Source organism: Ochlerotatus camptorhynchus, unplaced genomic scaffold, assembly GCF_037179485.1.
Source record: "Ochlerotatus camptorhynchus isolate MF236.1 unplaced genomic scaffold, CSIRO-AGI_Acam_v1.1 ptg000370l, whole genome shotgun sequence".
Lineage (NCBI taxonomy): Eukaryota > Metazoa > Arthropoda > Insecta > Diptera > Culicidae > Ochlerotatus > Ochlerotatus camptorhynchus.
Genome location: NW_027040858.1, coordinates 4,132,439 through 4,204,527, shown reverse-complemented (window position 1 = coordinate 4,204,527; position 72,089 = coordinate 4,132,439). Strand labels below are relative to the sequence as shown.

General features: G+C 42.8%; 2 protein-coding genes across 3 annotated transcripts in view; one reads left to right on the top strand and one right to left on the bottom strand.

Moving 5' to 3' along the window:
• The window catches only part of Smyd4-2 (SET and MYND domain containing, class 4, member 2), a 2,943-nt gene extending 2,430 nt beyond the window's left edge, over positions 1-513 (top strand). The window contains exons 3-4 of one of the 2 annotated variants that reach the window (XM_065232459.1): positions 1-153; positions 392-513. The exon at positions 1-153 is cut by the window's left edge and continues 878 nt beyond it. In XM_065232459.1, the coding sequence (XP_065088531.1) occupies positions 1-153; positions 392-423 (185 nt within the window). In that variant the 3' untranslated portion in view covers positions 424-513. Of the gene's footprint in view, positions 272-391 lie in introns of those variants that run through there. The other variant, XM_065232460.1, reaches the window with a different exon arrangement.
• A 19,651-nt stretch (positions 514-20,164) lies between these two features.
• Positions 20,165-35,322, bottom strand: LOC135710071 (proton-coupled folate transporter). Its single transcript, XM_065232521.1, has 5 exons — positions 35,171-35,322; positions 21,976-22,269; positions 20,912-21,916; positions 20,525-20,850; positions 20,165-20,460 (listed from the first exon to the last, which is right to left on the bottom strand). Exons 2-5 carry the CDS (start codon positions 21,994-21,996, stop codon positions 20,325-20,327), a joined length of 1,488 nt encoding a protein of 495 aa, XP_065088593.1. The 5' UTR covers positions 21,997-22,269; positions 35,171-35,322; the 3' UTR covers positions 20,165-20,324.
• Positions 35,323-72,089: the final 36,767 nt, after the last annotated feature.

Here is a 72,089-nt window from a genome sequence, read left to right as displayed (position 1 = left end):
ATGAAGGAGCCAAAAAGATGTCCCAGGAACGCGTTGAGGAAGCGGCCCAGTTACTCAGCAAGGGAATCAGCATGTTCTACCAGGTGGCAGTTCCTCCGTTCAAGGCGACACACTTGGCTGAGGAATCGCTGCGGTCTTGCTTCGCCGATTTCGGTAATACTAGTCGCGTTTAGGTGTTTTGCGATGCTTACATGAAATTGAAAATGCATTCAAATTACAGCTGGCTGTGTAACAATCAAATCGCTCATATGTATAAATTTGCTAAAGCCGTGTAAATAAGTAAGCCATGACTACCAAGCTATCGCTAATAAAATGTCTTCTTGACAAGCATGAACCAATTTTAAGAGGAACTGTGTAACTTTTGTAACTGTGATACCTCGTTTCTTTTCAGGTCTTCGTTCAGGTTCATCGGCAGATGCTTAGAGGTTTTTAGAGTGAAAGGCAGTCCTGCGATTTGCCAATGCGAACCCATTGATACTGACGATTTATACACACACACGCACACAGCAGCATCATCATGTCACATCACAACATATTCATACCGTTTCCAGCGTTCATTCAGTGGTTTCGTTGCTACAATTTTCCGCTGGATAATCAGGACAATTTTGTGTTATTTCCTTCCTAGATTTTAAAATATTAGGCCTAGTGCTGTTCGTCTTTGACATTTGTATCGTGTTTGATTGTTCTAAGTTGCATTTTTTTTTATCTAGTTCGTTTATTTGTAAGGCTCAATCGCGTTTGCATTACGGAGCCGATAATTAATTGTTCTTTGTTTGTAACAAAATTCACTTAATTCTATGGCTAGTAGGAGCTGGGCCGAATACTCGCGGCTTACCCGAGGTTAAAAAGATACATTGTCGAAGGATAGTAAAAGTGGAGGAGCTTGGGGATAGGGTTAATTTCAAGTTGCATGAACACTGTTTGCTTATAGAGGACCTAAGAAATAATTTTAAAGTACACACTTAGAAATAACTAATTTTACACGTCAAGGAATCCATATTTAACATCGATTACATAAACGACATCTTTGACATCAATTGACATAAAGGATGAGACGCAAACAAACATGTCATGTAAAACTAGGTGCTTCGAGACTGAAAAGTTCTTTACTCGACGAAAAGTATATTTGATTGATCTGTATTTCACGTCTCTTATATAAAAATTTTATATCATAATTGACGCTCATATATATCAGTCTCAGAGCACCTAAATTTACATGAATTTTTTCCAAGTGTGTACCTAACCTACTAAATATATACAAATTTGATATCCCAATGATGGTATCGTAAAACGGGATCAAGTTGCTCCGCGAGGTGAACTTTACTTAAAAAATAAACTATAAATATTGAAGGTACACTTTCTGAGATATTTCAGTTTTTGAGCATGAGCATGAGCATGAACATTGAAGACCATACATTTCAGTAGTTGCTACTCCGTGATTGACCAGATTTAGCGAAATTGGCACAAAGAACCATATGAATGGGGCTTGGGACTAGCAATCCGGAGAATCCTTATTTATGAGGTCAACAACGGTGCCGGTCACGTCCTTGCGGTCATCGGGGAGGGAAAGGATTGTTATTTCAACAACCGTTGTTACTAGAGACCAAGTATACCTCAGCATCTCCACGGTTGACACGGGAAGGACGTTTTCGTTAGTGGGAAGGGTAAATTAGAGCTGGATTCACATTGGGAAGTGATGCGATCTTTTAGAGCCTGTTAAGCAAATGACGCGACCCTAACAACTCAGTAATGTAAAGGAGCTTGGGTTCTAACCCACGATCTTCTGCTCAGTAAGCAAAAACGGTCGCTCTTAGGCCACCGTGCCCCTTACATCACAACAAGCTACGATCGACGGTCGTTCATTATCGGTTACAAGAAGCTATTACAATGAAATGAAATCCTCCAAAGTAGTTAACAATGTCTTTCGAACCGGATCAGGAGTACGTCTAAATATACATTCAGGAATCCTTATTGCCGGGGTAACGGAGGCGCGAATAAGGAATCACGAATAAGGATGCCCACAGCTTATGGGATTTTCACTAATGGGGGCTGTGGTGAATTATCTCATTTATTTCAACATATAAAGCTATACTGTCTTGGACAAAGTTGTTGTACTGGGATAGACCAACAAGCCTATGTCATTGGATTCATGTTTAATTGAGAACTACGCCGCTAGAGGCGCTTCACTTTTATGTTACTTATGACGGGCGCTAAAGCCCGATTCAAAGTAAATTTGGACGCATTCAAGTTATCATAACTCAAGAATTAAACAACATACACGATTGATCAAAACGTCAAACAAAAGGGTATTTATTCAGCTTTCAAACGATATATAACAAGTTATTACATTTCACCATTTCGAACGAACGGTCACACTTTACTTGTGCACAGTCGCTGGTAACACTGTACCGGCGAACTTATTCCACTTTAAACGCATTTGTTGTGCATTTCTCACTTCTTTACCGCATCCTCGAAGTTTTCGCTTGACAATTGCCCAATATTTTTCGATCGGTCTGAACTCAGGGCAATTCAGAGGATTCATCTCTTTAGCGACGAAATTAACATTGTTTGCAGCATACAATTCTAGTACCTCATTAGAGTAGTGGCAGCTGGCCACCCAGACCCAGCCAAAACAAAACGTTGGTCTTGTGTTGCCGAATGAAGGGTAAATTCCTTTTTTTCAGACACTCTTTAATGTAAACCTTCGACGTCATTGCGTGAGATGTGATGAAAACCTTGGTTTAAGGCCACAACTCCAGATTCCTTGCAAATCATTAGTTTCCGAGCAAACTTATGTATGTATGTATGTATGTAAATGATACCACTCATTGTTGCAAGGCACAGCCATTAGACAGTGGATCATCCTCCAAGTATGACTTGATCAAGTACGATACCTGGTTGTATTCAATTTACCATTGTAAGAAGGGCCAAAAACGGAGGGGCGGACCCGTAAGCAGATACACTTACGCGCAATCCGCGGGATCAGGAGAATCGCCTTCCAATGATAAAATCCTACAACCCGATGTAGAACAAGCCATCATACGAGGGAACGTCCCAATGAGTGGGGAGAAGAGCCCGCCGTCAATTCACGAAATGTTAATGACAGGGAGTTGGCAATTCCACTCTCCCCATCCAAATCGCTTCAATCCGGTGCCCTGGTGGTCCCATCCCTCCCCTTTGCATTTAATGTGTGTATATATATATATATATAGTTATATCGGCATTACCCGTTAGATTTTGTCAACACAATTTTGACTTCTTAGCCTTTCAAAATTTTTAATAAATGCAAATATTATCATCTGACCTATTCCGCGAGTCGTGCGAATCTCCACCACCAATGAGTCAACAAAAGTCACGCACTAGTGGGGTGACTCTCCGTGCAATCAAATGAAGAGTTACCTCACACGAGGCGACCACCGTCACCCTACTAGCGACAGAGAGCCATACTACTCGCAGAACTGGCCTGCAGGTGACGTTTAAAGCTCCACAATTTTACTGAAAATCTAAGAAAATTATTAAACAGAATTTAATAATATAACTGCAGAGCACAAGCAGTTTAAATATACTGAGGACGTGTTGCCAAAATCGAACGGATACTTTATATGTTTATTAATTTATCTTACCTTGATGGACCAACTACTTACCTGTCCTTAATGGTCATAAGCTCCAATCGGTATTTCCCGGTAAATCCGATCACGATCCTTTACAACATTTGGCCGACCTAGTTGGAGGTTACCCCACCAACGCGCATCATCGCAACCACTCAGCACTTTCTTCCTTTTCTCTAAATTGAAGGGCTTCTAGGGAAACTATTTTCTTGCGGACCGCGTTGCGGTCGGACTTCACTGTTCTTCTACTTCTTTTTCTCTTTTAACCCCTACTACGAGAAGATGAAACACCTATGTGGCACTCACTCTCCTACTATCGGTTGTCGCTGCATTAAAACCGCTGCCGCTCTCTTTCACCGTTTTCTTTTTGCTTCTCTTTCTACTCTCTTCGTCTCACAGAATTTCACCGACGCTTTACTCTGTATTCCTTTAGGGTGCTCACTCACACACTACTGTTTGCCGCTATATTTTTGGCTTTTTATTTTCCCGTACTATCAGCTTCTTCTTTTCTTCCTCTTTCCTGCCTTCTCGCACTCGAAATTATCGCTACCGTTCGGCGTGGAATCCACAATTTCCACTCTTAAACGCAACTCCCCTAGCGCTCCCCTCGCACACATATGCACACTGGGCCTCCCCGCATAGACCTTCGCCCCTTCAGCAGCAATCCTGCCAAAAACAGTCTCAATCACGCTTTTTCTTTCTTCTTCTATCACCGCCACCGATTGAAACCGTCACGCAAATTATAGCGCATCACCTGCGGATGTTAACCACCACTTTATCTTCGTATCACTCCACCAATCCGCCTCCTAATCCGTATTACCGGACCAGCCTTCCGTCGAACACTTTCCTCGAACCAGCAACAGCACTGAACGCAGCCGCAAACAGCACACACGTCCGACTCAGTCGGTAGTCACTCACGCAATGTATGTTTTTTTTTTAAATTGGTGCATAAACTCAAGCTAATATTGAATCGCGAGCAAGGCCGGGCACACTCAGCATGAATTATAAGCGATGAACCGGCTACAGCAGATGAAATTGTTAGTGAACTGCGGAGGCGAACCAGCCTAAGGCTGAAAGCCTCCTAAATAAAGCTAAATTAATTAATTAATTGTTAGTGAACTGGACCCATCTACAATGAATATGGATTATATTTTCATCCCACCACGACAGTTCAAAGTAAATCAACTCTAGGAGTTGGAAAACTTCTGCGCATTGGACAGCACTGTCGAACAGAGTGCAAAAATGTTAGATTTGCTAAGGTGACTAGAATGCATAAAACATGACAGCGCTGGTTGGTTCTTTGTCATCGAAAGAGGAAATACATTGTGGAATAGATCTACCACAGACAAACAGACGTAACTCATTGAAAAAGTTTTTCTTGAATGCATAGTATCTCAAAACATATAACCTCAGTAACGACATCTCTCGGGCTTCTCGCGGAAAACAAGCTTGCTCGCTAACTCGCACACAATATTGCATAAAAGTTCTATAGCAGATATAGAAACGTCAAAGTAATCCGATGCCAGCGCTGCGGCGAGTAGTTCGCGGAACTGATAATATTCAAATCAACCGTTAAATGCGTGAACGAAGATACACAATGAAGAGTTACGTCTGTTTGTCTGTGGATCTACAGTTTACGAAAGAAAAAACAAAACAAACTAAGGCGTTTAATTGTTTTGAGGAATTCTCTACGATACGTTGCCATCTTGCCTAATGATACGCTATACACATTATACAAATTATACGCAATATTTTTGGTAAGCCTTATTCAGGAAAATTAATGTGAGGCAAGATTTTGAGCTCCAAAATACTCAGAAAAAATAATTAAATAAAATTCATGTTCCTAGTGGAATATCGCCAAACCTACCCCGTAAACGGTCCACGTTAACTGTGCTGAACTGATGCGAGGCTCTCCATAGCCACTAAAAGTCCCTTGCAAAGGCAAGGATCCCAAAATGGTGGCAAACATCGATTTTGGGCCTATATACGCCGTCTCCCTTTATAGTTTACGTTAAAGCAAAGGCCGCTATCTTGGATTCCAAAATGGCGTCTGGCATCGATATCTGATCTCTACACGTCGTTCCTATTCCGAAAATACCCATATTGTGGTATTTGACAGTTTTTATTGAACCGATGGCCGCCAGCTTTGATTCCAAAATGGCAACTTGAATCGATATTCAGCCTCTACACGTCATCCCCTTTCCGGAAATACCTACATTGTAGGGTATTTGACAGTTTTTCTTGAACCGATGGCCTCCATCTTGGATTTAAAAATGGCGTCTGGCATCGATTTTTAGCCTCTATACGTTATCCCCTTCCCTCTACGCGTCGTTCCCTTTCCGGAAATACCCGTATTGTAGGGTATTTGACAGCTATTCATCGAGGGGGGCGACACATCTAAATCCCAATTCTAGATACTCGAAAAATCTCACACTAGCTCAATCTTCGAAAAATCATCTTCCATTTCTCGCATCTACTTGCATCGTGCTTCATCTTTTTGCAGGAAATCTTCAAAATCGGCATAAATCTTCCATCTATCTACTCAGCGTGCGTGCAGCTAGCCACAGCAAAACACAATATTTTCTGCATCGTAGATAGAGTCGTCCCCCTTGCTTTTCATGAATCGATGAACGCCATTTTGGATTTCAAAATGGTGTCTGGCATCGATTTTCAGCCTCTACACGTCGTTCCCTTTCCGGAAATACCCATACCTCAGACAGACTGCGGTATTTTATCCCTTTCCTGACGATGATCGCAACACCACCACCCCTGGAGCTGGTGCGATCAAACCGAATGATGTTGTGGTCCGGCAATCAGCAACTGTCACCGGACTTGAGGTGAGTCTTGGTGAGGAGGCCCACATTGATGGTATGCTTGCGCAGGAAGTCCACAAGCTCGATGGTTTTTGCTCTTGAGGAACAAGCGTTGCAGGTGACGATAGTTAGCAGTTTAGACACCATACTGGATGATAAACTTACCGAGTACTTGGATCTGCGGCACTTCATCCGCTGAGAACAGATCGGGGTTGTTGTTTTGCATTGTTAGTTGTCTCCAGAATCCAAGGGGGATGGAGACCTTTGTTCAGCAGAAGATCCAGACGTTTCTTGAGGGGGAGTGGATCGCACCCGTGAATGCGCTTGTCCATTGAGAGGTGGAAAGTTCTCCGCACTGAAAGCTGGTTGATTGTTGCTGGACGCCTGTTTTCGGATGCGCTTGAAATCCTCGCATTGTTTAGGGCACTGCTTGTCAGATCCTTGGTGAGTACCACCACGGTTGGCACATTTGGATGCCACAGCTTCAGCCGCAGCACATTCGGAGGTGGCATAGTCTTGAGTGCAATTGCCGCAGCGTGTCTGAAGTTCAGCCATCGTTGGCACTGAGTCACATTGCGATGGCCGCCACGGTATGGCTCCCAGCGGAAGATGATGGAATTGATTGATCGAATGGCTTGCAGCGTTCCAGTGTTCCAGGAAAAGGCAATCCGGGTACGCCTTCACATTCTCGTCCCTCCTTGTCATCCGATAGACGACACTTGGGGCCAGCTTGTACCGGTCTATGATATCAGCTTCGATAAACTTCGGGTCGAAGTTCGGAAGGCCCCTGATGACGACCTTGAATGGTTTCTGACCGGGAATGTCGTGGGTGAAGAATTCTACATTTGAAGTCCTCAGACGGGCGACGAACAAGTTATACTCCGCTTTCGTACGGAGCACCACCTTTGTGCCGACTCTGCCCAACTTGAATTCGGCTTTGACGCCCAGCGACGCCAGATCCGCGATGACGAGCTCAAGATGGGCATTTTTTACTACCAACCTGTCAACCGACGTTTAACGTGGCTGTTAAAGCGCCGCTGCAATGAGATTGCCAGACGTCAACGCTGGTGGCTCGAGCTGTCAACGGCAGCGACAGGGAAACGGGGAAGACAGTTTCCTTTTGATAAATGTTCGCTTCGTGGTCGGTAGTGTTTTTCTTATCGCTACAGTTAAAATTATTTGACTATTTACTTATATTAGGTAGTGCTGGTTCTAAGTCTATTACAATCTAGTAAAGGAGGTTCAAAGTTAAAACTATCAAATCTAGACTTAAAACGAAACTAATTCTAAACTTACCTAGGACCTACAAGCTAACCTAAAGCTTAAAGCGCAGGGTGAGGCCCCAAGCTGCAAAGAATCACCAAATTTGTAAGTAGAATGTAACTTATGATAATGATGTAAACTAATTAAATTAAATGGTTGCAGTGAAGCAAACGTTAAAGCAAAAGCTTCCAAAAGAGATTCTCTGGCCTTTCCCCACCTGCGCGGATAAAACTTCAAAATTTGAAGTTATTCTAGTGAACTCGATCGAAATGGACGAATCGAGGTTGGCGAGAGCCGTCGGACCGGTAATGGACGAGGAGTTGCGTAAGTTGTCAACGACCGGATCGCGCGGAAAACATGGTCCAGTGTGACCAATGTGACAGCTGTCACCATTACACGTGCGCCGGAGTAAATGATAGTGTCGCGGACAGGGCGTGGGTATGTGGCAACTGCACTACCCAGCAGAAGGATGACATCGCCTCCCTTCGAAGCGGATCTAGCCGCTCCAGCACAACGTCATCGTTTTCAGTTTGTCTGAGCCAGCTGGTGGAAAGGCAACAAGCCGAAAGAGCTCGTGCAGAGCTAGCGCTACAACGTCGTCATCTTGACGAGCAACAACAGCTCATTAAAAACGTGCTAGGAGGAGATGTAGCAGGCAGCCATTGTGGTGGCGTTTCATCCAGTGGTGTGAACATTAAAGTGGCGCCGCCCGTCCAACGTATGCGCCTTCCAACTCCACTTACCCCCGGGGCTCCCCTTGCTTTGTTTGTTCGTCGATCAACACCACTGTTGAGTACACCCAGAACTACCGTACCACCGATGGGTTCGACTCGTCTTGCAGTGCTGAAGCCATCCGCTTCAAGGTCTCGACAGGAAAAGGAGCATCCACTAACTGCCCTTTTGGAACTCAGGAACCGTGTTGAGCAGTGTGAAAAGCGCGTCAAACCAACACCTGAGCAACTGTCAGCGTTACGTGCACAGATGGAGGTGTGCAGAACCCTTCTGGAAGAGTTCCAGTCTGACGAAGAAGCAAGCGGACAAGCTCAACGGTCGGCTGCAAGCGATCCGGTAGGACGACAACTACCAAGGCAAGCGACGACAACAAACGAGCCGCGAATGGAGAAGGACACCGGCGCCATTCCCAAGGCGAGTCAGACGTTGGAATCGGTACTGGAAGCAAATACTAGTCTGCAGAACCCTCTCTGGCAATTGAGGGATCCGGTAAGTCAACCCAGTTTGCCTTCGGTAAGTCAACCAATCGCTGAAATGTGTCCGAACCACGCCGAACCCCCAGGTAAGCGTCAAGCCTTCAATTATATGAACGTATGCCCTTCCTACCATTGTCCCACGACCAATGATTCGAAACAACCCGTGAGCAGCTGCGAATTGACGCGCGCCCGGGAGAATTTAATATGCCCCCCCTCAAATTTTCACGAGCAGCTGCGAGAATCCCTCGCGCGCCCGAACCACAGTGGGGCCGTTTTGAAAAAAGACGGTCAAAAGTCTTTTCTCATCATTTTTGACGTTTTCGAGGGAAGGTTTCTTTATGAAAATTGCTGAGAATGGCGATCCGCTCTTATTGAAACAAACACCGGGTTTTATATTAAGGGGGTATTACACTTAGAAAAACTAACTTTTTATACAAACGAGATAGACATTTGACGTCTTCAGCAAAGTTGTAGATCTAATCATTTCATGAAACTTTACGCAAGACATCAAATTTCTATATCTTCAAACTAATGAGATATAATGATTTTTCTTTCAGGAGTACCTTAAAAGTGGTTTTTTAAGTTAAATCATATTTTAATCAAGTTTGACCGGTTCACTATATTTGAGAAAGTTTAAGATATCATCAAAATACATAACTTTCCTGAAGACGTCAACAACATTTATTGACTCTTGTTTGCTTGCTTGATTTTGAAGGAAAAAACCATCAATTTTAGAAAATAAATTTAAAAAAAATGTGAATGTTTGCGAAATAACACTAAGCGTCATTGAGTTTGTTAAAACTTTGAGCATACGTGTTGAAAAAATTAGCTTCGGGAATCCTCGGGAACAAAATTTATACAGCTATTTGATACAGCAGTTTTTACCATACATTCTACATTATTCTAATATAGTTCTTGGTGTAAATAGATTCAATCATACATACATGCACCGTAAGTTATTCAATTTTTATTGATGAGGATGGCCTTTGTAAACTGAAGATTTGAAAGAAATTGAAGACATAATTTTTTTTATTTAACGGATAATCTTAATACTGACTACAACTAATACACTGAACTGAACTTTATTTTTTCGCTGTTGTCGCAAACTTGCTATGAATGGATCTGAGGTTATCAACAGCCTTATATAAACATCATGATTGGTGGCCTCTCTGTATGTAAATATTAAAAGATATAAAAGATTATTACTCCAAATTGAAGCTTAAAAGTATTGCGTACCTTGAACATTTTCTTGAACGATTTTCGCGAAATCTTTTTCAAGTCCTTGTTCCTGCACTCCTGTGGTTCTTCAGACAGGCATCCGATTGGAACGATGGCAGCTGCTATTATATCTGCGCCGTGAATTAGGACGCGGTGTACAGATGACGGCATATAGTACCATCGGTAATACTCTACGTAGCACTGTGCAGTTTCGTGGCAGAAGTCTCTGAATGCATCTATTTTGATTGGTTGACCACATGCCATAACACTTAGAGTTACTGCGAATTTCTCTACTAGTTCCTTTTTCAATCCAGTAATTTCCGAAGTCAAAGTTGGGTCCTCAAAAAAACGACGGGCAGTGCTCCCATCATTGGAAGAGCCTGAGCCATGCTTCGGTATATCAATGAGCAATCCGATGCGCCGCTTGAAGTCTTGTTGAATGGCTTTCTTTCTTGAGGCCAGTTTCTCCTTCTGCACCGGTGTTCTAGCCTGCCAACATTTGCTCTCAAGGCGATACGAAATATGCAAAAGGCACTCCATAAACCTATATCAATGAATATTATAGATTAAAGTATGGAAAATAAAACATGCAGATCAACAAACCTTATGCGCGCATGCAATGGCGATAGGCCGGATTGAAAAGTGGATTTATCAACCAATCTCGATTCCATCGCATCAATCTCGTTGAACTGCTTCGGAGATGCATGGCACACAAAGCATTTCTGGGTTGAAATTCCAGTGACGGAACTGCACACTTTTCCGTCGACCATGGAACACACCATGACATGGTGAATTTTCAATCCATGTATATCTGTCGGTCCAAACGTTGAATTTGGTCATCAAAATATTCTTTTTCTTGCAAGGAAAGTGCAGCCGTCTCCTTGACGAATTGCATTCGCATTGGCCGACATAATCTGGTAGAAGATGGTCTTTGATTCATCCAAAGAATTTTACCCGGATTATTGCGAACTCGCAATTGAACACGCAGAAAAAACACTGAGGCGTAAACCAACAAAATATTTTGTTATTATTCAATGCAAAATTTCTATTTGTTTCAGTTCATAAATAAGTTTCAAATGGATACAGAAGCCCATTTAAATCAAACCAATAAAATTGTTTAAAACTGTTTTTATTGTTGTGTGTATAGTGCACGTTTCAAACTGTCAGTCGACATCATTGTTAGTCAAAAAGATTCTCCGTACGGAAATTCTGCCTTCGATCGTTAATCTTAACAAGTAAGTTTAAGTTTTTTTATGTCTAAGTATAAATTTTCTCAACTAGCAATCCACCTTAACTAACATTTGACATTTCAGTGTTGACGTGTGATAGGGCACAATTTGCATGAGGATTCGGTTCGGCTGACCAACGAGAAGGTGAAGATGGGGATTCCAACTTGGATAGAAGCTGAATCAATTTACCAGCGTAAGGATCATTTGGATATGAATAATGACTAGGTGTCAGAAACGCATCTTCAAGAGAGTGCATACATTTTGACGTAGCTGAGCATACTGGAAACTTAGATGTTGTGACCCGGAGAACCAGGTAGGTTCTGATGTGGAAACTGAAAAGTTCAAAACGAGCATTTTAGAATATTTTACCATTATAGGAACTCCTCCTCTGCCATTGCGTATGCTGCACCGCCTAAGGCTCCACCGAAATGCGTCAACACCAGCAGCTGCAGCAGAATCGCTACTCAAAACGTCAACGTCAAAATTACCACAAACAATAACGTAAGAATCGACACCATGGTGCATTGAAAGGCGCACAAGAACAACAAGTTTTTCCATCCATTCACGCACCAAATGCTTCAATGCAATAAGCTGATTGACTGTTCAATAATTTAATAAACAAACAGCGGATTAGTTAGAAACTTGATTGAAATCATAATTAAAAAAATATGGGTTTATTTTTTAATAATGACAGCTAATCTGACCTGGGGGTTTTAATAAATTTGATTTTGAAGCAATATAAATAACGTTTCAATACCACTAAAAATGATAATTACCTTAAATAATGCTTCAACTTGATTTAAGCAAACATTTTCTCAAATCAATAAAAATCGATGTTCAATTCAATAAAGTTAGTGGTATTATTTCAACTAATTTTTTTGTTGAATTAATCTATCAATTTTATTGATCCATATTCTATTCAAAACTTTGTTTAAAATGAAACATAATTTGTTTGGTTGAACTTTATTTTTTTCTGCGTGAAGTGGAACCATAGAGGTTATAAAAATAGAGCTGTCATCAGAATCATCACTTGAAAATGTTTGCTTATAGTTAGAATGATCAGATTATCCATCGAAACCCCATTTGGACAGAAGTTCCAGGTCTTCACTGGTTTCCGGAATATCTAGCAAAAAGATACGTTTGACAGTATGGTCCATCAAAGATTGAAGCTGAGTTTCAGCAGATAATTCTGATACCGTTATATTCTCTGGGAGACATCTTTCACGAGCTTGAATCAATCTTTTATACGACGGGTAAATCTGTGCCACATTGCATTGCCTTGTTGTATTGCGTAATAAGGTCAATTGGTCCTTAGAGAAATCCCCATCAATAAATAAAGACAAACCTTCATCTTCAGTCATAGATCGCTCACATTTGGAATCATTGTGTGACTTCCAAGACTGTCGAATTTTTGTTGCTCTATTGGGAGTTGTTTGCAATGCTTCATGAACCAACTTAGCCGCATCCTCCGATCCATCAGCACGTGCCTTCATTTCCGTTGCATAAGCCAGTTCCTCGCTTGTTCCCGAATCTCTCAGAACTTGAACCCTCCGTCTCTTGTTTTGTTTATTCAGCTTAGTGAATGCTTTTTTCGGTCGTCCTTTGACACTTCCGTGTGAAATTTTTGAAAAACGTTTCCCTTCAGCCAATCTGCGTTTGCAACTAGAAAGCGGCTAAGCGAGCTGTTAGCCCTGCTCCAGCGCTTATCTAGATCTGCACAGAACCTTGCAATAGATTTTTTTCACATTTTCGCGGTTGTCTTTCGAAATTCCAACTAATTTTGAAAACACGTGCTCCCGGACATGACACAATTTCAATTCGCGAGATTTGCCTAATTTCTCCTTCCATGCTACGAAAAATTCACTCCGATCCGGATGATAGGAACTCATTTTGCAAAGAAACTCAAACCGAAGATAGAATAAACACTTACACCGCAAGCAAACGCAAACTGAAATATTCACTTTGACAGCAAGCTCATGCTTGATCCTATATGACCATATTATATCGAGGATCAAAGTAGGCTGTGCGTGTGGTAAAGCAAGAGATGTCTGCATAAACATAAAGGAGAGACAGATGAGAATGTTTATTCGTGTTGGCAACTAATACTTAAACACATCTTCGATGGGCATTTTTTTTATTAAAAAATGTAGAACAAGCAATAAATTGTACAAGAACGATATTGCCTTTAACATAAGATATTAAAATTCTCTTTATCACGTATCATTGAATGTAGTGTTAATAGGACAACCTCAACACAAACTAAATACCCTACGGTGCATGTATGTATGATTGGATCTATTTACACAAAGAACTATATGAGAATAATGTAGAATATATGGTAAACACTGCTGTATCAAATAGCTGTATAAATTTTGTTCCCGAGGGTTCCCGAAGCTAATTTTTCTACACGTATGCTCAAAGTTTTAACAAACTCAATGACGCTTAGTGTTATTTCGCAAACATTCACATTTTTTTTTAATTATTTTCTAAAATTGATGATTTTTTCGTTCAAAATCACAGTACAGCAAACAAGAGTCAATAAATGTTGTTGACGTCTTCAGAAAAGTTATGTATTTTAATGATATCTAAAACTTTCTCCAATACAGTGAACTGGTCAAACTTGATTAAAATATGATTTAACTTAAAAAACCACTTTTAAGGTACTCCTGAAAGAAAAATCATTATATCTCATTAGTTTGAAGATATCTAAATTTGATGTCTTGCGTAAAGTTTCATGAAATGATTAGATCTACAACTTTGCTGAAGACGTCATATGTCTATCTCGTTTGTATAACAAGTTAGTTTTTCTAATATTAAACCCTGTGTTTGTTTCAATAGGAGCAGATCGCCATTCTCAGCAACTTTTCTGAAGAAACCTACCCCCTAAAACGTCAAAAATGATGAGAAAAGACTTTTGACCGTTTTTTTTTTCAGAACGGCCCCACTGTGGAACGCCTCGAAAACCTTGTCTCGAGATAACCGTCAATCCGAACAACACTCAATCAGAGAGCAAACGCGTGAACCCCCGCGTACGATTGAGTCGTCTCAGCCCAGGAAGTGTACAAAGATACCAAGCGATTCCTCCCCCACACAACAACAGTTAGCCCCTGGCTAAGGATTTTCCTCGATTCTTCGGTGACCCCGCAGACTGGCCGATCTTCATTTCGAATTGAATCCACCAAATTTACAGTGAAACTATAATGTATCAGCTTGTAGTTTTCAACAGTCTTCTTCCACACTAACTATTTGATCGCCTGAACACTCCGAATACGATGCCTCCGAAAAACGTGTAACGGCAAGTTTGCAATGGCACAACGTAGCCATTTCTTAATGAATTTCAAAAATTGTGGTACCTTTAGAATTCCTAGGGTTTCTAGATGATTTTGATTGCAAAAAACTTGAAAATAGAGTCGTCTACTTTTTTTAAAAAAGCGAAAAGAGTTGTTACACGTTTTTTTGAAAGGTGTGTTTGTAGGGTTTTGCAAGTGGCGCAAGATCTGTAATTTAGATTAATGGGCACAAATGTTCACAATTAGCCAGAATACAGTCATGGTTCCTATATATGGATCCTGGAGACAACGAAAAATTCGGAACATCCGTAAAAATGGTCAATCCATGATCCTGATCCAAGAGCTCTGCGGTTTTTTTTTTGAAAACATTAGGAACTGTGATATAAACAAATATTTGGGGTCAGATCCTAATGTTAAAAAAAACATGGAGTTCTAGGATCAGTTTCATGGATTGTCCACTTTTACGGATGTTCCGGATCTTTTGGAGGACAGTCTCATGGCCATCCGGATCCATGTTTATGTCACGACCCTAAATTCAATCTTAAATCGCAGTTCCAAGAGTTTTCGAGAAAAAAAAACCCCGGTTTTTTCACAGTTTCATCGATGATCCACTTTTACGGATGATCAGGATCTTCTGGAGGACGTTCCAATGGCCATCCAGGTTCCTTTTCTACGGATCTTCCGGAGGACTGTCATTGGGTACCATGTTTATGTTAAGACTCCAAATTCATTCTAATATCACAGTTCCACGGTTTTTCGTTCTTGGATCAATTTTATGGCTTGCAATCGGGCTAAGGCCTTGTTGTTCTCTGCTGTCCGAAGAAGTCGTCTCCACTCTACTCGATCCATGGCCAGACTTTGCCAGCCTCGTAGTCTGCGAAGGGTCCGCAAGTCACCTTCTACTTGGTCGATCCACCTTGCCCGCTGCGCGCGTCTTTTTCTTGTTCCTGTTGGGGCGCTTTCGAGAACCATTTTCACTGCGTCATCGTGCGACATTCTTACGACATGCCCAGCCTACCGTAGTCACCAAATTTTTGCAATGCGATGGATGGTTCTCCCAACAGCTGGTGCAATTCTTGGTTCATTCGCTTCCTTCACGTTCCGTCATCCAAGGGCGCGTTTGTCCTCCACGAGCATAGTCACGGTCTCGTGGCAGTAGACGACCACCGGTCTAATCAGCGTCTTTAAGATAGTCAAATTCGTGGCGAATTTTATTCGACCAGAGCGTCTTCCGGAGTCCAAAATAGGCACGATTCCCTGCCATAATGCGTCTTTGAAATTCTCTGCTTGTATCATTTTCGACGGTCACCAGTGATCCCAAATACACGAACTAATCGACCACCTCGATTTCGTCACAGTCAATCTGAACTCGGGGTGGGAGGCTAACATTGTCTTCTCTAGAACCTCTTCCTTTCATGTATATTGTGTTTAAAGCGTTGATGGCAAGTCCAATCCACCTAGCTTCGTACTTCAGTCTAATGTACGTTTCCGCCTTCGTCTCAAAGTTCCGTGCCATAATGTCGATGTCATCGGTGAAGCCAAGAAGTTGTCTTGATACTCGTGTCTATCCCAACTCTTCTGATCACACCTTCTAACGCGATGTTGAATAGCAGACACGAAAGTCCATCACCTTGCCGTAACCCCCTTCGAGATCCAAAGGGACTCGAGAGTGTCCCCGATTCTCGAACAACGCACATCACTCGATCCATCGTTGCCTTGACGTCAGTTTATCTGAAAATCCGTACTCGTGCATAATCTGACATAGCTGATCACGATCGATTGTGTCGTATGCGGATTTGAAATCGATGAACAAATGATGTGTAAGCAAGTTGTATTTGTGGCATTTCTGCAGAACCTGCTGAATCGCGAATATGAACCCATGAATTCCTGCTGGTATTGCCCAAGAAATCTCTTGCAAATGGTGACAGGCGGCGGCGTATAATTTGGGAGAGTACCTTGTAAGCGGCGCTCAGCAGTGTGATTGCGCGGTAGTTGCAGCAATCCAACTTGTTGCCCTTGTTACCGTTGCGACGTAATATCCCAACTTGCTTGCCGAATAAAAAACTATTCGTATTAAAATTTCAATTATTTATTGTTAAATGTCTAATTTTTATGTGTATATGTCTAAAAATAAATATGATAGTTAATATAAACTTCTTGTTAGGAATATACAAGTTACCTGCACACTCTACAAGTTAAAATGTTATATATATACATGCATAATAAAAGCAAGAACAAAGTTTGTTAAAATACACATTTAGTACACACAACAACACGTTAAAATTGCTGCAGGGGACGGTTATTGGATTGTCGCGGATGGATATAGGACGAATAAAAAGGAAGAAACAGAAAAAGGAGAAGAAGAAATGAAGGGCTAGCTACTGGGACTGGAGCAACAATCGAGGCTTTTTCCAAAGTACCACGGAAGTGAACGGATCATCGTGCAACATTAAAAAGACGAAGCTAAAACCTCGTGAGCGATTGTGGCCGTTTTTCCCCAGACACCCACGGAACCAAAGGGGTTAGTCTGTACCGTGCGTATCCTGAAGTTTATCGGCTTGTGTTTTGTCGCCAATCAGAACGCGAAGACCCACGCTAGCTCCCAGTGTTACCCCCTTGTGGACCAAATCTCGGCAATCCAAGCCGGCCCTCGAGTTTTGAGGTTAAACCGACGACGCTCATCCCGACATCGCGTGCTGTTTCCCTGTGTGAGCCACGCCCGACGGTAACCGTAGCCCGAACCACGGTCAATCACACAGACTGGTTCCCTGAGCGCACCCAACCAGACGACGGCGCCCAGTATCATCACGGTCCCCCCCGACCACTCGCCCGCGACCACGTGTCCCCTCAGCAGCCGGCCGGCCAACCATTACACACCCAACCCACTGTAAGTGTTAGTTAGGAAATAAAAAGGATTAAAGTGAATTTGTGTGTCGTTTAATCTATGAAAGATTGGACTCTTGGATAGCGATTCCATGATAAAAGCCGACCCTGAGAGTGAGAGGCCTCAAGCTCGAGCTAGCCAGTAAAAAGAGGCGGATGTAGCCCACCCCAGACGACCTCCGTGGCTAGACCAGAGGTTAGGGGAACCTTTAAACTAGCCCTTCTGGCTAGGCAGTAACACCCTTTTTGTAGATTGCTTCACTCCTCCGGTAATATCCCCTCCTCCCAAATCTTGGCAATTACCCAGTGCAGTGCTCTAGCCAGTGCTTCACCACCGTATTTTAATAACTCACTTGATTGTTGATCTACACCAGTTGCTTTGTTGTTCTTCAGTCGACCGATCTCCTCCTCAACTTATTGAAGATCAGGGGCCGGTAGCCTGTCGTCTTCTGCGCGTGATCCAAGGTCTGTTGCCGTGGCACCTTCGTTTTCTGCTGCATCACCGTTGAGGTGCTCGTCATAGTAATGCTTCCACCTCTCAATTTTATGGAGTGACCATTTTACGGATGTTGTTGATCTTCCGGACGACGGTCCCATGGCTATCTAGGTACATGTTTAAGTCACGATCACAAATTCATTGTTATATCAGAGTTTCTAATGTTTTTGGAAAAAAATGCAGAGCTCTAGGATCAGTTTCATTGATTAACCTCTTTTACGGAAGTTCTGGACTTACCAGAGGATGGCCCCATGGTCATTTGGGTCCATGTTTATGTCATGACCCCAAAATATTTCTTATATCGCAGTTCCACATGCTTTCGAAAAAACCGTTCAACTCTAGGATCAGTAACGAGGGTTCACCATTTTTAAAGATGTTCTAGATCTTGCGGAGGACGGTCCCATGGCTTTCTGGGTACATGTTTATGTCACGACTGCAAATTAATTTATATATGACAGTTCCAAGTGTTTTCGAAAAAAACGTGGAGCTCTAGGATCAGCTCCATACATTGACCACTTTTACGGATTTTTCGAATCTTCCGGAAGACGTTCCGATGGCCATCTGGGTCCATGTTTATGTCACGATCTCAAAATCATTCAAATATCACAGTTCCTAACGTTTTCAAGAAAACCACGGAGCTCTAGGATCAGTTTCGTTAATTTTCCACTTTCACGAATGTTCCGGATCTTTTGGAGGACGGTCCCATGGACATCCAGGTTCATGTTTATGTCACAAGCCTAAATTCTTTCTATCATCACAGTTCTTAATGTTTTCAATAAAACCACGGAGCTCTAGGATCAGGATCGTAGATTTACCACTTTTACGGATGTTCCGGATCTTCCGGAGGACGGTCCTATGGACATCCAGGTTCATGTTTATGTCACGACCCCAAATATTTGTTTATATCACAGTTCCTAATGTTTTCAAAAAAACCGCAGAGCTCTAGGATCAGGATCATGGATAGACCATTTTTTGGATGTTCCGAATTTTTCGAGGACCGTTCCGTTGTCTCCAGGATCCATATATAGGAACCATGACTGTATTCTGGCTAATTGTGAACATTTGTGCCCATTATTCTAAATTACAGATCTTGCGCCACTTGCAAAACCCTACAAACACACCTTTCAAAAAAAACGTGTAACAACTCTTTTCGCTTTTTAAAAAAGTAGACGACTCTATTTTCAAGTTTTTTACAATCAAAATCATCTAGAAACTCTAGGAATTCTAAAAGTACCACAATTTTTTAAATTCATTAAGAATTGGCTAAGTTGTGCCATTGCAAACTTGCCGTTACACGTTTTTCGGAGGCTTCGTAGTCGGCGTAACGTTTTTTACCCACCGTATTCGGAGTGTTAACTAACTACACTCAATGTACTGTTTTTAATTCATGCAGGATGGGTATTAGAATTTTAAATTTTGAATGGGAAAATAAATTGGAAACGAAACGAACCTATTCATTTGCTTGCAAAAAATACAAATATTGCTTAAATTTCGAAAAATATCGGAAATAGACTATAAATACTATGCACAACAACTTTGTCCAAGACTGCAAATCGATTAGACTTCTGAGAAGAAAAAAAAAATAATTCTGATATAAATTTTAGCTGCGTTCCCTTAAATTTGACAGATGGAAAATCTTCAGATAACCCTGCTATTCCATCACACTTATTTCTGACAGACAAGGAATCAACTTTGACAAATACCTTCTCGAAATTCGGTCGGTCAACAGCTGAGAGATTTCAAACATTTTAATTTGTTTTCGAATTGACAAATTTAAGTGAAAATTTACCAAATGGAAAACAGCTTTAGACCTATTGCTCCACGCATACCTACAGGCGTCTTATGAGCTTGTAGGTACATGTGGAACAGTTGGTATAAAGTGAACTTGTAACTTTTTGAACAAAGATCAAATCGATTAACAATCTTCCACAAAGTTGTTTTGTATAGTATTCTCAATCAAAGTCCGAGATTTGGTGGAATTTGAGCAATATTTCGATTTTTGGTAAGCAAATGAATAGGATCGTTCCATTTCCCAGACGTTTTCCCATACAAAATTTAAAATTCGTTGAAATTGTGCACAGTTGTTGGGAACCTTAATACGTATTGAAGGAGCAGTTAGTAACAGGAATGCGAAAAAAAAACGCTTTAATGCTTGAAAAGCAGAGATGAGTGGCCCTGGTTTCAAATAATAAAAATCCAGAATACCATTTTGATCTGAAGCTACTAGCTCAGATATCTTTAAATTCGTACATTACTTATCATCTAAGTCTTTTGATGCCTTCCATCCACGCTGAGAGTCTTACTTAATTTTTTAATCTAGCTTTGTTCGTTGCCCTCCACCGCGGCAACCGTCCCGACGTTCACCGGCAACTTTTCGTCCTCAATCAGCCCATTCCGGTTCTCGGTGGTGCCGTCCTCGAACGTTTGCCCTCGCAAGGAGATGTGAACAGCCCTAAAACCGGAGCGTTAAGTGCGTTAAAAATATCCTCATTTTGTCATAAATCACCCATACTCACATCGTTAGCAGGAACACCACGGCTTGGGTTCCCATGGTCAGCAGGAAGAACGCCTGTGGGAAGGTGTCGATGGACGCATTGTAGATCTGCGTGTACAGAACGCCACTGACCAGAGGGACGGCATTGTCGAAAACGGACAGGAACGAGAAGATGATGCCCCGCTCGGTGGTGGGAATCATTTTCGAGATCATCGATCGGAGCACCGGAGCCACCACGGGACCCAGACTCGATATGGTCGCACCGATGTACAGCAACCAATCCACTTCGGCGAAGATGTAGACGAATCGCGCCGTAGCATGGGCCGTCGCACCGATCATGATGATAAACTTTCAAGGTGGGAAATTGATATTTAGCGATCGAATTTGATTGGAATTTTGCTGGTCTTACCGTATCCTTCATGTGGAGGACCTTGGTAAAGAAGGGCACCCCCAAGAACATCATCACCACGTAGGCAGCCGATTGGTACGTCTTAAAGTAGCTGTATAGGTCGGCGTTCCAGTTGAACTTGAGTTGGGTGTACAGGTACATTTTGGGCTTTTCGTCGCGTTGGAATGTGTAGAAGGACATGGCGACCATCAGGATGTACAGGTAGATCCTTCGGTTCATGGTGCGCTTCTTGAAGAACGTCCTCAACGATGTGACGACGTGGTTGCGATCGAAGAAGTCTCCCGGCATTCGGTACCACGGGAGTTCCAGGATTGAGACTTGGCGATCCGTGGTACGAGATTTCAATCGCGCGATGGAATAGATTATGGAGAGGAGTAGAAGTGAGGCATTGATCGCAAACATGATCGTGAAGGATTTGGCAGTACGGTTGTAGATCAAAGTGCCGATGGCGACACCGATGGGCATCGTGCTGAGATAGGTTGCATCCAGGATGGTGATCCGCATGGTCCGATCCGCCACGGTTGTAATGTCCGATATGTAGGCAAAGCACGATGCGAAGATGGCAATGTCCGCTCCGGTCAGGACACTTGGAATCGTTGCCGTGTAGATGATGTACTCCACGGGCCACGAGTCCATTCGAGTATTGACCACGATCATCACCGAGTACACCAGCTTCCCGATCAACCCCAGGATCAATGGGAGCTTACGACCTCGTCGATCAGACCATGCCCCCAAGAACAACGCCAACACGATCGGAACGAGGTACATCGCAATGTTGTTCCACATGTGAAAGGTGGACGTCGTAATTTGTACCTCCTTCTTAATATCCTGGTAGTTCTCGATGTTTATGCAGACATCGTGAGAATAGCCGTGGTTTACCGTGCAGGCCTTGTACAGGAAGAACACCTGCTCGACCACCGACGTCAGTATGAAGGCCATCATGTACAGGAACATCGACGGTTCCACGGTGATCTTGTGGTACCATCGCTCGACGCGAAGCGGCACCTACAATCAGAACAAACCAATTGACGCTATTCCAGACGCATTTGATGAACATTCCTTACCTCAACCCCTTCATCGCTCATGGTGGTGATAAATCACATGGCCTAACTCGTAACTAATTGAAGTGTCGAGACTGAACTGCGAAGAAAGACTACCGCAACTAGAGCTATGGCTCTCAGTGAGGCGCAATATCAGCTGGAGATGCTTAATTGAGATAACGGGTCTGCTGTCTGCTGGACGTGAGATTGTCTTCGCTGCTGCTGATGATGAGAAGCAAGTGGCGGTGGTTGATGCATTCGGGGAGATTCAAGGCTGTCGAGGCTGACACGTTGGCAAGATTTCGCTTCGGAGTGGTGCTGGAAGAACATTCAACGGGGGGATTGTAATTTGAAATTATGCTAATATTATGATATGGAGTGTGCTTATACGAGGGTCTCAGAAAACTGTCTCATCTTTTTTTTATGCATAGATAATTCGTTTATTTGTCAAGGCTCATTCGCATTAGCTTCACGAAGCCGTTTATTTCGGTTTCTAATGGCAAATTTCCAATATCTAAGTCCTGAATAATCTTCAGGGCCCATGTCCAAACAAATTAAAATCTCCAGGTATGAATTTTCTTTTTAAAGATATTTCAATACATTTCTTGATCGTATTTTGAGGGACCAAAATTCGAACAACTGATAAAATATTACGTATAAGTGTACGGACATTGATCCAGCACAGTATACGTTGAAGATGTGGAGCATTTTGCTGCTCTCGGGATAACCAGATCACGAGTCCATTCTGTTTGGACTAGTAGAGTGTACTCGGTACAGTGACTAGTAGACTGATGTAAAATTTGAAATTATTTCCCCACAACGGCTCCAAATCGAGTCTTGGTTAGTCTCCTAAAATTTGAACTAATTTGGTAAGAAACTGAATTGGCACAAACCATTTGAAATGTTACGCTTCCTTCGAACTGCGTCTTGACTAGCTCAACATACTCCTTCAGCTTCTGGAGCGCTGCAGACTTCTTAGTTCTTCTAATACGGTTCGTAAAATCGTGATGTCCTCCGTCGATAGTTGGTGGTCCTCTGTGAAGATGTATTCTGCAACCTTTGATTTAAAATCATATGTTAGGCCTTTTTCCTCTTGCTTTTTGGCCTTATTAACCTCCGCTATATGTTCTTTAAATCTAGTTGCTAAAGTTCTCTTGGTTCGTCCTACATATACTTTGTTACAATGATAACAGCTTATTTTATATACAAGTGCTTTACCTAAAACATTAACTGGGTCCTAACAATGATTTCAACTGGTTATGTCTACTGGTGAGAACTAAATCTAATCCGAATTGTTTTAACTGTGGTCTTAATTAACAAGAGTCACGTTAAATTTAAGTTTCTATAGGAACAGGTACTCCGCTGCTTACTCGTTGATGTGTCCTAGGTAGTAACTTGAAAAGCCATGTGTGTCCGTTTCCTTGATCCCTGTTGAGTAAAGTTGAATTACGTTGTTTGTTGATCTCGAGGCTTTCTGCAACATCCAAAAATGAAATGCGAGAGATCGTGTCTGCAGTTGGTTCCCCCACCCACAAACTAGCGAAGTGGCTAGTCGAAGAGTTCCAGAGTATGCCGAATCAGTGCCAGAGTAAAGCAGTTAGTAACACCCAGGAGTTCGCCCAGCAACTACAATCTTCAGGAGACATCAACGAGGACGAGATTATGGTATCTTTCGACGTCACAGTTCTTTTTCCCAGCGTACCGGTTAAGGAAGCGATCAACCATTTGGAGGACTGGCTATTAACACAACGAGAGGATGTAGCATGGAGAAACAAGGTTCGGACGTACCTTAAGCTGACCTGGCTTTTGTATGGAAGAGAACTACTTCTCTTTCCGAGGTAACTTCTACAAGCAGATGAAAGGAGCCCCAATGAGAAACCCCCTATCCCCCTTCTTATGTGAACTTTTCATGGCCAACTTGGAGACAATCCTGAAGGAGAAAGGACTATTACCAAACCATTGGTGGATGTTTGTTGACGATATCTTCAGCGTAGTTAAACGGGAAGCCCTTCCACAAATTTTAGATGAGATCAACAGAATTCACAAGGATATTAAATTCACTCACGAGGTAGAAAAAGACGGGAAACTCGCATTTCTCGATCTTCTAGTCATCAGGGAATCGTCATCATCTTCCTCGTTTGAATACGAAATTTACAGGAAACCAACAAGCACCAAAAGAGTTATCCCCTATACTTCCAACCATTCGTTCCAGCAGAAAATGGCCGCCTTTCACCACATGATTCATCGAATGCAGACTCTTCCACTCAGCGATACAGGAAAGGTTAAGGAATTACAGTACATCTTCGAAAAAGCAAGACTCAACGCATACAAAGAGACCACAATCCTGGCAATCATCGATAAAAAAGCGAGAATTCTACAAAGGACCCTCACCGCAGCACCTGAACCATTGAAACGAGTGTCCGTTCCATTTGATCAAGATATTACTTGTTAACTAAGACCACAGTTAAAACAATTCGGATTAGATTTAGATTTCACCAGTAGACATAACCAGTTGAAATCATTGTTAGGACCCAGTTAATGTTTTAGGTAAAGCACTTGTATATAAAATAAGCTGTTATCATTGTAACAAAGTATATGTAGGACAAACCAAGAGAACTTTAGCAACTAGATTTAAAGAACATATAGTGGAGCTTAATAAGGCCAAAAAGCAAGAGGAAAAAGGCCTAACATATGATTTCAAATCAAAGGTTGCAGAACACATCTTCACAGAGGACCACCAACTATCGACGGAGGACATAACGATTCTACGAACCGTATCTACACCATGGAAATTGGATGTTGCAGAAAGCCTCGAGATCAACAAACAACGTAATTCAACTTTACTCAACAGGGATCAAGGAAACGGACACACATGGCTTTTCAAGTTACTACCTAGGACACATCAACGAGTAAGCAGTGGAGTGCCTGTTCCTACAGGAAATAAAATTTAAGTTTACCTATTTTCTAAGTGAAAATGTACCTGTGTTAATATATATTCGGTAAATGCGTTGTTTTTCTTCAGTCGCGTATTAGTACAAGACACTGAAGAAGTCTGCACATTGTAGACGAAATACGCGTATCTGTCAAGCATAAACAAATAAGGTAGTGGAATTAAATGGAAAATACTAATCCTTCTCTCTCTCATTAAAAACTAAAAATAAATTTTCTCAGTGCATTTTTTGCCGTATGTAGTTCTAAGTGACACCTCTCAACAATACATGCATGTATAGACGAGTGCACGGATGGATTTGAGTTCACTCGCTCGACAAAAAGTGACCCAACAGCGCACTATGGGCAAAAATGGGTCCAAAATTACCCAAAATTCAATATCTCAACAGCACGCTGAATTCCGGCCATGAAAAACAACTTTTCCGAAGGGAAATTGTCCGGGGAATCGATTGCACGTGGTCTTATAGACCGGAGAGCCTTGCAGGTATGTGTTTTGGACCATTTTACCCCATTTTTCCCTACTTTTTGGAGGAAATGTTGTTTCACAGCTCTATTTTTCGTAAAACATAAGCACTTTATGCATGGTTTGAGAATACTATGTCTTTAAACAACAGTTCATGAGATATTAGGGGAATACGGGGTACACTGTATAGGGGCTCTGAACCATTTGGTGGATTATTTTAACTTTTGGTTAAAATTTGACAGATGGAAAGTTATCGATTAACCCTGCTATCCGAGCATGGTTATTTCTGACAGACAAGAAGTTAAATTTTGACAACTGTGGCTCAAAAACCGGTCGATCGACAGCACGGGGATTTTCGAACATAGAAAATAACTTTAACTAGAACTGTTGTTTAAAGACATAGTATTCTCAAACCATGCATAAAGTGCTTATGTTTTACGAAAAATAGAGCTGTGAAACAACATTTCCTCCAAAAAGTAGGGAAAAATGGGGTAAAATGGTCCAAATGTCACTTTTAACCACGAGTTAAATTTAACTCGGCAAATGGTTCACACCCTGAATGGTTGAACGATGAAAATTGAACGCATTTGATTTAAATTAAATGCTTATATATATATTGGGCATTCTAAAAGTGAGACTCCCCTAGCCATGGATACAAGTTCGGATGATTGACACAGTATGAACAGGTTTCCTACGGACTCCATCATTGCACATACCTTTACACCTTTCACTCCATTCGCATCGAATATGACGAAGAATCCCTTCTGCACCAGCCGCTTCACGGATAGTAAACTGGACTTCAGTGCTTTCTATTGGTACTTCACGTAGCCGTCCAGAACCAAGGACGTCTTCTCGAATCAGAGTAAATCGAGGAAAAAAACGAATCATGAACTAGTTGAAAGCTTTAAATGATTAAACAAGCCTTCTTTTCTAGATTTATATCGATATAGTTGCAGTATTCTTCAAACACATCGCATCTATTATAGCAGTGCACACTTAGAAAAAATCATGTAAATTTAGATGCTCTGAGACTGACATATACGAGCGTCAATTTTGACATAACATTGAGTCATAATAGACGCGAAATTCAGCTCAATCAAACGTAATTTCAAACTTTTCAGTCTCGGAGCACTTAATTTTACATTAAATTTTTGTTTACGTCTCATCCATTGTGTCAAAGATAAATTCCGTCACGTGTAAGATTAGGTATTTTTAAGTGTGTGGCTTCGCGTAGCCTCACTTTTTACCTGCGCACTAAATTTTAAGACCTGGGTAGAAATTGGGTAAGCACTGTATTTGGAATATTTTGACCTAGGACTACGTCTTTGATTTCTATATGGGGGTACACTTTGTGAAAACCGAAAATGGAACATGTAACAAATTAAGAAAGATTTTGAACGTTAATAACTCAGCTGCCTCTGGTCCAATTTCAATAATTTTATCATCAATCGATCAGAAATATGGCTACGACAATGCTTCCGAATGTTTATTTTCAACAAGAAACTATTGAAAAACTTGTAAATGTCCAGCATTGTCCAAAAGCGTCAAATTAACTAACAAATCCACCAATTACGTACATGCATATGCTGCTTCCCCAGTACAGTCGTCAGAGAGTAGTAAGTAGACGAAACAAGTCGAAGTGGCATTCGTGTCCGATCCTCGGGCGCGTGCGAATTGGGTGGATTGAATTGCGTAATATTTTGCACACTCATCGCCATATTCAGAACCAAACGTAAATTCTTCGAGATAACCACCATCCGTCATCTGGGTCGCCGTGGCGGTGTCTGACATATCTCCGGTCTGATTTACGAGGTGTGCTGAAGGTGTTCCATAGATGTCATCTACGTTTTGAAGTGACAGAGACGCACTCGGAGGTTAAATCCTCACCAACTTTGGCAAAAAAACGGCTCTTTTAAGGGCCACCAAGCTTATTGCAGTAAAGAGTAGGAATAGAATTCATCTGCCTGTTTGTCCATATTCAGAACCAACGACCACACAAAATGCTCATGTAATCAAACTGGAAGCAGGGGTACAAATTATTTTGATCAACCTTGATCAACTTTGAATCGCCACGGCTGGATATTTTCGATGGAAGAAGCAACAATCTAGCATCTAATTCGACGAAGACGGCAGGACACATTTGTGAAGCCGAGTTATTTACGAAAGAGAGTGTCGATGAAGAGAATCGATCAATGTAGATAGGAACTATTGAAAAGATGTTATACCTTAGATGTTATACCTTAGAACATGCCGGTGGCACCAACTGAGATTGGACCCAGGCCTGCTGGGGTGAGAGGTAATCACACTTACCACTACACCACCGGCACCTATATCTTTCAAGGTGATATCACGGCGAATTAGATCGACCCAAATTTGAGTTAAGTTATCTCAGAAATAAGAAATAAAGTGCAGGAACTCTGCGATGATAAATTTGCCTCATGTTTTCCCAGGATTTTCCAGGGAAAAAATCCCGAATTTGAGAAAAGTAAAGATTGGATTCACTCAGTCTATTGGTACTACTCCGAAACTGATTTTTTAGGTTTTCCACAGGAAACCATGAGACAAATTTACTCATCGCTGAGTTCCTGCACTTTTGGCCATTATGAGTGAACTGAACTCAAATTTGGGTCGTTCTCATTCGCCGTGTACGCAAAAAGAAAAGAGCCAGTGTCGCTACTTGATAGCAAACTACTCATAATGGGAGGAGTCTTTGTAGCTTTTATACCACTTGGTTGCACATCATTCTGCTTTAACCTGAAAAGATATAAAAGAGCGCTGCTGTATGACATAAGTTCATCAGTTGATCATTCGCTGCCAGACTGTTGAGCAGTTCAGTCGATTTGAATTCTCTCTAGTTTCGTTCGTTCGTTCGCAAGTCGAATTAGCTCCGCGTTGTATAGTGACGCTCTCGCTGACCCAGCCATGGGTAAGAAATCGCGCGGTAACGCGAGTGCTGGCTTACCGGGAAAACAGACTCTCCCAGGAGACGGCGCGACCACCGAGCCAGCTCAGAAGAAGCAGAAGAAAACCCCATTGCCCGTCCCGACAGGCGTTGCGGACCCGCAGCCGGGGCCTCCCGGAACTAAACGACCCAGACCTGAAGACATCAGCGCCACCGCATCGGCAGCAAAAAAGCTGCTGAGCAACAATCCGTTCTCCGCCCTGCAGAACGGAGCCCAGCCGCAGTCGGACCCTGAGACGGTGCCTAAAAAAGTTAAGTTGCCACCCTTCTATGTGAAGGGCTTCCCTCCCGGGCTATGGGAGCAGCTGGATTTCTACATTAAGCAGGGCCTTCGCTGCACCATTCAACGGTGCACGGAAGGCTACAAACTGATGGTCTCGGCCGAAAATCACTACAACGCAGTCCAGGCCCTCTTGGACAGGATGAAGCTGGAGTACTTCTCCCACGACGTCGAGGCCACCAAGCCGCTGAAAGTGGTGCTGCGCGGGCTCCACGACATGGACACCACCACCTTAATGGACGAGATTAAGGCGAACGGCCTCAAGCCGGTCGAAATCCACAAGATGACCCGCAGCAAGGCCATCAAGTATCGTGACCAGCTCTACCTGGTCCATCTGGAGAAGAACTCCACAACCGTGAAGGATCTCCAGACGACACGCACACTGTTCCACATCGTAGTGAAGTGGGAGCGGTATAAGCCAACCCACCGTGGCGTTACTCAGTGCTCGAACTGCCTATTGTTCGGGCACGGCACCAGGAACTGTCGCATGGCCAGCCGCTGCATCAAATGCGGCAAAAACCACAAGATCGACGACTGCGACAGCATCGAGGAAGCCGCTCCCACATGCGCCAACTGCGGTGCTGCCCACAAGGCCACGAGTAAGGCCTGTCCGAAGCGGGCCGAATACGCCGAGATCCGGAAGAAGGCCTCGTCCAACAACCAGCCCGGTCGCAAGAAGGTCCCGGAAAACAACGCGCAGAACTTTCCTCCGTTATCACCGGTCCAACCACGGCCAATTCCAGTGTTGGCGCCGCTCCCGCTCAACCAACAGTTGGCTGCTGCCCAGTCGGCTGCCGCTGCAGTACCCAGTCAAGCCTCCGGCCCATCGACGGATCCCCCTGCTCCGGGATTGGCCGGTACAACCGGTGAAGCTACAGACGATTCTCCGCTGTCAACGGATGAGATCGTCACACTGTTGGCCCAGGCCATCATCATCAAGCGCACCTGCGCAACAAGAACACAACAGCTCCAAGCTATCATCTCCTTCGTCGCTAATTATGGACCGTGAACCCATAAAGATCGCCAACTGGAACGCTCGCTCCGTCGAAAAACATTGAGCTTGCAGACTTCCTCCGCAAGCACGACATCGACGTGGGCCTTCTCACCGAGACCCACCTCAAGACCGGTGACAGCTTCTGGCTGCCCGACCACAACATTGTCCGGCTTGATCGCACCAGCTCCAGGGGGGGCGGTGTCGCGGTCATCATCAAGAAAGGCATCAAGTACTGCACCCTACCCCACTACCGCACTTCCATCATCGAGGCCGTCGGCGTTGAGGTGGAAACATCGACCGGAAACGTCCGGTTCATCGTTGTCTACTGCCCCCGGCAATGTACCGTTAGCAATGGTACAGCACAGCAGTTCAAGAACGACCTTGCCATCATAACCCGCACCAATGCCCGCTTCGTAATCGGAGGGGACCTGAACGCCCGGCACGAGGCCTGGCGGAACTACCAGCAGAACCAAAACGGCCGCCTGCTATTCGACCATTCCCAGCATGGTCTCTATTCCGTCTGGTTTCCGGACGAACCAACCTTCACATCACCGGCGGGCAACCCATCGACGCTGGACCTGTTCTTGGCAAACACCAGATTAGCCAAGCCGGTTGCCGTCAACGACCTGAGTTCGGACCACCAACCGGTGCTGACCGAGCTGGGCTACAACGTGGCCCCTGCACCGTGCCAGCGGAAGGACTACCATCGAGTCAACTGGGTCCAGTTTCGACGCGTGGTCGACCGCCACATCGACGACAACCCACCACTCGACACAGTGGAGGACATCGACCGGGCTCTGGAGGGTCTCCATCAAGCCATATCCGTGGCTGACGAAGAGTGCGTTCGACGAGTTCCTGTGAGGGGTAAGTTTCAAGCAATTGATTCCCACACCAAACTCTTGATTCGGCTCAGAAATGTTCGTAGACGCCAGTTTCAGCGGACTGGGGATCTGCAGCGTAAATACGAAATGGTCGATCTGAATCGGCAGATCGCTTCCAGAATGGTCTCAATCCGGAACGAGAGTTTCGGGCGGCTCGTTCAGAACCTGGACGACCGTTCCAGACCATTCTGGAAGGTTGCCAAGGTGCTGAAGTCTCACCCCAAGCCCATTCCACCACTTAGAGTCAATGACGAACGGCTTATCACCAACGAAGAGAAGGCCAATGCAATTGGGGAGCACATTGCCCAATCGCATTTGCTTGGCTCTACAATCCCAAGTCCACTCGAGAACCAGGTTGTGCAGTGCGTCCAGACGTTAGATACCTCCCCTTGTGCCGTCCCTCCAGAAGAACGGATTACAGAGGAACAAATTTGCTCAGCGCTGAAATATAGTAAAAACATGAAGGCTCCCGGGTTTGACGGAATATTCAACCTAGCGTTGAAAAATATCAGCCCGAGGGTCCACTCGCTGCTGGCTGCCATCCTCAACAGATGCTTGGAGCTGCACTACTTTCCAAGCATCTGGAAGGTGGCAAAAATCATCCCGATCCGCAAACCTGGGAAAGACCCTTCACTACCGTCAAGCTACAGACCGATTAGCCTGCTCTCAGCGCTGAGCAAGCTGTTCGAAAAATTGATCCTCAGCCGACTAAACAAGTTTGTGGAGGAACATGACATTCTTCTTCCGGAACAGTTCGGGTTCCGTAAGGGGCATTCCACCAATCATCAGCTAGTGCGGGTGATGAATAACATCCGGAGTAACAAAGCTGTATCCAAGTCCACAGCAATGGCCTTGTTAGACGTCGAAAAGGCGTTTGACAATGTCTGGCACGACGGACTTATATACAAGCTTTGTAACTCCAACTTTCCACCATACCTTGTGAAAATCACCCGTAACTATCTCCAGCAAAGGTCGTTCAGGGTGTCGTTGAATAGTTCCCTTTCGGGACAATTTCCGATCCCAGCAGGTGTTCCGCAAGGGAGTCTGCTGGGACCACTGCTTTACAGCATCTACACGTCGGACATCCCTCCTCTAGGAGACGGTTGCGTGTTCTTTCTGTTTGCAGATGACACCGCGATAGCCGTCAAGGGTAGGATGCCTCGTGAAATTACGAACAAGCTCCAACGATGCCTTGACACCTTTACTGATTATGCCACCACGTGGAAAATCAAAATCAACGCCTCGAAAACCCAAGCGATCATGTTCCTTCACAGACAATCGCCAAAACTTAAACCGTCTCCCTCCTGTACCGTAATAATGGATGGTACAAGGGTCGAGTGGTCCACTGATGTTACTTATCTCGGGATGTTGTTCGATGAGAAGCTCCTGTTCCGCTCGCACATAGAGAAAACCCTAGTTAAGTGCTCCGCCTTGGTTAGGTGTTTGTATCCGCTAATTTGCCGCAGATCCCGCCTCTCAAGGCAAAACAAACTGGCTGTTTACAAACAGATCATAGCCCCCGCGATCTTCTATGCCGCCCCGGTGTGGGAATCGTGCGCTCAGACCCACAGGAACAAAATCCAGGTTGCACAGAATAGAGTGTTGAGGATGATCCTAGATCGTCCATTCGACACAAGAATAGCAGACCTCCATCAAGAGGCAGAAATTCCCAAAGTAGATTCCAAAATTGATGATATGACAACTAAATTTATTCAAAAATGCAATCTTTCTGAACATGCTTTAATAAGCAATTTGTACATAGTAGGTTAAGTGTATATAGTAGAGTAGGTTAGTTTTAAGCTGTAAATAGTAGTATTAAGTAGTTTCTCTTCAAATTCTAAAAACAAAACAAACCAATCCCACCAAGGTGGTCGACCGTGTACTAAGTCTAGGACTAATTCTGTAAAACAAATTTTGAATTTTGCCCATACCTAAAGATGAAGAAAGCAATTAAATCACTTAGTAAAAATTTATATGGTAATCGTCCAAGTTAAACAAAAATAAAGATCATAAAGAAAGACATAAGTTCATTTTCGCTTCGGACGGCGTGGTGAACAGCAATAGCAGCAGTAGGATCAAGCAACAATTGACTGGTCGTGGCAAAGGAGGAAAAGGTTTTGGTTAAGGAGGCGCCAAGCGTCATCGCAAAGTTCTTCGAGATAACCGCCATCGGTCGTCTGGCTCGCCATGGTGGTGTCAAACGTATCTCCGGTCTGATCTACGAGGTGTGCTGAAGGTGTTCCTGGAAAATGAGGTCCGTGATGCTGTCACCTACACTAAACACGCCAAGCGTAAGTGGCCATGGACGTCCTCTTCAATAAAACGGCCCATTTCAGGGCCATCGAGCTTACATCAGTAAAGAGTTGGAATAGAATATATCTGTGCTTGTTGGTTCATATTCAGAACCACAAAATGCCCTCCAGAGTTGTAATCTTGTAACCAAACTTGGAAGCAGGGCTGCAAGTGATTTTGATTGATTCTTTTAATCAACTTTCTCTTTGAAAAAAATTACTACAAATTTGGTACGCCTACAATTCAAAAACGGAAAGAGCTGAGATAATAAATAATTGATCAATTAAAAGAACTGAATGCTCTTCACATCTCTTCCGTCCACTAGCAGTCCTACGCCAAGCTTCCGTTCGTGCCCCTAGGCACAGACCCTTCTATTTTTTTTTTTAATTAATGTAAAATCAGGGAAAATCTGTAAAATCATTGAGTAGACACCCTGATTCAATATGGCCACAAAAATTCTAAACATTCCAAATGAAAGCCCTGACGTTTTCCTTTGGAATGGTATGCCCACATTAGGATTTTAATTAAAGAAATCAATTCTCGATGAACATTTCAAATAGTCCTATCTGCTTTGAACGATTCTCTTCATCGACTTTCTTTTGATAATCACTGCTATGCAAACAGGGTTTGCGTTAATGTTACCTCATAGTTTGTTAAAGGAGGTTCTTATCTAGCGTCCAAAACGTTAAATACAACAGGGAAAGGTTGTGCAGCTGAGTTATTAACGAAAGAGAAAGTCGATAAAGAGAATCGATCAATGCAGATAGGACCTTTTTAAATGTTTATCTAGAATTCTTATTTTACCATGAAAAATAAATATAGCTATCGCTGTAGGTTCTATAACACTTATAATTTTAATTTAACATGGCATAAACTTTTGCAATTCGTCCATTTCACTCCGTTCATCAATTAAATTATAGTCTACAATTCACTGAGCAAAATTCAAATTAGAGTTGGGAGGAAATGCTATACCTATATCAACATGAAAGTTTAGTGCGATAATTTATTTGTTTATGAAGGAAGCGGATAGATTAATAGTTCCGCTAGAGCTCGGCGCCTAATACATAGGTGCCACAGTCGGAAGAAGTGTTAGTTTGTTTACTAAAATGAACCATGCCCATTTTGTTATGGCATGTTTGCTATAAGAAATGCGCCACGTGTTTATTAGCGAATTTCACATCAAAGATTGATTAATTGAGTAGGAAGTCAGTTTGGCACGGCATTTGTGACCAGCATACACCTTCCGGTAGTATGAAACAGGTCAAAAACTGTTCAAATTCGCAGATAAAAATTTTTGTTTTGAATTTCTGTATAGCAAAATAGTGAACTTTTCGTGAACATGAACGGCAAAGAACTCACCAACACTGGGAGACCGTGAGTTCCTGCCCACCTGTCAGCTCCCATCTCGCCGCTAGAGTACGGCAGTGTGGAAATTGAACAGAAGTTTAAATTGAGCGGATGGCCATTAATGGATGGGACAATACTAATCAAACGCGCACTCCTTTACCTAACTCATACATTGATGGATGAGGGGATTTGAAGTATGTCCTAAAATTCACAGGCAAAGGAGTGTGCGTTTGGCTTGCTGTCTGCGGCTGTGGAATAGTTCTAGCGACATTTATCACTACCTAAAGCCCCACGTTGGCCCTTCGCTCATTTTCAACTTCTGTTTAACTTTCACACTGCCGTACTCTAGCGGAACTATCAATCTATTCTCTTCAGAACTTTTTCTAGCTAATACATTATAGCACTAAAGCTTCATGTTGATACTACTATAGCATTTCCTCCCAACTCTGAAATTCGTAAACTTCACGTACGAAGTAACAACACACTTTGGTTGAAAAATCAAATGTTGGTCAACTCACTGAACAACAATCAAATTTCAATCAACCGTACCACATATTCATCATATTCTGCCAAACGACCTCAGCAAACGACGCTACCCAACTAAGTAGTAATCAGCAATAAATATCAATTGGTATATCATTGTTGATCTTTGCTAAAGATTACGATGTTTGACTATCTTGTCACTTTAGCTTAGCAGATGCAGCAGCACGAGTTGTTCACACTGGTTGATAAGCATTTGGCATGATAAAATGCACAGAGAAACGAGAATCACTTGAGTGATTCAAGTAACCTTCCTGAAGAAGAGAAGCTTACAATAAATAGCAGGCAAATTTAACGCTGATAACGTAAATATGCATACCAATATAAACACCGTCACTCTGAATTCCAGGCTGCATAAAAAAACACACGCTTCCGCTAACGAGTTTGCTGATACAGCACTGAAAATAAACAAACACTTATGGCTCACGGCTTATTTAAACTACAAGCACACTTCATATTTCAGGCATTGATCATTTTCAATTAAACGTATTAAATCAATCAAATTACTTACACACTACTAGTCGTTGAACATTTGTATCATAGTTACTCTTAAGCGCAAAAATATCTCTGGTTTCGTAATCAAATTGATTACAACAACAACACACGAAAACAAAAACAAATGAAAATAATAAATGCCGCACACACCCGGGCACGTCAATCGGCGAGCGATATGACATTTGGACTGTCACTGCGGATTGTGTGGTGCTTTCATGATTCGAATTCTCTCTCTCTCTTATAGTTTTCTCAAGTTTCATGGTACTCCGTCTCTCAATTATATTTAATTTCGTTATAAGCTGGGTTCCTGGGTACATTTCTAATCTTTTACACTTGAACTAAATTTACTTTTATTAAAAGGTGTAAACAATATGGTTTGTAATCAATATAATTGAAAACATATTCCGCCCATATTTAGGGCATTCTCTTCCGCTCCGTGCTCGTTAGCATGGCAACCATGCTCATGCACGTGTTTTTCTACGCACATACTCTCGCTCGCACATACTTCTCTTTCTACGAATTAAAAATTGTTCTCTCCCAAGTGAGAAAATTTCTCAGCACAATTATTCCTTCTGCACAAGATTCGTGCAGAGCTGTGCACTATTATAGTTTGGTAGGTTGCGCTAAAGCTAATGCTATAAAAAATGCTTGTCTTATGTGCCATAATGTTGGCGGATACAGATCTAGATAAACGAATCAGAAGCTTTTTATACCTACACGGTAAGAAAATAGTTCCCATAATTAAGTTCCTTTCACTCAACATGTGACTTCAGTGGGGCTAGGTAAAATTAAGTTAAACAAGAAAACTCATCCTTTAAATTTGTCGAACCTCTTAACGGAATCCCTTTATGAAGAGCTTTGAGTGGGTTGGTTTATTTCCTTCAGGGTTGCTTCCACTCACTTGCTATAAAAAATTGTTTTTCGGAATTATGAAATCATTAGATGTTATAATAGTTATTAGTACTTAAAGGTTAAAAGAAGGGGTCGTGAAGTATGTGTTTGACACATAAAACCTGTCAATATTGCTTTCAGTGCGTCACAAACAGCGATTTTACGATTCGTGAGCGCTCACTCCGAGTGAACGTTCACGAATCATAAGATCGCTGATTGTGACGCTCTGAAAGCGAAATTGACAGGTTTTATGAGTCAAACACACACTTTTCACTTTCTTCTTGTTACTTGCAAGTACAACATATCATTACATCATCTAATGATTTCATTATTCCGCAAAACAATTTTTTATAGCAAGTGAGTGGAAGCAACCCTGATTTCCTTTAAGCTTTGAGTGGTGTTGAGTACTTGGCACTGATTACATACACAAACGATATCATAGATGGTACGACCATACCGCATAGAGTTGGGATGATATCCTGAATTGGTGGTTAGCCGTTTCTTATGTTAATGCGGTATATGTACCAAACACTAACAAAGACTAATGCGAGGACTAATTGAGCAGGAAAGGAGGCGATGGAGCACAAACAAATGACAGCGTCGATGGCAGTGCAGGTTGCTATGATCTTCCTCCAAAATTAAGTTATAACTACCCAACGGTGAAAACATAACGGTTGAGTACTATTAACTGAAAATTGAGTTCTTTTTTACTTTAAATCGCAGCGTGTTATAGTTAAACGGAATGTATCGATAAATATTTCAGGATATTCTTCGTAAATTGCTTTACGCAATACAATTTACTAACATGAACATTTTAAACAACTACTACTAAAATCGCTATGAAAGTTTGACAGATATAATGAGGGGTAACTGGATTTTCCTGTGTTTCGAGGGGTGAATCGATTAGCTTGGGACCGAAGAGAGTACCAGAGCTGAGCCAAAAAGTTGAGCACGTTTCTTCGGGACCTTCTAGTCTTTGAGTTACCTCTATGGCATTACTGGATTACATTACTGATTTTGTGTCATTTCCATTTAAAGTAAGCAGCATTTAGACACATTTTAGAGATAAACGAGTCTAAAAATTGTGTTTTCCCTTATAATTTAAAAAAAAAACGTAATAAAGTGTATTGTTTTGTCAAACTAAAAGATGCCTCTCAATGCGTTCTACAACTCTCTCTTTGACACCAATTTTCTATCTTGTTTAGTTTTGTCGCAATTCCGTACTAAACACATCATGTTGGGTCGTTAATTAACGGTTGCGTAAAACACGAATTCAACCCCACCGTGCGTTGCTGTTGACGTCTGTTTGCAGCGCACATAGCACACTCGATCGCCACGCGGAGTGACGGTATGAAAAGTGTGACAAGATAAACAATGCTGCGGACGGTTCAATTGGACGACGTATGATGAAAATTGAAAATGTTCTGTTTTGTTTTTTTCGATATCAGTTCAGTGAACTGATTGGGTATTATCCAATGATTAATCCAATTGAAACACTGATCTTCGTTTCTTTCATAAAATTTATTTCAATAGTTGCTCTATTTTTTTAATGATTGCTTTATTTGTACAGGCTCAGTTGAATAAACTTTACAGAGCCGAGTTATCATTTTCGTTATACATTATTACTGTCTTATATTTAAAGTTAAAGGAACTGGACCGAGTACTCGTGGTTGTCTCGAGGTTAGTGGAGATTTACATTTTTTTGGATGGGAAAAGGGAAGAAAGAGGTTTGAAATGTGGTTTACGATACAAATATTTAATTTATTTAAATAAATAAATTATTTATATTCATCTTGAAAACAAACATTGACAAAAAAACCCACACGTACAAAATGCAAACTAAACACAAGGTTAATCAAACTTACAATCTAAGGTTAATATTCTTAAAATAAACATAAATGAGTTTCATAAACTCCAGATCGCGTGTAGCCAAAATATCCCGAACTGGAACATTAGGTTGTCTACCTCGAGCCCGAAGGGAATCATAAAAATGTGATCTGACTCCACGATACTCCGCACAAGACCAAAAGATGTGATTAGCGTCCTGGTAACCTTGTCCACATTCACAGAAATTGCTGTCTCCCAACCCCACACAGACCAAATGAGCGTTTAGACAATAGTGATTGGACATGAGCCGATACATCACGCGTATGAAGTCTAGACCCAAGTCCATCCCTTTGAACCATGCAAACTTCGACACCTTAGGGATAATTGAATGTAGCCATCGTCCCAAGCTCCCTTCACTCCATTGATGTTGCCAGCTAACGAGCGACTGCTGACGATAAATAGAGAAAAAAATCACTATAGGCGATTTGTCGATCATAAATGTCGCCTTCCATAGCGCCCACCTTCGCAAGTGAATCCGCCTTCTCATTGCCCAAAATTGAGCAATGCGAAGGGACCCACGCGAAAGTGATGATGAAAGAGCGCACGGATAAAGCACTAAGCAGTTCTCGTATTTTCAAGAGAAAATACGAGAAGTGCTTTACCAGCCTAATGGAACGGATAGCCTCGACAGAACTGAGACTATCCGTAAAAATAAAATAGTGGTCTGGAAGAAGTGAAGCAATAGTTTCAAAAGTGTAGTGAATTGCTGCCAGTTCAGCCATATATACAGAACAAGGAGCTTCAAGTTTTCGAGAGGCGCTATGAAATTCATTAAATACACCAAAACCAGCGGACTCCTCTATTAGAGATCCATCTGTGAAAAACGTTCTTGCAGAATCAACATGGCCAAACTTTGCAGCGTATAATGACGGAGCAATCATAGGACGATGATGCTCTGGAATTCCACGGATTTCCTGCGTCATAGATAAATCAAAATTCACTGAATTGCCGAAATCGGAGAAGACTACACGATTGGGAATATTTCTTGAAGGGCTGACATCCTGTGTTAAATATAGGTAGTACAAAGTCATAAAACATGTTTGAGGATTTAGCTCCAGAAGCTTCTCAAAGTTTTCGATCACCAGTGGGTTCATTACTTCGCAACGGGTGAGGAGCCTCAGAGATAACTCTGAAAAACGGACGGATAGTGGCAACATGCCCGCCAGCACTTCGAGACTCATAGTATGAGTCGAGTGCATGCATCCTAACGCGATACGAAGACAACGATACTGGATCCGTTCCAGCTTGATGATGTGCGTTTTAGCTGCCGACTGGAAACAAAAACGACCATATTCTAGAACCGATAAAATCGTTGTCCGGTACAACGTCAGAAGATCTTGTGGATGGGCTCCCCACCACGTTCCGGTAATTGATCGAAGGAAATTGATCCTTAGTTGGCATTTTCGTCTCAGATACTCAATGTGGGATCTCCAGGTGCATTTGGAATCGAACCAGACCCCGACATATTTGAAAGACATGGAATGAGTGATCGGCCTACCCAAAAGTTGGAGCTTCGGTTGTGCTGGGCTATGCTTCCTAGAAAAAACGACCAACTCAGTTTTCTCCGTGGAGAATTCGATACCTAGCTGAATAGCCCAAGTAGACAAATTGTCCAAGGCATCCTGTAAGGGTCTTTGCAGGTCAACCTCTTTTGGCCCTGTGATAGACACTACGCCATCATCTGCAAGTTGTCTCAACGTGCAATTGTCACTAAGGCAGTCATCAATTTCTCTAACGTAGAAATTGTACAAAAGGGGGCTTAAACATGAGCCTTGGGGGAGACCCACGTAGCTAAATCGAAAAGCTGTAGAGTTTCCATGAGAAAAGCTCATATGTTTTTCTGACAGCAAATTGTACAAAAAAGTATTCATTAATGGAGACAATCCACAAGCGTGCAGTTTCTCTGAAAGAACTTCAACGGATACTGAATCAAAAGCCCCCTTGATATCCAAGAACACAGAAGCCATTTGCTCTTTTGGTTAGGCAAAACAGGCAACTTTTGATTAGACAAAACAATACACTTTATTACGTATTTTTTTAAATAATAAGGGAAAAGCCGTAGGAAAACACAAGTTTTTGATGCGTTTATCCCTAAAATTTGTCTAAATGCAGCTTACTTAAAATGGAAATGACACTATTAAGTAGGCAATTTACCAAGCTTTCCAATAGAGGCAAGAGTTTTGTACTAAATGGCTTCGAGTTAGAGCCAACTTATGGCAAGCATAGACCAAAACAGAAAAAGTTCAATAACTCAGTAATCTTTCAGATTTGATCATATGCGTACCAAATATGATCTTCTATCACCCCTTAAATTATTTGTACTAAGGAACCGAACACCCTGTATATGTTTTGAAAAAAAAGCGAGCAAATTGGTTACAAATATCCTCACAATCAGTGCTATCAAACTCTTCAAACTGCATGTGTGATGGGAATGTACATGACTTCATTTTTCGTTCGCGAAGTTAAAGAACGTTTTGGGATCAGATTTTACATTTTTTTCTACTCTTGAATTGTTATTCTCATATGCTGACGATATTTCTGCCTCAAGTGCTCTGCAAATATTAACGTACTTTTTTCTAAATTTTGTGAAGTTTTAAACTTTTGACGTAGGACTACGTCTTTGATTTCTATATGGGGGTACACTTTGTGAAAACCAAAAATGGAACATGTAACAAATTAAGAAAGATTTTGAACGTTAATAACTCAGCTACCCCTGGTCCAATTTCAATAATTTCATCACCAATCGATCAGAAATATGGCTACGCATTGATAACAATGCTTCCGAATGTTGATTTTCAACAAGACACTATTGAAAAACAGGTAAATGTTCAGCATTGTTCAAAAGCGTCGAATTAACTAACAAATCCACCAATTACCTACATGCATATGCTGCTTCCCCAGCACAGTCGTCAGAGAGTAGTAAGTAGACGAAACAAGTCGAAGTGGCATTCGCCTCCGATCCTCGGGCGCGTGTGAATAGGGAGGATGGAATTGCGTAATATTTTGCACACTCATCGCCATATTCAGAACCAAACGCAAATTCTTCGAGATAACCACCATCCGTCGTCTGGCTCACCGTGGCGGTGTCTGACGTATCTCCGGTTTGATTTACGAGGTGTGCTGAAGGTGTTCCTGAAAAATGAGATCTGTGATGCTGTCACCTACACTAAACACGCCAAGCGTAAGCGGCCATGGATGTCATCTACGTTTTTGAAGTGACAGAGACGCACTCTGTTTGGTTTCAGAGGTTAAATCATCACCGACATTGGAAACAAAACGGCTCTTTTCAAGGCCACCAAGCTTATTACAGTAAAGAGTAGGAATAGAATTCATCTGCCTGTTTGTCCATATTCAGAACCACCGACCACACAAAATGCTCATGTGATCAAACTGGAAGCAGGGATACAAATTGTTTTGATCAACCTTGATCAACTTTGAATCGCCACGGCCGGATATTTTCGATGGAAGAAGCAACAATCTAGCATCTAATTCGACGAAGACGGCAGGAAACATTTCTGGATCAACAATAGAATAGGGCCCATCAGCATTTGTAAACAAACCGTTCCAAAGCCTCACAAATCGAAGGCCGCTCACACAAACCAACACCAACATCTTGTAGGTAGAAGTTTCCCCTATCCGATGATGGTGTTGGTTTGTGTGGGTGGCCTTCGCTTTGTGAGTAAAGGGCTCTTTTCTATTGTTGATCCAGATTTGTGAAGCCGAGTTATTTACGAAAGAGAGTGTCGATGAAGAGAATCGATCAATGTAGATAGGACCTATTGAAAAGTGACGCGAGATTTGTTTTCCGTACTGAGCTCCAGTCTCCAATGCTACCGACGCCAGGGAGGCAGCTCCCAGAGATGTTATGCCTTAGAACATGCCGATGGCGCCGACTGATATTGGACACAGGCCTGCTGGGGTGAGAGGTAATTACGCTAACCACCGGCGCCGATATCTATCACGGCGAATGAGAACGACCCAAATTTGAGTTTAGTTATCTCAGAAATAAGTGCAGGAACTCAGCGATGAGTAAATATTCCTCATGTTTTCCCAGGTTTTTCCAGGATTTTCCAGGGAAAAATTCCCGAATTTGAGAAAATTAAAGATTGGATTCACTCAGTCTATTGGTACTACTCCGAGACTGAATAAAATTTTCGTCAATTTCCTCATTTTCTGGCAGATTTTTAAGGTTTTCCACAGCAAATCATGAGACAAATTTACTCATCGCTGAGTTCCTACACTTTTGGCGATTATGAGTGAACTAAACTCAAATTTGGGGCATTCTCATTCGCCGTGTACGCAAAAAGAAAATAGCCAGTGTCGCTACTTGATAGCAAACTACTCATAATGGGAGGAGTCTTTGTAGCTTTCATACCACTTGGTTGCACATCATTCTGCTTCAACCTAAAAAGATATAAAGCAGCGCTCCTGTCTGGTATCAGCTCAGAGATCACGATCATTCTCTGCTTGTACGTCAAGCAGTACAGTTCGGTCTTTGCTCGCTCTGTCGAGTTGTTCTAAAGTTTCTAGTTTGTTCCAAACATTCGCAGTTTAATCGCGTCGTCAGTAGTGTCGGTCGCTTCGTGTGATGGGAAGATAGCGCTCCCGGAGCAGGCTCCGAGAGAAAACGGAGAAGAAGAACAGCGGTGAGGGTAGCTTGAGTGTACCTATTTCGAATAGGTACGCTACTCTTCCCACCGATGTAGGGAATACCACCTCAGCCACGGTGAAGCGGTCAAAGAAGAGGAAGAAAAATCAAGGCCAGTCCGATGGTGCGAGTGGACGGGACGATGCCACCGCGACGAACGTCAGCGTCATTGGTGATTTCGGCGACGCCGTCGACAACGAAACTGCTGCCAGCCCGAGTGCAGCAAAAATGAAGCTTCCTCCACTGGTGGTGAAGCAAGTCCCACTCAACACGCTGATTGGCGATCTTTCATCGCTGGGCGTTGCAGCTGAGTTTAAGCTCGGCAGGATCGGCACCAAGGTGATGCTCCGAACAAAAGCGGAGTACGAAGTGGCCGTGAAACATCTGAAGGATACCAAGGCGGAATTCTTCACGCACGACATCCCCGGTGAGAAGCCCTTCAAGGTAGTCATCAGGGGTCTACCAAACTTCGACCCCAAGATGGTCGAAGCTGAAATCAACCGGTACAAGCTTGCCCCAATCGCTGTCTTCCGAATGACAAGGAGAGACGAAAACGTGAAGACGTACCCGGATTGTCTTTTCCTGGTGCACTTCCAGAAAGGGACGGTGACGCTCAATGCGCTACAAGCCATCCGATCAATCTGCTCCATCATCGTACGGTGGGAGCCATACCGTGGCGGCCATCGTGACGTAACGCAGTGTATGAGGTGCCTCAATTTTGGACACGGTACCCGCAACTGCAACATCAAGCCACGCTGCAGCAACTGCGCTCAAGAACACGCCACTTCCAACTGCCCTGCGGATGGAGCCGTGGCGATAAAATGCGCTAACTGTGGTGGTGCACATCAAGGTTCCGACAGACAGTGCTCCAAACGCGAGGACTTCAAACGCATCCGAAAGCAGGCGTCAAGCAACAATCAACCAGGACGCAAGAAGGACAAAACCCCATCATTCAGGACGGAGGATTTTCCGCCTCTTCGTGCTCCCCAGCAAAGGCAAGCGAATTCGCGGGTGCAACCCGCCCCCCCTCAAGAAGCTTCCGGTGATTTTGCTGGCCAAAGCTCTCCATCCCCCCCTGGATTCTGGAGACAACCAACAGCGCAAAACAACAACCCCGATCTGTTCTCAGCGGATGAACTGATGGAAATTTTCGTCAACATGTCCGGTGCTCTTCGTAAGTGCCGCAATAAGTCCGAACAGATCCAGGTGCTCGGTAAGTTCATCATCCAGTATGGCGTCTAAACCGCTAACTATCGTCACCTGGAATGCTTGCTCTGTAAGAGCAAAAGAGATTGAGCTTGCTGACTTCCTCCGCAAGCACAGCATCGACGTGGGCCTTCTAACCGAGACCCATCTAAAGTCCGGCGACAGCTTCTGGTTGCCTGACCACAACATTATCCGGCTTGATCGCACCAGCTCCAGGGGGGGTGGTGTTGCGGTCGTCGTCAAGAAAGGAATAAAATACCACACTCTGTCCCATATTCGCACCTCTATCATCGAGGCCCTTGGTGTGGAGGTGGAGTCGTCGACTGGATACGTCCAGTTCATCGCCGTCTACTGCCCTCGACAGTGTGCCACCAGCAGTGGACTAGCGGCTAAATTTAAGAAGGACCTGTCCACCATCACCCGTACCGGTTCCCGCTTCGTTGTTGGAGGAGATCTGAATGCTCGTCATGAGGCATGGCGGAACTACCAGCAGAACCAGAACGGTCGTCTGCTGTTCGACCATTCGCAGCATGGGCTGTACTCCGTTTGGTTCTCGGACGAGCCAACATTCATCTCACCGGCAGGCAACCCATCGACGCTAGACCTGTTTCTTTCAAATACCGGCTTGTCCAAGCCGGTAGCCTTAAACGAACTCAGCTCCGACCATCAACCGGTGGTGGCTGAACTGGGATACAACGTAGCTGCTGCTCCAAGCCTGCGCAAGGACTACCATCGCGTAAACTGGGCCCAGTTTGGACGCGTGGTAGACAGGCACATCATCGACAACCCGCCGCTTGACTCCGTGGAGGACATCGACCGAGCGTTGGAAGTACTCCACCAAGCCATAACCGTGGCTGACGAGGCGTGCGTCCGACGAGTTCCTGTGAGGGGTAAGTTTATTGCTATTGAATCAATAGCAATAAACTTACCCCTCACAGGAACTCGTCGGACGCACGCCTCGTCAGCCACGGTTATGGCTTGGTGGAGTACTTCCAACGCTCGGTCGATGTCCTCCACGGAGTCAAGCGGCGGGTTGTCGATGATGTGCCTGTCTACCACGCGTCCAAACTGGACCCAACTCTTAATTCGCCTGAGAAATGTTCGTAGACGCCAGTTTCAGAGGACTGGAGATCTAGCGAGGAAACGTGAAATGGCCAATCTGAACAAGGAGATTGCTTCCAGAATGGTCTCACTCCGGAACGAAAGTTTCGGGCGGCTTGTCCAGAATCTGGACGACCGCTCCAGACCATTCTGGAAAGTTGCCAAGGTCTTAAAGACGCACCCTAAACCCATTCCGCCACTAAAAGATGAAAATGATGACGATCGGCTCATAATCACCCCTCAGGAGAAAGCAAATGCGATTGGTGAGCATATTGCCAAATCGCACTTGCTTGGCTCCAACATCCAAAGTCCGCTCGAAGTTCAGGTTGAGCAATGCGTACTCAACCTTGATTCCTCCCCTTGTGCCATCCCTCCGGAGGATAGAATCACAGTGGAACAGATTTGCTCAGCGCTGAAATGCACCAAAAACATGAAGGCCCCCGGGTTTGACGGAATATTCAACCTAGTGTTGAAAAATCTCAGCATGAAGGCTCACTCTCTGCTGGCTGCTGTCTTCAACAGATGCTTGGAACTGCAGTACTTTCCAAGTATATGGAAGACAGCGAAAACCATACCTATCCGCAAACCCGGGAATGACTCAAGCTACAGACCAATCAGCCTCCTTTCAGCGCTGAGCAAATTGTTCGAGAAACTCATTCTCAATTGTTTGCTCAAGTTTGTCGAGGAAAATAACATTCTCCTTCCGGAACAGTTTGGGTTCAGAAAGGGGCACTCCACCAATCACCAGCTAGTGCGGGTGATGAATAACATCCGAAGTAACAAAGTTGTATCCAAGTCCACAGCCATGGCATTGTTAGACGTTGAGAAAGCGTTTGATAATGTCTGGCACAATGGGCTTGTATACAAGCTTTGTAACTTCAACTTTCCATTACATCTGGTTAAAATCACCCGTAGCTACCTCCAGCAAAGGTCGTTTAAGGTATCGTTGAATGGTTGTCTTTCCGACACGTTTTCCATCCCAGCAGGAGTTCCGCAAGGCAGTCTGCTGGGACCCTTGCTTTACAGCATTTACACTTCCGACATTCCTCCCCTTGGAGACGGTTGCGTGTTTTTCCTGTTCGCAGATGATACCGCAATAGCCGTCAAAGGAAGGATGCCTCGCGAAATAACGAACAAACTTCAACGATGCCTTAACGCCTTTGCTGATTATGCCACCACGTGGAAAATCAAAATCAATGCTTCCAAAACCCAAACAATAATGTTCCTCCATCGGCAATCTCCTAAACTAAAACCAACTCCCTCTTGTACTGTAATCATGGATGGCACAAGGGTTGAGTGGTCCGCCGAAGTAACCTATCTCGGGATGTTGTTTGACGAAAAGCTCCTATTCCGCTCGCATGTGGAGAAAACCGTAGTCAAGTGTTCCGCCTTGGTTAGGAGTCTGTATCCGCTGATTTGCCGCAGATCCCGCCTCTCAAGGGTGAACAAACTGGCCGTCTACAAACAAATCATAGCACCTGCGATCCTCTACGCAGCTCCGGTGTGGGAATCATGTGCACAGACTCACAGGAACAAAATTCAGGTAGCTCAGAATAGAGTGCTGAGGATGGTTCTTGATCGTCCTTTCGACACTAGAATAACAAATTTACATGAAGAGGCAGGCATTGCCAAAATAGATTCCAAAATTAACGAAATTAAGACTAAATTTACACAAAAATGTAATTTATCAGAACATGCTTTGATAAGCAATTTGTATATAGTAGGTTAGGTGTATATAGTAGTTGTAGGTTAGTTGTAGGTGTAAATAGTAGTTATAAGTAGTCTCCTTTTTCCAATTCAAATCAAACCAATCCCACCAAGGTGGTCATACTTTAAAATAGGCCTGATAGGACTAGGAACTGTAAATAATAATTAAAATCTCAAATGTACCAAAGTTGAAAAGACGCATCTGTGTCACTTAACAAATTCATACATGTAAACCACACAATCACAAGAAATAAAGATCATTTAAATGGCAAAAAAATGGCTGGTATCAGCTCATTTTCGCTTCGGACGGCGTGGTGAGCAATAGTAGCAGTAGGTCGTGGCAAAGGAGGTGCTAATCGTCATCGCAAATTCTTCGAGATAACCACTCTTGTTCTATTTGTTGCATAATTTTCTTCAGTATACCGTCTTATTGTTTTTAGAATTTAATCACTCAGCAATACACTGGAGTCGCTTTTTACGCGGGTGATACGTCCCGCGTAAAAAAAAACCGCGTAAAAAAAAACCGCGTAAATTCCGGAATCCGCGTAAAAAAAAACCGCGTAAATTCCGAAATCCGCGTAAAAAAAACCGAGTAAAAATAGACCGTGTAAGAAAAAACCGCGTAAAAAGCGATATACCGCGTAAATTCAGAAATCCGCGTAAAAAAAAAAACCAAAATCCGCGTAAAAAAAAACCGCGTAAATTCCGGAATCCGCGTAAAAAAAAACCGCGTAAATTCCGAAATCCGCGTGAAAAAAAACCGTGTAAAAAAAAACCGCGTAAAAAGCGACTCCAGTGTATTGCAAATTGATTTTTGTCGTTTCAATTTCAGATGTAAAGTGCATGGTCCTCTAAAGAAAATATTGAAGATGCTGGAGTTTGGAAACAAATATTTGTAAAAACCGAAACTGAATTATACTTTTCCGGGGTTTTAATTTTTCGTTGTTCAAAATTCTCATGATGAATTCCAGAATTAACTTGGAATTCTGCTCTGAATTATCTTGAAATTGTTCTGAAATAAACCAGAAAACACTCCGCGTAATAATTACCGTTGAATTCTTTTAGGAATTTTCTTCCAACCTCTTCTAAGAATTTATTGGAATCCTTCATATAATTCCCGTTCCCGCCTATCCGGAGACTTTGATTCCTTTAAAAATCTTTTTAAACAATTCTTTTAACTCTATTCAAAACAAAAGAAATCTTTCGAAAATTAATTTGTAAACCCCTTGGGGTATTTTAAATAATTTCTTTCTAATTATCAGCAAATTTTTTTGAATCAATTTTGTTTGGGTTATGTGATGAATCATTCGCACTAGGGTTGAAATTATTGCCAGAACATTTGAAGAACTCTGTTTCTTGTTGAATTTCGATCATAATTATCTTGGAATTCTTCTTAAAATTCATCTGTCATGTTCCTCACGATGCCCATACAAATCTCATCAGAACCACGTAGGAATTTTCTGCAATGTTTTATTTTTATTTTCACAATTCTTTTTTAAATCTACTAAAATTACCTAACAGTTTAATTTAGAACTTGCATTCTTCTCCAAAGAAATCCTTCCAAATTCATCTAACAATTTCTATGGATTTCATGTAAGAATAATTCTGGAAATCTGCTCTTCTCCTTCGAAAATTGTGCGAGAATCCTTCTCAATATTTGTTTTCAATCAACACTTTGAATTATTTTAAATTTTACTAAAAATTCCAGGGTTTGTCCGCCAGATTCTACAGATTGCTATGTAATTTGTTATTACCCTTAAAATGCTTCCAAGTCTCAGAGCGTGACAATTATGACTCCACGACTCATAAGTATGATGTTTTTTTTTTTTTATAAATCTGTGATCTTGAAAAAAAAATTCAAAATTTTACATTTTAATTATTGTTTCTCCAAATCTTGCATCACGAAGCATGTTATTAATCACAAATTTTGAAGAAAAGTTCTAGTTTCAGACTCTACACAAATTTCAAAGCTCCAGAATCTTGGGAATCTTCTTAAATCACATTTTTTTATCCTATCAGTAAATTTTGTTTTTTTTTTGTTGCATATTAACAACCGGGAATTTTTAAGATTTGAACCGGGAAAACCGGGAAAAAACCGGGATTTTCAAAATGAAAATTCATTGGCCACCCTGTTGATTCTCGTAATCAACTTTCTTTTTGAAAAAGATTACTACAAATTTGGATCGCCTACAATTCAAAACCGGAAAGAGTTGAGACAATAGATATTTGAGGCATAACATTTGATAACGACACAAAAGCATTTGTAAACAAACCTTCTTAGGCCCTTTACACGCGAACCAAAGTACGCCCACGCAAACCAACAACATCATCGCATAGGGGCAACTATCACCTTTCCGTAAGTGGTATTGGTTTGCGTGGGCGTACTTTAGTTCGCGTGTAAAGGGCCTTAGAATGTTTGTTTACAAATGCTTTTGTGCCGTTATCAAATGTTATGCCTGATTTGATCAATTAAAAGAACTTAATGCTCTTCACATTTATTCCGTCCACTAGCGGTCCAACGTCAAGCTTCCGTTTGTGCCCCTAGGCACAGACCCTTCTACTTTTTACACGACTTGAGTGCTTCCTGTTTTTAATATTTCTAATTTCTTGTGTATACCATACAGGACATTTGGTGCTGTTCACTATTCTCTTTAGTCTTCTAGGAACGAATACTAGCATTTTTTTCAGCTTGAAATGTAGCATTCACAGCAATAAGTACACCACCACCTGATTTTTTTACCTGATAATGATAAATCGTGGTCACATCGAAACACACTGAATTTACTATCAAAGACATCTTCGCTATTAATACTTTCAGACCAACTAGTTTCTGTTCCAATTATTATATCATATGTGCAGCCGCTTATTTTATTTTGAATTTCTACTGCAGAACACTACTACACTGTCGAAGTCGCTGATGACTCGGTTAAGCGACACGTAGTCGAAGTAACAATATTGGTTTTATGAGGGTTTTGTAGACCATGATTTAGACTTGTAGCATGCTTTAACGCCACTTTAAAACTTGCAATGTTACTTGGGAGCTCTCCCTCTTGATAGGTTCTACAGCGAAAAGAGTATCGAGATGTGCCTTGACGATTAGTTTCCTATTCTCGTACCGTTTCTCCAGCGTTTCCCAGGCAACAACATAGTTCACGTCCGACATTTCCATCGAGTTGATTTCCTGTAATGCTTCTCCACTCAACGACGATCGAAGGTACGTAAACTTGTCCATATCCGTTAGATGTGGATTATTATGGATCAAGCTACGGAATGTATCACGGAACGTTACCCATTCCTTGAGCGGTCCACTAAAGGTTGGCTAGCGAATTTCGGGAAGCTTAACTCGTGACAATCCTGTACCGCCACCTTGTGCGACTGGTTGAGCGGTAGTCGTAGGACCTACGAGCTTTGGTCGAAGGTTCATCAGTGTGGCCTTCAGCGTGCAATACTGGTCTTTGGCATCCATGATGATCTTAGAATTTTCCATATCCTTCTTGGGGTCCGTTTCAGCATCTTCTTTATTGTCGTCGACATCATCCGTCAGTAGTTCGATCTTCCTACGGACTTTGTGGAATTCCTTAAAGGCATTTCCAAACGCTCCAACCGAATATCCACTTGCACACTATGCTCTTTAGCATCGAACCTTTCAACGAGCAATTTCAAGGCTTCTTGTTTCACCAAGTCACGCAATTCATTAACCATTTTCACTCACATGTAATGTTCACTTTATCACAGGAAAATTTCGAGCTCACTCACAAAAATATTTCACACTGCACTATAATTCACTCCACTGTGCACTCGTAAATACCCGACCCCGCGGTTGACAGAGATAGGTGCAAAACAAAGCAAAACCAATAGCAGCGAAAGGATAACAGTGTCCGAACAGTTGGGTATTTATTTGACCGCAATAAAAGTGCTTTATATGTTTTATAATACGTCGCGTGTGCATTCCACATAAGTTCCGAAATCCGTCCGATGATACAGTCCACCCCAGTGTCGAACATTTTTGATATTCTCATGGGAATTGGTTGATTTGTATTATCAGTATATGGTTACTTGTACCACAGACAGAACCACGGGTATGTACACTGAGGCAAATAAGCTTAGGAATTCGACAAGGAATGACTTATGAACCTTATGATAAGTTTTGATTTTATAAGACACTTATGAATTCCATCAACACGACTTATGAAGGATTATCGTCGTACATTAGGTAATTCTTAAACGCCGGATAAACTACGATTTCTCAAGCGTTGTTAGACGGTAGCGCAAGTCACGGACTCAATAATTGAACGCTCTAGGTTCGAATCTATTCTGCTCCATTTTGTAATACTTTGCTAAGTTTGTTAAGCTGCACTATGAATTTGATTGTTTTGACTTATGAATTATGTTTCATAGGTCGATCAATCTTATGACTTCCATAATCAATCCTTGTAAAATTCTTAAGTTTATTTGCCTCAGTGTAGGAATGTCAAAAAATAAAAAATAAATTAAAAAAGAAAAAATCATGATTACCGTAAAACCTATTTGACTCAACCATTTTTTTCAAACAATCAACATCTGAGTGAGTGCGTGCCTGATGCAACTGTTGCAGCTCAAACATCCGACGCATCATATGACTTCTATAAGTGAAATATAAGTGCTTCAATTGAAATTGAGCTGTATTGATTGAGTGGTCATCCACTTTTTTTTTCCATTTTCTGTTATCTGCCAGCGTGATTGCCTAACACAGTTATCGCTACAAAAAAATAATAGTAAATTACTTTTTCCAAATCCCGTTGGTGTAAATAATGGTTCAATTTTCTATGTTTCAAAATCCCACTTATTAGGTAGAAACTTTCTTCGATTTAATCCATCGTCTCGAGAACTGGTATCGTATAATCAACCCTAGTCCTACTACACTCCTTGCGCAGTGTACTCCCGCGCACATCCAAACTAGTTGATCGAGCTGAGTAAATATGTTGCCTGTCCCAATAACCCGCAAAACACATATCGACCCGATCTCAATAAAATGATTCAATTGCATCTACATAGCTGTGTATATCTACAATGTTATCGACTACGAGCCAACAGCAAGCAATTGGGATGAATTGCAAATCCTGTTCTTCCCCCCAGCATTTCCGAGAGCGACGTCAGACGGTGGTAATCCACCCAGTCGGATTAACTGCCTACTGCAGTCCAATGATCGCTGCCTGGCGGAGATCGAACGGTTGTGCAGCTTGCTTGTACTGTTTGTGCGAAAGCGAATGAAGGTGAAAAATTGGATCACTCGAACCAGTTGGATGTCTCGCGCGATGGCCGGAATGTGTGGGGGCGACTTTCCGCAGGTGATGGAGATATATTGAGGGAGTCGGTTCTATTTTCCTCGATAGAGAGCGGCACAAACAGGAACGATGGGTTAATCGAAAGTGGTCGACATCTCTGCCACTGCTGCTGCTGTTTCTGTCATTCAACGGGAAAGGATGGGTGCAATCGAATTGATTCGACTGGAGAGAGGGTCACTTTAAGTGAGACATCTGAAAACGAAGGGAGCATATCCTGTAAAAGCGATTGTTGTATTTCAATTCTAACTGACATGGACAACAGCATTGACTGAGATAAAATTGTTCCTTAACGTTCTATCCAACATCAGTAACATAATTCTTCTTCCTCTTGTGATATTTTCCAATCATCACTGTCAATCCTGCCTTCCTAAATCTTCAAAGACGTATTTTGAAAACGTGACACCAAAATTTCATATTCAAAATATATTCACTGTATATGCTTAGTTGTGCTTAATCAATTCATCAGCAAGAAAATTCTCAGATCGCGCAGCACTGCTTTTATGATTTCCCTAAATTAACCAATAATTTTTTTTATTTTTTATCATTGTTCCAAGGATTTTCTGAAGATTTCTTCCAGAATTATATTTAAAACTCACAAGAATATTTCCTAAGAGTTCCAGCGCAATCCACCCAGAAAATATTTAAATTATGATCAAATTTATCTATGAGCTCTCCTACGAATAATTTTAACAATCTCTTGGAATTCCCCTCAGAATTATCTAGATATGCTTCTCTGAACTATATTTGGAATTCCCGTGATTATCTTATCAGAATTCCTTCGCAATTGTAAACGAAAAATTCGATTTCATTGGTTCTTCTCGAAATTACCTTGGAACTAACCTGAAAGTGACCTAGTGAGTAAATGAAAATTTGAAAAATGGTCCTCTCTGAGACATTACTTCAGGTTGGAAAAAAACTCTCGTCACTTTGTGCGAAATAATAAAAGGAAAGCATCGCCGAGAGCTTTTTGCAATCTGAAGTGATGTCCCAGAGATAACCATTTTTGAAATGTTCAATTGCTCACTAGGTCACTTTCACCTAAGAATCATCTTCGGAATTTCTTTGGAATTTGACCAAGAATGATTTTTAAACTATCCTTAGAATTCCATACTGTTGTTGCAGGAGTGCATTCTGTTTTCGGACCTCTTCAAGTCAAACTCGTTATTGTTTTTGTGAGTTAGCTTTAAGAATTACTGTCCTCTACTATAGGGAATCCACCGTACTTAAACAGCTTTTTGGTTCGATTTGTGTGTAGCAGGTTCTATTAATTAATTTAGCACAAATTCATGAAATTTTAATACATTTTTTATGTAACAAGTCGTGATTATCTCTTGTTACTGTTTACTTTTGAATACAATAGAGCGGCCCTATCGGAATAAAATTACCTTTCTCTGCCCTATCGGAGTAAACGCTTCGCAAGTCACCCATCCCCGTCCCTTTCTTTGGTAACTTTGCGCTGGTGGTGCTGAAAATGCTGATCCGTGCTGCCAACATGCCCCCGACCGTATTGCTTCAAGTGCCCTTAAGCTGTACTTTCTTCTCTGGCTACATCCAGGATAACGAGCTTCGCTGCTGGTCGGCGCATGATACCCGCTTAGGTCTGAACATCCGCACTGTGGACTCGTCCATCTCGCCCAGGATACACCCGAGTGACTCTTCCTCTGATCTAGCTGTTCCTTACACTCTCGTTCACAACGACAACTAAATCTCCGATGTTGATTGAAGTGTCCTCTCCAAACCACTTTGGTTTTCGGGAGATGACAGGTAGGTATTCCCTGATCCACCATACCCTGAATCGATCCAGCATTACCTGAACCTGCTTCCAGTTCGACCGCAATGCCATATTCTCCTCGATTTTCTGAACCGCCGGCTGAACCACTCCGCTTGAACTCAACAGTAGAAAGTAGTTCGGTGTCAAGGCTGTGCATTCCTCGCTGTCGATTGGTAGATAGGTTAAGGGTCGTGAGTTCACCATGGATTCCCCCTCTGCTATAGCAGTTACCAAGGTCTCCTCATTCGGATTCTTTAACAACTCCATTTATGTCAGTCCAGTCTTGACAGAGCGCATCAGCCTTTCCCATATGCCTCCCATATGGGGTGCGTAAGGAGGGTTGAGCTTCCACTGCGTGTCTACGTTTGTGAACGTCCCTGCTAGATCCCGCTTGATGGCACCGATCTGCTGCCTAAGCTCTATACTAGCACCTTGGAAATTGGTTCCTTGATCTGAGTAGATTTCCTGTGGCGCACCTCGGCAGACAATGAACCTACGTATTGCCATCTTGCACTCCGCGGCAGCGATGCGTGATCCCATCCGCATGACTCCGTTTGGGTCTAGAAATGGAGATAGTTGGAATATCCGACTGCTCTTCTGGATTCGCTTACATTCCTCTAGATGCACTTGGTGATTTTTCCGCAGAATGTTGCATTCGTCCGGATCAACTTAAACACTGTCGACTCCGCTAGTTTACACTCCTCACTGCTCAAGGTTACTTCTCCGTCCTTATTTGATTCGTCCCTGCCCTTCCAATACTCGAGAGTAAATACACTGGAAGTGATCAGGAACTCTCCTCTTTAGCACGTTCAAGGCGCGACACGATATTGTTAAACGACAATATTTCGAAAACGCTCAATGAATGCTATGTGTGGAGGCTCCCAGAAATAATCTTCCAGAAAGAGAGCAGAGAAAATTCTCCGAAGAGCCTAAAACAGGATTCTGGAGGAGATCAGAAACCCCTACTAAGACACTCACAGCAAGATCTGATAATGTTCAATGCAAATATTTGGACAGTACTTAAAGAAATCCACGTGTGGAGGCTTCCACAAGTGCAATAAGGGAAAGCTATGTGTGGAGGCTTCCACAGATAGTCTTCCGAAGGGGAGGTGATCACCTTTTAAGGCGCCCACAGCAAGATCAGATAATTTTCAATGCACATCTTTCAGCAGCACTTAATGACATCTAAGTTTGAGGCTTCCACAAGTACTTTTCCGCAAGTGAGCAGGAGAAGTTCCTTCAAGAGTCTGACGTAAGTTCACTGGAAGCAATCAGGGTATGTTCTTCAGACGCACAGCAAGATCCGATATTGTTCATCGAAATATTATTAACAACAGTAAGTGAAAGCTATGTGTGGAGGCTCCCACAAATAATCTTCCGGAAGGGAGCATAGGAAATTCTCCGAAGAGCCTAAAACAGGATTCTGGAGGAGATCAAAAACCCCTACTAAGACACTCACAGCAAGATCTGATATTGTTCAATGAAAATATTTCGACAGCACTTAATGAAATCCAAGTGTGGAGGCTTCCGCAAGTGAGCAGGGGAAGTTCCTTCGAGAATCTAACGTAAGTTCACTGGAGGCAATCAGGAAATGTTCTTAAGACGCACAGCAAGATCCGATATTGTTCATCGAAATTGTGTTAACAAACAGTAAGTGAAAGCTATGTGTGGAGGCTTCCACCGATAGTCTTCTGAAGGCGAGCAGAGACATTTCTTCGCTGAGTCTAAATACATGCTTCTAATATTGATAATGCTCTTGAATCTCTGGCTACTTCTGCAGTTGAAACAAGAGCTGCCTCAGTACCAAAATGGTTTTTGCAGACACGAGACTGCAGTGTATTCTACCATCATCTACTATCCGGAAGTAGGTTGCGGCGGCGTATGCAGCACTGCAAGCATCAACAAAAACGTGCAATTCGAGCGAATCGTAGGCTCCAGCGCTGTAGCCGGGAAAGTAGCATCTGAGTATCTTCACCATATCCAGTGTTCCAAGAAATTTTACATACTGCTCCCATCGGGATACGATATCTGCAGGTACCGGCTCATCCCAGCCAATTCCGGATCGCCACGCTTCCTGTCTTTGCAGGAACTACGAAGGGAGCGATCATCCCTAATGGATCGAACACACTCATGGCTAAGCTCAGGACTAGGCGTTTGGTCGGCACAACGGATCCATCCATTAGACTTTGCATATTCTCCCAGAAAGTCATCGAGAATACGAAGAAATCCTCTTGTGGTCGCCACACCATCCCCAAACCCCGTTCCAGGTTGCTACCCTTGTCCATGGTGAAACTCCTCACCAACTTCGTGTTCTTCTCCCCAACCCACTGCAGCACCTCTGGAGAGTTTGACATCCAATGCCGAATAAGGAATACTGCTTTTTCGTGCACTTCCTTAACGTCCAATGCCAGCTGAACTGCTTCTTCGACAGCATCAACGCTGTTAAAGTAATCGTCCACATAGTGATTTTGTTTTATCACCTCTGACGCCTCCGGGAATTCCGCAGCATACTCAGGTTATTCACAAATTGCGTTGAACTAGGAGAACGCGTTGATCCAAAAATAGCGACGTCCATGACGTATACTTGGAACCACTGAGCTGTACGATCTTGGAGTATGATGAGTACTTGATGAAACATTTCCATTATGTCTCCTTCTGTCGATAGCGACATAAGACTGCTTGCAACGATGTCAGCAGGTCAGGTCCTTTTAGAACAACGGAGTTCAAGGAAACGCCTTCCACCGATTCAGCGGCATCCCAGGCGGCGACCCTAAATGAATCGAGCTTTTTGGGACTCACTACTGTCGTGATTTTCAGCAAGCCTGTCGGGTGCCTTCACAAAATGGTGTTGCTCCATGGTGTCAGGTGTGGGATGTCTCAAGTCTGAGGGAGCCTTACTGGGTGTCCCGCTGTCCAGTACTGTCCGGATGACCACTGGGTTGTGATTCCAGATCGCTTTGGGGCCGTGAGGTAAACTCAAGGAAACCCTCAGCTGGCCGAAGCGTATCGCTCACTGTTCGTCGGCCACGGAATATGGACACGGCTGCTGCTTTCCTCTCCGTCCGCCGGCAGATCCGCCACGGTTGTGGCACCGTCTGGGTATACTGGGAGTTCGCTGAATGGGGATTGCAGATCGCTTAAAGCCGCAGTGAGGTAAACTCAGAAAAACCCTCAGCTGGCCAAAGCGGTTGCTGCCTACCGATTGAATGAACCCGGGTGGGACACTGCTGATTTTAGGGAGATGTGCTCTCCTCGCCGTCCGTCAATTGAATGAGCCCGAGTGGGGCACCGCTGCTCAGAGATGCCACATTTTTTTCTATGCAATTCCGTAGACTTATTCAAATCTACGGATTTCTACGGATTTTTTTTAGTCGAAGGTGTTATTTTTTTTTTTAGTTCTAAGGTGATATTTTACGTTGAATGATAAATCGATGAAAGAACTTTTGAAAAAAAATACCAGGGACAGCCCTCTGGGTTGTACGCAATGGTGACGTCGGACTACGTGGTCTGTATTTAATAAATGTTATTTGTTAACTGCAGCAGGATTTGTGTTTTGTGTAGGAATAGGAATTTGAGCGGGGTTCTCTCTGTTTTTACTTTTTTTTCAGGGCAATCGAAAAGAAGCTTTTGATATGAATTTTAGTTGGGACATGTTCAGAAATTTAACTCTTTTGGGAAATCTTGGTGGCCCTGAAAAGGGCCGATAGTAGTACAGGCATGAATACCATGATACTGTTGCACATGTAGTTTTTGGCATATGTACTTTTACTGATTGCTTCCCGGGGATGCTTGTTCAGCCATAACAAGATGTGCGCGAGTTAACGACCCCGCTACCTGGAATTGTACAAATTTCATCGACAGTGTCAGCAACTTCTATCAACACGGCAACAGCAGCATGGCATCGATCAGCAGAATTCGTCAACCCAGCAGCAGCGGCATCGAGGGCGATCGTTGGACTTAGTACTCATCGCGCGAGGTGCTGAGTGTGCAGAGAAGGTGAACTGTAGCATAATTCGATTATAATAAATCAGTCTTAGTTCAGTAGTGTAGCGGTTAAGTTGTCTTTTATATTTTTTAAAAAGAAACCCAGGTCGGTGGTTTTCTAACTCGCGTGAGGACTTCCACGGTGCTGAAATTCAATCGTGTCAACCAGCTTGTTGAAGTACACGCAGCACGTGACTGGATGATCATTCATCAGAGTTGCTCTTTGTAGTGCAGTCAATTCCTGGATTGGATCTGTTAAGTCATTGCCATTGGGTCCGTCTGACAACCGATGTAAGAAATTCAATAAATGGGCCACTTCATCTCACTTGGACTGAGTGTGAGGAACATCGTAGGCTTTCCCAATTGTCGCATCATGGTGTACACATTTCTCTTCCTTTGTTGCCAATACTGTACTGAAATCGTTATTGATTTGAGGAAGAATAGATTTCGCTCAATGCACTGCTCCATGAATAAGGCGGTCCTTAATTAAGGTCCACGTGTAATTTTTGCGGTTGCCGTGCACTTAAAAGTACATTGCAAGCCTTCGGAAACTCTAAGCCGAAGAACTTTCATTGTCATATACAACAAATTTGGTTTGGCCACACGCCTGTCTTGACGACGAGTTTCACTGGATGCCATCATGAAATATGTCACCCGAACCCCTGGCTTGAATTTCCGTAGATGGCCGAAACAAATGGCAGGAAAAAGCTACCTTTTCGCCGTGCTCGTCATATATTAAAGACACAGGAACCCTGTTTTGCGCGGCAGCGATCTCCCGGCATTTTTTCTCATTCCAAAGGAGCGTTTGCTGATGCCCAAGCAGCAATTCTGTCTCATTATCCACGGCAATGGTTTCCAGCTCAATTTGAAGATCCACTACAGGGGTTTCAAGACCATCTATGGCGATCTGATCAATTGTGATCCCGTAGCGGTGGTACAGTGGTGTCGTAATCTAATAAGAAAGCCACGCTTTAAACGTTGTTTCCTTTATAAAGCCGGACAAGTAAGACGACTTATGGATTACGTGTTTTTTGATGAACACGTTGAAGGCCTGATCATCATCGAGCTGACGGGGAAGAGAGCATCGTCTCTCTTACACAACGCAAACGGTAGAACAACATTCGAGCAAAAAGAAAATTATCAAATGACTATCATATGACATATGCGATTTCGTTCTAATTCCTCAATTTGGTGTAAATTGAACCATTTCTGATCAAAAAGGTTATTACTATGACATCGTTGCTTGCACAAGCAAAACATCAGCAGCTCTTATTATGAGAAAAACTAAAATACTTACATCCGTGATGGTCTTCGGCGACAGTGTCGTATGAAAGAGCCTGTCGTATGACATTTTAGTTTGGTACTGTAATTTGAAAGCTTGTTTTGCAAGTGTCGGAAGCAAAGGCAGTCGATTATCACAGAAAATGTGTCGACTACGGTGACCGCTTACAAGACTGGCCATGACTTTTATTCGCCTTCACACGGCACCGTCGAAAATTTTTCTCTTCGTGCAAAGATTGACTGTATATTATGAGAACTTTCGACGGAGTGAAGAGATAGTACGAAGGCCGCCATGTTTCACGCACAGTCTGACGTTTGTTTACTCAAAAAGTGGATAAGTGAGCAAGAAAACGGTTGACAAGTTGCAGAGGTGAATATTACTTCTTTGCCTTCAGAATCAGATTGTAAAATTCGATTATGGAGGGAAACGTACACTGAAGAAAAAATCCGTAGAAACTGTACCGAATTCCGTAGATTGTGCCTACGGATCCGTATTTCCAGAAAAAAAAAATGTAAAATCCGTAGATCTCCGGCATCTCTGCCGCTGCTGCTTTTATCGAGATGTGCTCTCCTCGCCGTCCGTCAATTGAATGACGGGAAAATGATAATGCTTGCTCTTATTGGCGTTGACGGCAACTCTGTAGCTCGTTACTCCTATGAGAAAATCCATAAGCAAACGTCAGACTGTGCGTGAAACATGGCGGACTTTGTACTACCCTTTCACTCCACCGAAAATTCTCATAAGAAACTGTCTATATTTGGTGGAAGAGCAATTTTTTCGACGGTGCTGTCAACGCCAATAGTATTTGCTTTGCTACTGATTAAGCCGTCAACCAATCGTAATCATCCAATTTTCGGAGGACACAAACAGATGTGATTAAAAAGTAAGTTTACTTTTAGTTGCTATTTTATATTTTATTATTATTTATATTATTATGATTACACAGCATCACTTTCCTACAACTACGACATCCAGAGGTAGAAACCAAGCCCGCTTCGGATCCATCTCATCCAGTTCACGTGGAGTTGCCTTGTGTGCGTAGCCCTTGGATACGTAGTCCGCGATTTGCTGCCTAACGTTGTTGTACAAGGTTGGTGATTTCTGAAGACGACGTTCTAAACACTTCAGTCTCTGCTCAGCCATGGACCTGCTGCTGAGAAACTCAACGTTGTCGAACTTCCACAGACGTCCGGTTTCGAATCTGCCCGTTTCCTGGTCCTGGTTGTGGTTGCTTGAAGAATCTCTTTGGCTCGCTTGTCGTCCGCTAATTCTTCCGCCTGTCACCGAAACCCCAACGCTCTCCATAGAGAAGAAACTCTTCACCAACCTCTCGCAACTTTAGCGTTGCCTTCAACCTTGTGTTGACCAAACCTATCAGGATACCCGGAACAGCGTCGTTGTAGCTTTGAACAGGTAAACCTCTCATGTACGGGTATTTGCTCCTCAGCTCTTCAAAATGTATAGACTGTCGCGGTAGTTCTAGTCCATCGATGGTTTGCACTTTGTGTAGGGTGAACTGCTTGCCTGTGGTTACTCCAGAAATATTCAGCTGAATTTGATGGGATTCTTCTTGCACACGCTTGACACCGTTAGTCCACTGCATACACAGAGGAGAAGTCGGACCTTGTACATCCAACTGCTCTGCCAAAGACCGGTCCATTTAAGTGGAATCTACGTTGTGCACTCGCTGTTTATACATCCCCCAATCCAGCTTATGGGGTGTTTACACTTATGCTATTTCACTAGCGCTAATGAGCTAGCTGCTAGCTAAAAAGCTCACTAGCATAATGTAAACAGGGCATCAGCGTCTACCAGCATGACATTTCAGGAGCAACTGAAATTCGTGCTAGTTGGCGAGTACACTAGCGCGAGTAAATCCGCACAGATGTGAATACCCCATTAATGTTGGCTGGAAGTTTTTCGACCAGCTCCTCGATCAGGATTGGGTTTGCCAAATGTACTTGCTGTCCAGTCGAAACTAGATGAACACAAACATTTCGCACAGCCAAACCGAAGCTGATGACAGTTCCCAATTTTTCTGGCCGCGGTATCGGTGTTGCTCGATCTTCAGCCAGCAGGGAGTTGATGATCGCCTCCGGTCGCCCATAAAGAACTCACAACGTGTTCATAATTTCAGGAACGTTCAACGGGTGAAGGGGAAAGCTGCTTACTGATTTCCTCGCGTCCCCTTTCAAGCATCGTTGGAGTCGCATCAGGTTCTCCGAATCGTTGTACCCACACATCTGCGTGGACGTCTCGTAGCTGCTACAGAAAATCATCCACTCTATTGGAACCCCAGCAAAGGACGGCAGGTTTTCGGGAACAACATATACATACAGTTGAGAATCAGTGTGTGCGGTATGCCGTGCCTTAACCAACTAGGCCCACTGTACTTTATCACTCCCACTGTAGTATAATATCCAGTGTCAGGACAGGCAATAAGACATGATGCCGAATTAAACCATTACCCCCACCATTTTCATAAAATTACATCCGCTGGGTAAATGACTGTCTGGGTCTATTGTACTCCAACCTATTGTCCGTGCCTGGTGCGTCATCAAACTCCTACCCGATTAGTGGATGCTTCCAGTCCACTATTAATGACTGCCTTTGCCCATCAAAATCCTCATTTGCCCTAAAGATATCATCATGATATTCACCATTCTAGTCCTGAGCTGGCTTTTTCATCAGGTCAACCCCATCCGCTTTGCTCCGGACATTGTTAGTCCGGTGAATCGCACCCTGGAGCAATCCTGTCCACCGGGAACGTTCCTGTTCGGTTCGCTGCAGGATAGCATTCTGGACATCATCAGTACCACCAGTCGCAATCCATACGACGGATTATCCGCGGCGAAGCGATCGAGTCTCCTCACTGTCAAATGCGACAAGTTTCTAATCCATTGCTCGCTAAGGACGATAGCTATTAGTTTGTTTTACTGTTGCCCGGAACCGCAGATGGGTGCCAGCTTCAATGGGCACGTCCAGTGGAATCAGGGACACTTGGAGGTGGTCATCGAGAAGGATGTTTTCTATTTGCAGGGCTGTTTGGAGCACCTGGATGGGATCGCCACTCAAGGACGGTTCGTCATTTTGAAAGAGCTGTACCGGGAGGTCGAGATCAAGGAGTGCCGAACGAAGTTTGAGTTTGCTGTTCAGAGAAACATCCGGTACTTGACGATGCAGTTCGTGGCGATGCTGTTGCTCTTATGTTCCGTTGGCATTTGCTGTTTCTCGCTGATGATCTGCGATGGTGTTCATTTCGGGTTAGAGCAAAATTTCAGCAATGCACCGGCAGTGCCGATTTACTATTAAGTTGTTGTGAAATAAATGTAAATGCAAAGTGATCGACAGAAATCCCGTTTCCGTTTCGTTTTTCAAAGCCATCAAAGCTTAATACGTGCTCCCGTAATCGTCCCCATTAGGGCAGATGTGATAATTGAACCACGTGTAGACCGAATCGAGTGGTTCGTTGGAAGGATGTTACCCCCGGGCGTACCCATAACGTCATTCCGGACGGGCAGATGATCACCTGCTTGCCCCACCACAGAATCCAAAAAAAAAAAACTCAAAAAGGAAAAAGCACGCCCGCAGATGGTGCGAAAGATATACAAAAACATTTAGGTTGAAGTTCAGTCTTTCCATGAAAATACTCAATAACGCACGGTTCATCGAATAGAAACGAAGAAAAAAACTGTTCATTCGACCAATTTTCAGAACGTCAATGAACGAATGTTTGCAGAATCGCGCAAAGAGAAGACCGAAAAGATGCAAATCATCATCCGCCCGTCCGAAAATCCGGCCAAAGAAGCATAGGAAAAAAACTAAAATTGCTGAAGAACGCACGCCCCTCCCGAAACCGGTACCGCAAATTAAATAGATCGGTTTATCGATCTTTTAATGGAAAATAATAATTAGCGCATTGCGAGAAATATTTTCGCGCATGGATCTTCTTATTTTGCACGTTTTTAGTGGATTCTTTCGTTCCTTCCCGGGGGAGGAGGTACTTTCTATCGATAGTGTTAATAGGCCGAATGATGATTATGGTGATTACCGGTAGCTGGACGAAATCTGCTTTAAGTACGTGTTTGGAACTGTTTTTCTTCGAGATCGTTATCTACTTATGCGCTTCAATGGCTAGCTGGAGATTGGCGTTCTATATAGGCCACACTAGAACGGAACTGACTGCAAGAGCCAGCACCGAACGGGACCAAGGCCCTCGGCAAGGTTGTTATTATCACCCAAAGACGATTAAAAACCCACCATGCTGAAACGGGAACGATAGCAAATGACGTGAGTGCGGATTCCGGTGGTCCATACCCAATCCGAGAATCATCGAATGTGTTGCAGCCCAGAAACACCTCCGAAAACGCAGAAGAAGAAATTGCATAACTCAACAATTTGCCGTCAGCTGTTGGGTGTGCTGGTAATTGGTAAATTTGTTCTCAGCACCAATATCGATATGATCGCACAATTGCAAATTTCTGATTGTGCTGTGGATAGATGAAAACAAGAAATTCTGTAGATCATTAAAATGGCAAAGCTCGTTGTTTATTGGGCTGAAAACAACACATTTTCCCAATAGCCCCAATGCGTCATGCTTCAGGGTAACCAGGTGCATGTGAATTCTACGGCTTTAATTCCCCACACGGATCTCAATGGATTCAAAATTTGGGCTGACTTGGCATTGGTCGTTTGAAGCAGGCTCGATGGAGCCTCATTCGCGAGTCTGAAATGAGCCAAGTGTAGCATTTTTCTGAGGAGAAGAATTCCTTCACACAAATCATTCCACCGAGCCTCACAATCACAGCTTGTGAGCGAAGGGGGATACAACGGGAACGAGGTTTACTGCCATCGATTTTCATGTTTTCTTCCCAACGCTCTCAGACCAGGACGTGCTTTCTTGCTGTGCGAATCTATTTGCATTTGGCAGAAGGAAGTACTGTTACCTAAAACTACAACAAATTTAAACAGCACTTTTCAGTGCTCAACCTCCTTGTTTGGACCCTACCAGAGGTAATCCTGCTTGGATATAGATTTGGGAAATTCCTCTTCGATCCTTCAGATTCTTACAGTAATTGATTTGGAGAAACGTTGTATTTTTTTTATCTAGTTCGTTTATTTGGAAGGCTCAATCGCGTTAGCTTTACGGAGCCGATAATTCATTGTTCACTGTGTGTAACAAAATTCACTTATTTCTATGTCTAGTAGGAGTTGGGCCGATTACTCGCGGCTTACTCGAGGTTAGAAGGGTACATTTTCGAAGGATAGGATCAGGGGAGGAGCTTGGGGTAGGGTTTCGTTGTCTCATCAGAGCGTTGTCGCCAGTATGAACGGTAGTGCTCTTCTAGCTTCGTCCGGAGTTCGACCGGCTATGGTGTTGTGGGCAACGATGAGACTCATCGAGACGGGGGGACAAGACAAACAAAAACTAATAAAGAGAGACAAAAGACAAAAGGAATTAAATTCTTATACTAGACATTTGAAGAAAGACATAAACGGACTGCATATAGCAGAGATCACGGGTTGCCAACACGTCTCTGATAGGAACATAGGGTTGTCTTCCTTGGGCCTCGAGGGTATTCAAAAGTCGCTCTCTGGCGGCGTCATTATCCGTACATTGCCAAACTGCGTGTTCGATGTCATCGTAACCGTTTCCACACCGACAGATGTTGCTGTCCACGAGGTTTATTCTATTGAGATGAGCATCTAGCGAGTAGTGGTTGGACATAAGTCTACTCATCACGCGAATGAAGTCACGACTTAAGCCCAAGTCTTTAAACCAAGCTCTCGAAGAAACATTAGGAATAATTGAATGTAACCACCGTCCAAGATTTCCAGTGTCCCAATCGGTTTGCTAACTCGAAAAGGTACTCTGACGCACTAAATGGTAAAATTCATCGTGTGAAATTTGCCTGTCATACAATTCGCCTTCCTGCGCGCCCACCTTTGCGAGAGAGTCCGCCTTCTCATTGCCTGGGATTGAGCAATGTGAGGGGACCCATACAAAGGTAATCATATATGATCTTTCGACCAGCACACTCATCTGCTCCCTTACCTTTGAAAGGAAATAAGATGAGTGCCTACCTTGTTTCATCGACCGAATAGCCTCAATCGAACTGAGACTATCCGTGAAGATGAAGTAATGGTCTGCGGGCATGTTGGAAATCATCCCCAATGCGAAGTTGATTGCTGCCAGCTCAGCAATAAAAACGGAACAAGGTTGCTGAAGTTTGCGGAAGGCGCTAGAGTTTTCATTGAAGACACCGAAGCCAGTGGATCCATTGAGACGGGACCCGTCTGTAAAATATCTTTTCATGCAATTGACTTGTTGGTACTTTTCAGTAAAAATACGCGGAATAATAATAGTATGAAGTTGATCGGGAATCCCATGAGTTGCTTGTTTCATGGTCAGATCATATTCAATTGAGGAACTGCGATTGGTGAAGTGAACACGGTCTGGAGTATAACAAGGAAGACACATATCTGATGATATGTAGTGGTGGTAGATTCTCATAAATCGAGATTGTGTGTTCAGCCCAAGAATTTCTTCAAAATTAGCAATTATAAGTGTGTTCGTCACTCCGCATTTGATTAGTATTCTGAGAGAGAGCTCCCAGAAACGGTTCTGGAGGGGTGTTACTCCTGCCAGAACCTCGAGACTCATGTTATGCGTTGAGTGCATACAGCCGAGAGCAATACGCAGACAACGATATTGAATTCGTTCCAATTTTATTAGGTGACTTTTTCTTGCCGAGAGAAAGCAGAAAGAGCCGTACTCTAGAACAGAGAGAATAGTTGTTTTATAAAGCGTTATGAGGTCTCCCAGATGAGCACCCCACCATGTGCCGCAAATTGAACTGAGAAAGTTGATCCTCTGCTGACATTTTTGCTTCAAATACGTAATATGGGCATTCCAAGTGCACTTTGAATCAAACCAGACCCCAAGTTACTTGAAAGACAATGATTGGGTAATGTTTCTGGCCAAAAGATTAAGCTGCATTTGGGCTGGGTACCGCTTTCGAGTAAAAACTACCAGTTCAGTTTTCTGCGGCGAGAATTCGATCCCTAGATTCATAGCCCAAGAAGACAAGTTATCTAAGGAATTTTGCAATGGTTCTTGCAAGTCCACGGCATGTGGACCTCTTACGGAAACCAAACCGTCATCTGCAAGTTGTCTTAGCGTGCATTGTTCTGCCAAACAGTTGTCGATATCTTTGACATAAAAGTTATAAAGAAGAGGGCTGAGACATGAGCCTTGGGGCTGGCCCATGTAACTAATTCTGGAAGTTGTCAGTTTTCCAAGAGAAAAGTTCATTTGCTTTTCTGACAACAAATTGTACAAGAAATTATTTAAAATTCCAGAAAGTCCACATCTGTGCAGATTGTCTGACAGAATTTCAATGGAAACTGAATCAAAAGCCCCCTTAATGTCCAAGAATACTGAAGCCAATTGCTCCTTGTGTGCAAAGGCCAGTTGAATATCTGTGGAAAGCAGCGCTAGACAATCGTTTGTTCCTTTGCTCTTGCGGAACCCAAACTGTGTATTTGAAAGCAAGTTATTTGTTTCGACCCACTGATCGAGTCTCCGAAGGATCATTTTCTCCAACAATTTCCTAATGCACGAAAGCATAGCAATCGGACGGTATGAGTTATGGTCAGGCGCTGATTTGCCAGGTTTTTTAATGGCTATTACTTTGACCTGTCTCCATTCAGGCGGTACAATGTTGAATAAATCTAGCAAGCGTCTTTTAGCGATATCTGGGAGATTTTTCAGAAGATTGAATTTAATCATATCGCTTCCCGGTGAGGAGTTGTTCGATGAGAGAAGAGCCATAGAGAAGTCCAGCATTTTGAATGGTCTATCCAGAGAGCCGCCGCTAGGAGACGCTTCTCGAAGAATATTTTGTGCTGGAACTGAGTCCGGACAGACCTTTTTAGCGAAATCGAATATCCATCGGTTGGAGTATTCTTCACTCTCATTGCGGTTACGCATGTTGCGAGCCACCCTCCACAAGGTGTTCATTGAGGTTTCTCGTGAGAGTCCCTCGACGAAATTGCGTCAATAACCGCGTTTTTTTGCTTTGATTAATTGTTTCAGCTTTGTCTCAAGCTTTGAATATTCCTCGAAGTAAGTGGAGGTTTTGTGTCTACGAAAAGCTTTGAAAGCATCAGATTTTTCTACATACAATTTTGTGCATTCTTCGTCCCAACCAGGTGTGGCTGGTCTCCTTTTAAAGGGTGCACTTGGAACTTTTCTTTTTTGTGCTTCCAGTGAGCTTTTGTAAATCAAATCGGCGAGGAATCGATATTCTTCCAATGGTGGAAGCGCATCTATTGATTCGACACCGATTGTCACCGCCGTTGCATATTCTACCAGTCGATGTTCCTTGTAAGATCAAATGGAACTCGAGATGGTTCTGCAGAGTGAGGGCCACACTTTATTGAAATGATGATTGGCAAATGATCGCTACCATGGGGATCATTGATAACCTTCCACTGACAATCCAATGATAGCGATCTTGAACACAAAGATAGGTCGAGTCGGCTTTCTCGAGCCTAGAAACGTTGTATTGCCCCCATGGCACCTAAACGCAAAAGAAAAGGGCAATCTCTTGATCCCCTTTCTGATGAAATTTATTCAAGCAATGAGAATGATCCACCATCCAGGAAAAATGTCAGTAACCTTTTCTGGCTTAATGTCATTTGTATTTTCAAACTTGTTTCTGCTCAACTTCGTAATGCGACTTTTCTTTACTGCAATCGTTTACAGAATAATCTGCTCAAACTCCTTTCATGTTCACGTTCTTTCAGCTTCCCCTCTTACGCACCTTTATCTTACTCGGCATCCGGTCAGAGTTTTTTTTTTTTTTTTTTTTTTCTTTGGATTTGTCTTTTCAGACAGGCTAAGACCATGGCTGGTCCATCTCGCCCCGGTTAGAGTTTGCGTTTCGATGCTCTGATGGAAGTCCAATCGCTGTTGTAAAGCTTCCCGCTAGTGTGCGTTCATTAGCACACTAAAATAAAATACCATTATGCTCACTGAATTATTTATTTTCTCTTCTGCAAGAGTAACATCATTAAGGTCAACAACTAATTTGTAATATATCTTTCACAGAGATAAAATACATTAGTTAGAACTGTTAATTCCAATGTATAATTCGATTATCTTATTATGTATTTCATATTTGGATTGTTGTAACTATGGATAAAACTAAAGAGGGTCTAGTATAAGAGAGGAGCGAATAATTGCCTTCTTCGAAAACCCCACAATCCAGACACTCTCTAGATAAAACCTTAGCACATGCTTTAATATATTTGTATTGTTATGTTTTACCCATTTTATTTAGATTTGACTATAACTTGAAAAGTTCAGATAACAGTGTGGCCTATAAATCAAACGTTGTAGTGTTTCAATCAATCTGTTCACATCTCTAAACAATAAATGACATGTAAATAGATCAGTGCACAAAGATTTGCTGCACTCTTCTATCACCCGTAAATTTTGACAGTTTTGTGTGGTTCGTTTTGGCTCCCATTCGTTGCCATCTCTTTAACTCAGAGACAAAATGATTGGTACCAAAAACTGAGGTTAGGGACCGTGCACTGCTCTATACTTTCAAGGTTTGTTTTTGTTCGTCTGTTCATCTCGGCGCCTCCCCGAGGGAGGTGACACATCTAAATCTCAAGTTTAGATGCTCAACAAATCTCACACTAGCGAATCAATCTTCAAAAAATCTTCTTTCATTTGCATGATCTTTTTGCAGGAAATCTTCAGAATCGTCATCAATCTTCTTTCTATCTAATCAGCGTGCGCGCAGCTACCAACAGCAAACCACAATATTTTCTGCATCGTAGATAGAGTCGTCCCCCTTGCCGTCACCTCATAATCTACCATGGCAAACCCGGTTAACTCAACCTTATGCTCGAAATATCTGCCACATGAAACACAGCGATGACAACACAAGGGAAGGCACTTCATGTAAACAAAATCGTCCTTACTGTACTCTAAATGGATCTCCCCTTCAGCAGGATGCACTGATGACCAACATATCATCAACTGTCAGCAACCCAAGGGGTTGGTCACTCCGCACAGTGTGTCAAAAATACAGATGGGCACACCTGGGCACATTCATTGGCACCCATGGTTAGAAATTTTCATAATATTTAAAGCTTCTGGCAACACAACTGGGTACTCTGTGCCTGTGTCAAGATGTTAATCATTGTTTTTGACACAATCCAATTTTTGGTTTCATAACTGCAACTGTGAATTTCCGGCGAAGTTCTGCCATGGGTTCCTCACCAGTGCTGAGATTTGTCATTGTCATTGACAGACTTTTGAGCGCTATTGACAAAATTGTTTTTCACATAGTCAATGATAGACTTGATCCTCAAAAAAATCTTTGTCAAAATCTCATTCATTTTTTCGTCAATGACAAAGATTCACCTGGTAACAGAAAGTGTAATTTCTTGCATTCTAAGACACATTATTGTTATCCAAGCGGTTCAGGACGTAGATGCTTAATCACTTTAATGGCTCCATGTAATTGTTTTGCTCAAGCCATTTAATTTCATTTCAAAATTAGCTAATAAACAAATCAGCACATGTTCGTCACTGACAAAAATGCTACTGACAATTGACATGGTTTGCCTTGACGATGACTGTTAGCTCAAACGAGTGACCAAAGCAGAATTTTGAGTATCACCGTGTATTGTCGAAATTTTGCAGCACTGTTCCTCACAGCACACATATTTTAAAACATTAGCTAAAAACCCGTCAAAAGTCAACGGGGTATGCTTGCGGGATGATCGATGTCATCAAGGTGATGACCGTTGCCAAGTACAACTGTAATCTGGGGTGGTACTGGAATTCTTGCGGATGGTGCTGGAATCGCTACCGGAAGACTTCGAGATCGGAGAACCTCCACTCAAGACGATCGAACTGTTCAAGGATCTGGTGCGGAAGGCTTTGGTGTTTCATCACAGTTTGATCAAAGTTGTGAAGGGGGTGGCATGGTTCCGGCAGCTGATTGAAAAGATGACCATGAAGGAACTGCTACTGGTCATAATGCCGATTCGGAATGTGATTAGTGAGTTGGTTAGTGGGGAGAGCGAGACCCTGAAGGAGGAAATGAAGAGAATGTTGAAGACGTTGGTAGATCGAGGAGGGGAGGGGAGATTCGTGACGGAGCTGAAATCACAGCCGGACGAGGCTAAGTGGAATTGTAAGATGTTGATTGGTCAGTTGTTGGGCTTGAAAGTGAGCTCCGGAAAATCTTCTTCTTCATTCCTTTATTTAACGTCGGTCTCTGTTCCGCAATCTAGTACCAATCACAGACGGACATCGATTGACGGGAATCGAATGTGCAGAAAGGCAGCTTCCACACCTGTGTAGGATATCGCACTCATTCAAACACACATGGGCCGGGACCAACGGCTTACTTCCCTTCCGAAGGAAGACATGACTAGAGATTTTTATGCCTCAGGAAAATCCCACCGACCTCAGCTGGGATGGAACCCAGGCCCATTGGGATGAGAAAGCAGTCACGCTTACCACTACACACTGGCGCAGGCTTCATATAGTATATCAAAATATGTTATCAATATGATTTCAAAAACATCATTTTATATCATTTTGATATTATTTTGATATTCGATTTTGTTCGGGTTCAGGCATGTCCGATATTTTAAGGGAAGTTCCATGAGCTTCAAGAAAGTATCGGAAAAATTCAAGGACATTGCACGATCTTCTGGATAGATAAAAGATTTTCAATTCCAGGAACATCATCAAAAGAGTAACGAGAGCTTTACTGTTTATAATCGAAGAATACAAATCAAGAAGACTGGAAACTGTTCCCTTCTCCCATACAAATGTCAAACGTCACTGATATCAGCACCTCTGTCAATCAAAGGAGGAACTTTGAAGCACAAATGTTAGTGAGACTGCTGATAAACAGTGACTGTGTGTGTGACCTAATGTCACCGAAATGAATAATCATAATACGGTACTCGTTGTTGTTTTTGTTTTGCTCTGCAAAATTTCACGGCAATTTTTATCTTAATCCCAGGTGGTTTTCAAACTCCAAACCGAAAAACTTGTCATGGTGGATTAAGAAGAGGATTGAAACTTGGATCGATACCTAGTGAAAGTAACTTTTACTTGTAAACGAGGAACAATAAGGAATTGGCAGCTTTCATCACCATTGAGTGAACTACCGTCATTCGGAAGCAGCTGAAAATTCAAGGATTCAAAACGAAGAACGATCCGGTACCTATATCACGATCCAACGGAAAGCGTAGCAGGATCTAATGTTGGAGAAAATGAAAATGAAATGTTAATGGGGTGTCTGCACTTATGCTATTTCACTAGCGCTAATGAGCTAGCTGCTAGCAAAAATGCTCACTAGCATAATGTAAACAGGGCATCAGCGTCTACCAGCATGAAATTTCAGGAGCAACTGAGGAGCAATTGACGAGTACACTAGCGCGAGTAAATCTGCACAGATGTAAACACCCCATAAAGGACTACAATCCCAAACGGTATGTATTGATAAAGAATATATTACCATTTTAGATGTTGTCAGAACATGAAACGACCGGATAGTGATCTTCTGTATGCTTTAACAATTCTTGGAATCGACCGACCCCTTCCAGAGAATGATAACAGCAGTGTCGGATTGGCCAGTGGCATTCAAATGGTCAGCGAGTACTGTGCCAAGTTGCCGAGCGTCACAACCTAACTGCCCCCACTGTGGCCAGGTGCCAAAGCCGTGCGGAACGGGCATGCATTTTACTAATGCACCTAAATGCATCACTAAAGGACTAAGGAAGATAATTCTGGAGGATAATTATGAGAAAGCAAATTAATTAGTCCCACCATCATTGTGAATGGCATCATTGCCATAATTTTAATTTTCAAAACAAATTTACATACGCATCTGTTCAATTTCAACTGGAAGTTTACTCGTTGTCAGCGTAAAGCAAAGAAAGAAACTTTTCACTTTTTACGACAATCATAACAAAACTAATAATTGACAGCTATTTATTTCTACCTATGTGTGTGAAGGCACTCGTGAATTAACACATACCATCATACACAGGTTCCACTTTTGCGCAGAACAGGCGTTGCCGTTACTG

Excerpts from the sequence above, each read along its gene's own strand:
- LOC135710071 (XM_065232521.1), bottom strand. The coding sequence starts at position 21,996 with ATGAGCGATGAAGGGGTTGAG. Across the intron at positions 20,851-20,911 it reads TCCTCCACATGAAGGATACG|TTTATCATCATGATCGGTGC; the intron begins GTAAGACCAGCA and ends CCACCTTGAAAG. Across the intron at positions 20,461-20,524 it reads GTGGTGTTCCTGCTAACGAT|GGCTGTTCACATCTCCTTGC; the intron begins GTGAGTATGGGT and ends CTCCGGTTTTAG.